General features: G+C 42.7%; 2 protein-coding genes and 2 long non-coding RNA genes across 6 annotated transcripts; 2 read left to right on the forward strand and 2 right to left on the reverse strand.

Moving 5' to 3' along the window:
- Positions 1-16,564: 16,564 nt before the first annotated feature.
- Positions 16,565-17,137, reverse strand: LOC107275407 (uncharacterized). The gene has a single exon (XM_015790441.1). The coding sequence runs from the start codon at positions 17,135-17,137 to the stop codon at positions 16,565-16,567; it is 573 nt and encodes a 190-aa protein (XP_015645927.1).
- Positions 17,138-47,844: 30,707 nt separating this feature from the next.
- On the reverse strand, positions 47,845-48,890 carry LOC136357399 (uncharacterized). The gene is made up of 2 exons (XM_066312645.1): positions 48,422-48,890; positions 47,845-48,287 (listed from the first exon to the last, which is right to left on the reverse strand). Exons 1-2 carry the CDS (start codon positions 48,888-48,890, stop codon positions 47,845-47,847), a joined length of 912 nt encoding a protein of 303 aa, XP_066168742.1.
- Positions 48,891-54,343: 5,453 nt separating this feature from the next.
- Positions 54,344-55,483, forward strand: LOC112939596 (uncharacterized). Its single transcript, XR_003243352.2, has 2 exons — positions 54,344-54,837; positions 55,163-55,483. It is a non-coding gene; the product is annotated as an uncharacterized lncRNA (long non-coding RNA).
- A 6,943-nt stretch (positions 55,484-62,426) lies between these two features.
- On the forward strand, positions 62,427-64,706 carry LOC107281479 (uncharacterized). 3 transcript variants are annotated; one of them, XR_010742644.1, is made up of 4 exons: positions 62,427-62,784; positions 63,064-63,156; positions 64,008-64,114; positions 64,476-64,706. It is a non-coding gene; the product is annotated as an uncharacterized lncRNA (long non-coding RNA). The 3 variants fall into 3 exon arrangements; XR_010742645.1 differs by having other exon boundaries at positions 64,483-64,706; XR_001547165.3 differs by lacking the exon at positions 64,476-64,706 and having other exon boundaries at positions 64,008-64,331.
- Positions 64,707-68,891: the final 4,185 nt, after the last annotated feature.

Here is a 68,891-nt window from a genome sequence, read left to right on the forward strand (position 1 = left end):
ATGTATGATTTTGTACGATACAAATACTACTGCTGTTCTTCCCGTATGTATACAAACGTACATGATTGTGAAAACAAAACGATAAAATTTCCTAATCTTCGCTGGAAGAAAACAAATACACATGTATACATAAAAAAGACAGAGAATTTATATATGCATTCATAAAAATCAACGGTCTTTTTAAAATATGATTTTCTACAATATAAAGATAAAATATATTACTTCACAAATATCAGTATGTTTAGTTAAACTAAGATCTATAATAAATATTTAATCAATGTTCCTTTAAACCATCTTCTAAATCAATCTATTATATACTAAAAGTATATTATACGAATGCTTTTACATCGCTGTATATTATACGAATGCTTTTACATCGCTATGTGGCTCTCAAATAAATTAGAGAAATCATTGAAATCTTTTATATACTAAAAATCTATTATATACCTGCAAATGCTCTTACATTGTCACGTGGCGCTCTAATAAAATTAAAATTAAAGAAATCCAAAATATTTAGAGTAAAAAAAGAAAAGCATCCAACCTTATATTTTTCACTTAAATTAGTAGACCCATTATTTTAAACATTGGATTAGAGCTCTTAAAATTCCCATGCCGCTAATCTCTATCCCGGAAAGAAAATATAAAGTGCTTGTGTCGTACGATCGTCTCCCTCCCAAAAAAAAACAAAACTTAAATACCTGCACCATATACGATCGAAAAAACAGTTAAAGCCAAAAAAAATAAAAAAAGAAAACATGCACTAGAATCAGAAAGAAATACTAATAAGGAAAAATCATAAGTGCCGGCACTGATTTGTTGTCAACAGCCTTTAATCTACGATTTTAATAAAATAATACTACACAGTTAAAATTAATCATAAACTTATTGTAGTGATAAATATATCATCACAAATGACACCAGCATGTAATAGCAAATGTGATAATAATGTTTCAAATAATTTCATATCATATTTTATGGTGTCAAATATCACAAATATAAAGCGTTATCTTGAATCTACATATGTAATAATTAAAATAACAAAACCTAGCATTTTTTTAAGTACATCTATTTAGGTTTATTTAATTTTGGAGAGATTGAGATTCTCAAAGTATTTGGAATTTTTTCAAAACTTTTCTTATTTGAGCTGTGAGAAGCATAATTAATAGATTGATGAGAAACATTAAATTAAATTTTAGCCAGTGATAATAAAACAACATAATTTAGATGTGATTTTTAAGTGGATCTTTTTAAGTTTATTTTGGGTGAGATTGAGATTCTAAAAGTATCTGAAATTTTTCAAAACTTTTTTATTGCTCTTTGAGAGTGAGAAGCATACATGATAGATAGTTAATTTGCTACAATACAACCCTTAATTCATCACAAGAATTATGTATTTTCTTTGCCAAGTAGTATTGGAAAAACATGAATAATCCAATAAAATACGCATAAAACTACTTATGTTATATTTTTTATAGTTGATAGAGATTCTTATATACCGGGTATAATTGATGGACAAATGTTATACACCACTAAACCCAACTGTAAGTGCACTCTAGCGAATTAGTTATTGTAAATAAGTTTGTGAAAATAAGTACATTCTTAGTATTAGTAAATGAGTCTCGTATTCTTAGTATTAGTAAATGAGTCTCGTATGGTTGCTTACAACATATGGTGGAAACAAATTTGGTGCTAAAGTATAAATCTTTATCAAAATATAAATAATGATATGGTGTTTTGCATATTCTCATGGTGGTATGTCTTTTTAGCTATAGTTTTTATTAAGTATTGTCAAATGATTAACCCCACTCATTTGAAATACATAATATTGTATGTATTCCATTAAAATTTGAGAAGTACTTATTACTAACTTCATATGAAAAAAATGCATTTTCATCAACTCCTCCTTTCTGTCCCTCTGTCCTTGAATGCAGGGTGCAGTACTTGCTATGCCATCGTAAATATTGCATGGGTATGTACATGGTTTAGTTAAAGGTAGTGTCCGTGAAAGGTCACCATAGGCAGTGCCGCCACAGTGTAACTAAAGTGACATACTTACCATATAATCATTTGTGAGTGTACTGATAGTAAACTAAGTGTTAAAATTGCACTCTAGGATGGTTTTTAGGGGTATGGCTACATCGACGTGGAACCTATATGTTTCAAGGCATTACATACAAAAGCCTTCTTTCGCAGATACAGTCGACTTCATCCATTAGAGAGGCATTTATGTTTATTTTAAACAGTGTTATCGTATTATTCGGTAGATATAGTATATTTAGACTATTTATATATAGATGCGAAAATAAGTGATGAACACCGGGCTATGCAGGTAGATGAATTTTTTAGTGTATTAATAATGTATTATTTGTTTTAGTGGTACTAATACAGTTTCATTTATTAAAAGTTGACCTAACTCTTAAAACAATGATAGTAAGTAGTGATGACAAACGACCAGTTTATATATGACCAGGACAAAGGTATTTTTGTTTAAATCTAAGAAACATTCTTATCATGTTAGAAGTATTTTAAAATATACCATCTATTTTATGGTAAATATATTTCTTTTTTTTTCTTATTGTAGGGTAATCTAACTTCTCTTACAGTGTGTGTCTCTAGCATATGATTCCTTTTAGCATTATATGATTATTAAGATATATGATTCCTTTTAGCATTATTTTTTTAATAACAAATAAGATGCCTGTGCATCTGTGTGAATTTCCTTTCCGATTTATATTCCACAAATCAAATGTTCTCCGGTTCATATCCTGTCGTTATAGCGTTTGAAACACAAACTATAATACATGCCCACGCGAATGCGCGGGCTACCTTCCTAGTTGGTATTATAATTAGTCTAAATCGCGCGTGCATTTTTTCTACTCCCTTCGCTCCAAAATATAACAACTTTTAGCCTTTAGAATTTGTCCCAAAATATAACAACTTATTTACCAACATTTTCTTCTCAACCAATCACAACCCTTCACCATTCAATTTCCCCACCTACCTCCACTTCTCAACCAAATACAATCTTTCACCATTTAATTCTACCTATTTTCTTAATAATTGTGTCCAACTCTAGAACTTTCTTATATTATGGGACGGAGGTAATAATGCTTTTCCCGGGGGAGTATCTTGCCGACGATGCACAGCATTACAAGGATTTCCTGAGTTGCCAGACACCTCCCAGGCATATGAATTGCACGCGCCCACCACTATGGAGTAGAATGCCATAGCTGCTAGTTAAAAAGTTGTATAAGAGCACCCCAGCAGCTTATCCAAATTTGATCCTTCATGTCCTCATATATAGATGGTCATAAAAAAAAATTTCCTACTTCATGTCCCTTCTGACTAAAAAAACATCCATATTATATACTCCATATCAAACCCTCATATATTGTAGTAATACTTCCAACTAACTATACATTTGTATTATAAAATATATTTTTTTTGTAAGGGCTATATTTTGAAAGTCTAAATGTTAATGGTGTTATATTTATTGTGATGGTATCCACCTGGTCCATCTGTTGTCCGCAATAGTATCCCGAAGTCCCAGTTTTTTAGGAGTTTTACACCTTTGTATATTTGCAGATTGATCGAAAAACACTACTAGAAAATGCATTTTTCCCGACGTGGGGGGTCCTTTTTTCGCAGGCGGACATGACCCTTGTAGCCAAATGACCGCCTACAAAAATATAAATCGGGGTGAAGTTGGCTGTCCACCTGCGAAAATCTATTTTTGCAGGCGGACCACATAAGCGGTGCCTGCGTCGCAGGCACCGCTTATGTGGTCCGCCTGCAAAAATTGTACCTACCAAAAAAATCTAACTCCTTATCTTCTCCTCCACCCCCTCCCCACCACTCATTTCCCTCTCTCTCCCTCAACGGCACTTCTCCCCACCGGCCAGGCCGGGCCGTCCCCTCCCCTCCCCTCCCTCCCTCCACTGGCGGCGCGGACGTGGCGGCGGCGGCGGCGGCGGCTCCCCTCCCCTCCCAGATCTGGCCGGAGGGAGGCCGGGGGAGGGCGGCGGCGGCGAGGCATGTGGTCGGCGGGGCACAGGGCAGCGACGACAACGGCTCCGGTGCGGCGGCGGCGGCGGCCCTCCCCTCCCCTCCCAGATCCGGCCGGGAGGAGGCCGGGGGAGGGCCGCGGCGGCGAGGCACGTGGCTGGCGGGGCGCGGGGGTGCGACGACGACGGCTCCGGCGTGGGGCGGCGGCGCGGGTCGGGTGGCGGCGGCTCCCGGCGTGGGCCAGCGATTTTTTTTGTTCGTTTCTTCCATTTTCGCAAGCGGGCCGTTGCCCCGACTATATTATAGAGTCTATTTTACGGACTGGTAATATGCCATACGTAGTTATACTTATACATGCAGGGGGCTAAGAGCTATTCTATACCTTCCAGGTATGAACAAAAATTTATATTTTTTCTGCGCACAACATGGAAACATCCATGTGTCAGTATCTAAACAAATTTTACAACCCTGCGGCATGATTACTAGGAGGTGCAAGAAAACCATTGTTAACAAAAGAGAGCTTTTACGATGTTTGCATTCCAAAAAAAGTAAACATCCAACGCTTCTCAATAACATATATATATATATATATGATGTAAAAAGTATTTAAGTATTAGTGTAGGTACTTAGGTATCAAAGTTTGAATATAAATTTGCTAGTAAAGAGAAAAGGGCAGAATTGTCCTCAAATTTAAATCGGTACCGCATAGGTACCACTTAAGTCATTTGCCTGGTACTAGCGTACATGTTTTCTTTTGCGTCGTTTCGTGTAGATTTACATTGTGTTCTTTGAGGTTCTTATTCGTGTGATTTTCTCTAGATTTACATTTTGTTCTAAGAACACATTACTAACGTAAAGATTCTCATTTGCGTGGTCTTCTATAGATTTATGTTTTGTTCAAAAGAACACATGACTGTGCCAGAGCTTCTCCCTTGTTCATGTCTCCTTGCTGGTCCACATGTTCGAACCCTATTAGAAGAACAGAGGAGATCTCATTCCAATCTCTCATACGAAGGAATTTGTAAACTATCTAAATAACTAATCAATTGACATCAAGGAGATCTCACCCGATGGGCTCCACCTATGCCATTGACTGGTCAATCTCGTCTCATGTTGAATCCTCAACAATTCCGACGGTTCTCCCTCTGTTCCTTTTGGGTGAATTTAGGTCAAATCCTAGAGCAAGAACGAACCAATGTGGAAGAAGAAAGAAGACGGATCTGATATCTTTTTCCCGTGAAGATCTATTCAATGCATAAATCAATGCCTGATTTATGTTTTTCCTACTGATTGGTACTGGTTCAGTCCAGCCAAATATTCCATCCACTTAAAATGCCCATGTTTTACTATTTAATTACTTCACTACCATCGGTTACAATAAATTTTATTCCGTTCCTTACACCTCTCTCGATCAACAGTCCACATTACTCCACCTCTCAATACTTCTAAATACCTTGCAAACACAGTAAAAGCTAAAGATTGTCATATATTAGACATACACAAAATTTATAATGAATTTGTTTATACCTTGAAACCTAAAGATTTTCTTGCGCGAACTAGGATGAGAGAGAGAAGCATGGAGAGAGTGAGTAGACCAATCTTAATGATCTTACCTAGACCTTACTTTATTGGAAAATATCATGCAAATCCACTTTAACCACCAAGTCCCACAGCTGAAGATACTCCACGATGACTTGGACAGGGAGGGCTCCTTCGATTTCTGTAGTCCATATCTATGAATTTCTAAATCCTGTGCGACAGTACGGTTTTTAATAACCTTTTTATATGAACCAAATTGATAAGATTAGGGGCCACCTCTGTTATGGTCCTGTATTGTATCCATCGATCGGACCAAAACAAGATGGATTGACTATTCCCAACCATTGCTTCCACGGCCATATTGAAAATAGCATGAGCATTGCTTGGAAATTGAAGGTCCAATCCTTACCAAGCTCGAGCACCATTGATCTTTTGCAACCAAACCCACCGAATGCGAAGGTCCCGATTCATGAGCTCGTGAATTCCTAAATCACCATACATAAGGGGGTCGACAAATCCGCTACCATGCAACCAAACAATTACCACAGTTAGCCCTTTCATGCCCGACCCATAGGAAAAACCTCTTCGCCTTTTATCTATTTCACACCTTGATCACCCATTTAGGGATATCCATTGTGATCATCAAATAAATCGGGATGGCCCATAGAACTACTTTCAGTGTGGTGAGTCTCCCAGCTCTATTCATGAGGGAAGCTTTCCAAATAGAAGGTGTTGGCCACCTTATCCACCAAGAATTGTAGCTCAGCTTTGCTAGGTTTCATAATATTGAGAGGCAACCACACGTAGGTGCAGGGAAACTCTTTTACTCCACTAGTCACTAGCCCAGAAGCATGACTGAACACATCTAACAGTTGCTTGATGATAGTTATGTCATTCACTGTTGGCCTTAGGAACATATATATAACCGCATCGTCAACATAAAAAGAGCATCTATGTTGAGCATGCTGAATAGATAGGAGCTGCAACCAACCTTCAAGAGAAGCATGACTGAACATTGAGTTCAAGACATCCATGACCAAATACATGGTAATTATGTCAAGTGGATAGACATTATAAGCATCAGCTAAATGTTTATATAATCTTATTGTACTTAATTCATGCCCAGTGCAATCTAGCTAATCAAAAAGTTTGTAGAGTGATTGGTATCGAGTACATACTTCCTAATATTTAATTATAAATTTCATACAAAAATTTAAATCACGGAAACAATAAAAAAATCATATTCCAAACATAATGATGCCTTCGCAGTTATATTTAGCCTTCCAATCATGTTCTCTCTAGGCTGGGTGGAGCCTTGCACACTTGCAAGAAATGATCCAACCTCGAATCCTCCCCCCACCTTCCCCAAATCCATCAATAAATAAATAATGAGAACCTATTTAGCCTTAGATGTTTACACAAAAGTTGATTGAGTTTTCACAGAAAATGGTTGATACATAAGGTATAACGCTCTATCATTAATATTTTATCATCTCAAGTTAAAATAAAGTTGTATAAAATAAAATAGGAAATACAAAAGGGAGCAAAGTGAACTAATTATAGAAAAAAAATATAAAACTCTTACATTAAAAAGTTCTTAGCATTCACTTAAGTAGGATACCCATCTATCTATCTATCTATTATATACTAAAAGTCCATTAAACTTTCTATAAACGCTCCCAAACCGCCAAGTGGCACCCTATAAACGCTATCAAGTCGCCAAGTGGCACACCATAATAATTAAGAGAAATCTGACCATCTATTTTTATTTAAATTGGTGGACCCATTATTTTGGATGGTTAGATTTACTTAGATCTATTTTATCTATCTATCTCCTATATATATATATATATACTACGTTCAAGATGTTTCCTTCGTCCGTAAATAAAAAAATATAAAAAAAAGTCCGATCGTAATTAAGAAAAGCCCAGGGCGAAAAAAAAAGTGTGGAAAAAAAAACTGACCGATTCCTATCCTTACTTAAAAAAGCGGAAAAAAAAGTGCTGAAAAAACGATTGTATAAAAAGGAAGCCCGTCACGGCAAAAATAAAATAAATTTTTTTGTCCGTTTCCCTTTTCTTTTTCCTTTTCCGTTTTATTTTATTTTTTACCGCTTTTTTCTTTCACCGTTTTTTCGGGTTTTTTCGTCCGTTTTATTTTGTTTGCGCCGTTTTTTCTTTCACCGTTTTTCTGGTTTCGCTTTTTTTGTGTGGTTTTTTCGTCGGGCCGAACCCTAGCGCCGCCGCCATATCGATTTGCATCTTTATGTATTTCCTTATCCAATAGATTGAAAAACCGATTCTCCACTACTCTTTCATCATTTTCCGCTTGAATTTTCCTTTCAGTTCGTCATTTTTTTCCAAGTTTTGCGGATTGCTTTGATTTTGGTAAAAAAACGAAAAAGGGGATCGAGTGGATCAAAATCTCTCGATAATTTTGGAGATCGAGAAAGATTCGACCGTATTTGACGGAGAGGATTGCCATCGTACGGACACTGAACTATGTGAGCTCGACCAGATTACCGGATTTGATGGGAGGATCGGCTCCGTCATGGTACGGGCACGAGACTGTTCAAGCTAGGCCTACAGCTGCACATGTGGGCTGAGCCGAAAAGAGGTAGGCCAGGCACGGAAATGTTCGAGCTAAGACTACAGTTTCACTTGTGGGCTGAGCCAAAAAGAGATAGACCGAGCAGCTTAGAGTTAGCGGACTACTCTAGGACTAGAGCTAAAAAGAAAGGAAGGAATGAACGTCCGGTCCAAAAACAAAGAAGCATCCGGTCCAAAACCAAGGGAATATAATGTATAGGATAAAAAACGTTTTTTCCCGTAGCAACGCACGAGCATTTTTCTAGTAAAGAAAAAAGAACATCCGGAACCATCATACGAAACCAACGTACAAACCTACGTAATAGTCGAACGTACGTACATATGTACTGTATACGTACTTCCCTTCTGTCCTCATTCATGTGTTATTTTCTATTTAATGAGAAAATAAAAACAAAAATACTTTTACAGGTAAAAAAACACAAATAGACCAACTACAGCTCTCTCCCTGCTTCTAAATCGCTATGTGGTAAAATTTTAAAAAATACAAAGCAACGGACTATTGATTTCTAATTAAATTGATGAATTTAGGTTGTTAGATTTTTTAATAAAAATATTCCAAACCTCTCTCCCTCCCACCCCACTCCCGTGCAGTGTTAAAATCCATTAAACATTTTATAAACACCTCTAAACTACTATGTCACATGACATACTTAGATTAAAGAAAATCTTAGAAATTTCAAAAAAAGACAATTATATATTAAATGTTCATTAAACATCCTACGAATACTCTTAATTCGCCAAGTGGTACCTTACAAACGCTCCAGGGTTGCCAAGTGGCAATCTAATCCAACCATCGATTTTTATTTAAAAATCGGTGGATCCATTATTTTTATATTAGAAGGTTAGATCTTTTTTTTTTAAAAAGCACACATTCCGAACGTCCTGTCACATACGTGCCAACGAGCTATGTTCATGAGAAATAATAATCAAAATTATTTTTACATTAAAAAGATCACAAAGAGACCTCCACCTATTAGGTCTAGCAGCTCTCACTCTGTGACTCTAAATATCCTACGAATGCTTCTAAACTGCTACGTGGTGCTATTAAATTAAATAAAATACTAGAAAATATTAAAAAAGAATAAAACATTTGGCTATTGATTTGTTAGTTTTTTAATAAGAAAAAACCCAAACCTCTCTCTGTCCCTCCCCATCCCAGTGCGGTGTTAAAATCCATTAAATATCTTATAAATGCCTCTAAGCTGCTATATGGCATTCTTAAATTAGAGAAAAATCTTAGAAATTTTGGAAAAGAAAAACACCCAACCATTAGATATGACATAAATTGATGGACACATTATTTTAGGTCATTAGATATATTTTTCTTTAAAAAAGAGCACCCTAAACCTTCTTCCCTCCTTCTTTTGCGGCATACGGTGTTAAAAGTCTATTACAGATATTATAAATGCTCTTAAGATGTTACGTCATTCTCTTAAATCAAAGAAAATCCTAATAAAATTCTGACAAGAAAACAAAACATCCGACCATCAGTTTCAACATAAACATCTGACACATTATTTTTTGTTAGATTAATCATTTAGAGAAACCTCCCAAACCTCCTTCCTTCTCGGCCCATGTACAACGTGCGCCATTCTTTTCTCTATATTTTTTTATCTCCTTGACAATTAAAATTAAAATTATCTATATGGTTAAAAAACACAAATGGACCTCCATCTATTAATTATATCCTTTTGGGCATCTAACAACTTTCTGCCAACTTAATTAATTTCTCTTGACATGCCTATACAAATTGACCTTGATACTTTTAATATGATGTTTTTAGGACATAAATAAGTAGTTATAAGAAAGATGATCATAGCCTCTGAATTACACATATGATCTACGAAGTCACTAATCATAGTAGGTATTCATCTAGCAATATAGACAATAGGGTGAAAATAAAGGTGTGGTTGGTTGAACATCATACCGATAAGCATATGGGTTGTACCCAAGGATTTTAACAGTGGAACAACCTTGCAGTGGCCTTAGCAATAAATCAAGTCAATTCCATATAGGAATTATTGACTATGCCCTTTTTTATTTTTTTATTAAACTTGCTACAATACATTGTAAAGTCTTGACGTAGAACAATCTAGAAACATGTATTTGTTATAAAACAATACACTTTAGTGGTGATTCGCTAAATACATTATGACCATTACTTCAATATTTCAGGAGAGAAAATTTAGAACGTATGCCCTTTATCCCATACTAGGTTATGTGTTCTTATATTTTTTGCCCAAAATTGCAAAGATCAAATCATTTCAAGGATGAATCATAGAATGAAACTATCCCAAAGAAAAAAATGGACATGGAATAAATTTAAAATTGAACAAATGTTGCTGGATTTAAAACCAATACTTGATAGAAAAATTCAAACATTTTACAAGGATGGTTAGAATGAAAAAATATATATATATGTAATTTTAAAATACAATCAAACAAAAAAATGATATTATTGGATTTCTTTTGAGGTTGTAAGATATCCTTTTTGGTGAGTTAAAATACCCTAAATTTTATTATAGGAACCACCTCCATTGTTTCGACACAATATTTTCTCAACAATTCAAAACCACATGGTCTCAATTAATTTTATTTTAGAATTTATATATTGCAAGGGTAGTTATAAAAATATAACTAGCTTTCAAAGCACACAAAATAAGTTTAATTTTAGTTTAGAACATAATACAAGATATTTTAATAAAAAGCCACCTGCACATAATATATTCATAATAAAATTTCACTCACATTATATAAGAAGGTGCCCGCGTATGTGCGCGGGCTACCTTTCTAGTTATCATAACAATCGCATCATTTTTCAGTGCTTAGATGCTTACATATAAGTATACAACAAATAGCATTAATATGAACTAATTAGAGGGCGATAGTTTGATTGTACAAATAAAGCAAATTTATTGAACAATAGGTTTTTAAAGATTTGGTTAAAAAACTGAATCCGTAAACAATCAGTTATAAAAAAAGAAAACACTTTACTTTTAATTTACACTTAATTTGTGAAACCTGTTTCGGAAACAAACTAAGCCTATCTTCTTCTTTTAAAGATGATTAAGCATGCAAATTCTAGATAATTCCTGGTAAATTATATATTATATAATATAGAGATAACAAATAGACTGAAAGAAGTTTTTTAAGCAATACCAGTGAACAATATATTTTTTTGAAATCGTACTTTTGAACTGCATTACGAATAATACAGTTGATACTTTTCTCTTATAGATTCTAATGCAATTGGTTTAATCTATTTATTTGGCTAGAGTATTCACCACACACATACCGTGCTTATTGCCGGCTATATTTTCTCTTTAAAAGGAACAATTGATCAGTCTTGACTCTCTCCGTGTCAACTGGAACCACTGAGAGCATTTTTAGCTCTGAAAATTGTGAAAACATGTCTTCGAAATAAAATAGGAGACGACTATTTGCGGACTATTTGGTAAGTTCTATTGAAAGATATTTGGCATCAAGGATTAGTTCTAATGACATTACTATGGTATTAGTACTCGTAGAGCTAATTTTAAGTCAACTGAGATGTAATTTTTGTTTGTGTACGGCAAAACAGTAAACATATGTTGCCTTGTTTTGGTGTTTATGAGAGGTTGGAAGCCTTCTTTTGTATCTCAAAACAGATGTTATTTTCTTATCTAGCTACATCTACATGAACATTAATACTATATAAGAGAATCCATTATGTCACTGACTTTGTCACACGTCTACAATTTGCCATTGACTTTATCACATTCTATAATATGTCATCAACTTTTGTTTAACTTCTACGATTTACCATCACCGTCCGGTTAGCCTCCTTTAGCACCGTACAATGTTTTCCAAATGACCAAAATACCCCTAGGACAAAAACTTCTAAAATTTGGACAAAAATATCATATTATAAACATAATATTGTAAACATCCAAAATTTGGACAAAAACTTAAAATCTGATATTTCAGAATTTTTATCCAAATTTTGAAAGTTTTGTCCCAGGGGTATGTTGGTCAGTTTGACAAATTTGTACAGTACTAACGGAGACTAACCAGACGGCGATGGTAAATCGTAGAAGTTAAGCAAAAGTCGATGGCATATTATAGAACGTGATAAAGTCAGTGGCATATAATGGTTTCTCTCTATTTATATACGTATATAATTTGATGGTTATCACCCATGTGCTGTGTAACCACCCCCCCTCCTTCCCTCCCGCTTTATTTGTGAGGTATGACCCATCAATCCATCATATATTTGCATCATATGAAGGTGAAAGTTCAAGAGCCAGTAGAATTTGTTTCGAGCACTATTTGATCAATAAGGCTCAATGGAAAAGGGAGGCAGCAGGAATCAAAGCTAAACAGACGGTCTGGATATCTGTTCCAAGTGCTGATGTATTTCATTAGGAAACAATTAATTGCAGCTTACAAGTATCAAAATGAGTGAAACAGATCTGGATGCTCGTGATTACTTGGGGAGTAGCACAAGCACTTGCTGTAGTCGCAGCTCTACTTACACGAATTGGGGGGGGGGGGGGGGGGGGGGGGGGGAATCATGGATGCATGCATTGCATTTCTGGATGGCGGGGTCTGATTTTGTGTGGAATTTGCCGAACTATAATTTGGCATGTTTTAGGCTGTGTTTAGTTCAAAACTTTGGATGCAAAGTTTGCAACCAATCATTGAGAAGTGACATATCAAATTGCAAACTTTGCAAGGGGTGTTTAGTTGGCAGCCCAAATTTGAAGGATGGAATGAAGAAATTTGAAAAGAGACAAAAGTAACCCTATTTAATGCAGCTCCATGAATAAAACATATGACACAAAACTTGCATTCACACACATTCATACGTTCAAATTTCATGCACACACATTCAAACTGTCAAATTGCATGCACCTTGCACATGACAATTGAAGAGCTGACATCCACGCCATGCACATATGCAAAAAAAATAGGAACAAAAACAATCCTTACAAATAATTGTCATACAAGTTTAAATTACAACAGTCCGTAGATAAAACTGTGAAAAATTACATTGCAACGGTTGGAGCTCACATGTTGCTAGCTCAGCTGAAAATTGTCAGAAAGTACTCCACAAACACTAGACATCCATGACTATGCCGTCGCGAAAAAATGTTCTCTAACATCACAAGTAACAGACAGAAGTCCTCACATATTACAGGAGAAGATTACAAGCCTCACAAATTACAACAACACTTCCATGTGGTGACATGAAGCACATGGCAAGACAAGTGCAAATACAAATAAATGAGAGAACAAGTTTATGGAACCTAGGGTTGAAATGGCTCATGCTCGATGCAACAACTCGAGGGCAAGTGTATCACGAAATGCATTCATATGTTCACATTGTAAGTAACTAGGAGCCTCGTCCTCCGGTGGCTGATCTTCATAGGCCTCAGGAGGAACATAATTCTCATCTCGGTCGCAACGACCAAAGTGTTTATCCCTTAAACCAGCAAGCCTTATGTAATTATGGAGAGCCATGCAAGCAACTATGATATGTGTTTGAATTTCACGGGGATAACAAGGCACATATTTCAATATGCGCCATTTCTGCTTGAGTACTCCAAATGATCGCTCAATGACATTTCTAAGGGAGGAATGTGCGTAGTTAAATACCTCCTCTTTACCTTCTGGTTCTGGCGCGTTTTGAAACTCGGTGATATGGTACTTCGTGCCCTTGTACGGCGCCAGGTACCCAATCCGGTTTGCGTATCCCGAGTCCACTAGATAGTACTTCCCTGCAGCGGTAATCACCTGTAAGTTACACGTTATGGAAGTTAGACATTGCAAAATTACAACAGGTAGCTGTGTACCTGGAGGTGGATGAGGGAAAACATGACTGTATGTACTCATTGCATTGTGGAACACCCTCATGTCATGCACTGAACCCGGCCACCCAACAAGCAAAAAAGTGAATATCATGTCAAAGTCACAACATGCCATCACATTCTGAGTTGTAATGTGGTGTCGGCACATGTGCTGAACCAACAGATCTTTCGAAACCTGAACAGGAATGTGGGTTCCATCTATTGCCCCAATGCAGTCGTTGAAATAAGGATAGAACCTAGGGTTCCTTAGTCTTCCATGCAAAGTTGTGAACTGTGGGTCGCGTGGTTTAATTATGTCAGCAGCTAGCTTCAAAAGGCTTGCCAAAACTTTGTGAAACATGTTGTGCACTGTTCCTAGAGAGCACTCAAATCTGTCCTCAGCTTGCCTAACCAACTGTGGAGCCCCACACATCCAAAGGAACATTCCTAACACCTCAATACTTGTAGATTTTGTGCTAGACTTGAGTTCATATTTGTCGACCAACAGATCATGAAGACTATAGAACATATCAGGGGTCATTCTAAACATGTTGTAACACCGCTTCCTATCTGCAAGCTTATGCTCTACCCATTCCAAACCACTCATAGTTGTGCTATGATCTCTATAATCAGAGCGGTTGCAGTACTTGTCAATGTGAGTAGCGATAAAATACGCACCGTACAGGAACGTGGTGTCCGCAGAATCGTCCATGAAGTATTCCACCAGAATTATTTCCAAATCTTTGTCGGAAACTTCTTCGCTTGTATCCGCAGGATCAGGCCGCACGTCCTCCTGTAAAAATTTACAACAACAACGGTAACTTTCATACATAGTCATAAGTAAGAAATGAATTTGGAACGACAGACATACTACAACTTACATTTAATTGCCAACATTACGCATGACATAGTTCGAAACACAACAGTAGCCCACATTACTTGAAGGACAATGCTAACGGACATAGCACCACTAACACAGAAAGCACCTCACAGCCCAAAAGACACAACTAAGGCTGATACATTAACATGTAAAGCAAGCATGAGAAGGTCTAGTTGTCGACCCGTGCGAGGTGCTCAAGGAGGGTCTTTCTTCCTTCAGGATTGGACAGCTCAAAGACATTGATTGCATCTCGATCCTTCAGCAGCTTGAACATGGCAACCCACAAGGGCGGTGTCGCCTCTGTGACCCTGCACTCCCTACAGAGTGCCATGATGCGCTCGGCCTTTTGCCGCGCGCGAGCGTCATCATCATCCCTCCTCTGGTCTAAACGGCCAAATAGGGTGTCAATTGATGTCGCTTTGTCCTTCTGAAGATTGTTGCGCACCTGCATTTCTTTCACCACGGCGCGGACGGCTGGGCTCTTCAACTTCTTGCTCGGACTAGTTGCCATGCTCCTAGTGCTTGGTGTGCTCCTCATGCTGTGCGACCTCTTCGTCCCAACGCTGCTAGGGCTTAGGGGGTCGAAGTAGTCTTTGTCGGACTCTTCGTCATCGTCGCTGTCCTCAACATCGACAATGGGGTTGGCCGGCTGGGATGCGCGGTGCGTAGGAACAAATGAAGTCGATCCGTCGACAGCCACCCCCATGAACATGCGGTCCAGCTCATCGAGATGGTCGGGCATCCCGTTCTTCAGCTTCCTCAATTCAGGATGGCCTTGGAAAAAACGAAGGCAGCAGTCAGATGCATGGGAAAGAGCAAGAATGAAAGTGCAGAACTTAATATTGAAGTTTTTGTACCTTCGTGTTGTCATCCCACCACTTCTCAGAAGCAACGACGGTACCGTTAGGCCTGCGGCCTAACCTAGTGTCTGTACGCAATTTCTGTATAAAGGTCCACATATTTTTCAAACCCCTGTATTCATGATCTCCTTCCACCCAGTTTTATTCATGGTTCCCCTTAAGCAGTTCCCCCTATCTATTTGCTTGCAGTAAAGCTCGCAAAAAAGCTTGGTGTTCTCATTTGTCCAATTTGCCCTGTCGTTGACATCCTAGATGCACAAGTAAACCGAACGAAGCAATGACCTTCGCACTTATCAATCAATGCAAATTAAACAACTTTATAACAATGAACTCTCATCTCACTATGTCATGTTAATGCTAAAATATGTGCTGCAATGTATGTCATTGCTGTAAAACTAACCCTTAACAAAAGAACTGTGAGCAACAAAGTCAAAGTCAGTAACCATACGGACTAACCGTAGCTCTAACACATTTCGCAAGTATTGCAGTAGCTTTAATTCACATGGTTCAACAACTATAATACATAGCAACTAATGAAACGAAGCAGTTCACAAGAATATGTTCAATTGCCAATCCACACATTGCAAGAACTTAAAACGGACGTACCTGTGTCTACCGAGGCCGTGAACCGCGACCCCTACCTCGGCCTCTACCCTGAGAAGCAGCCGGAGCTGGCGGCCGGATCGGAGGCACGAAGACGCCTCCTTCGCCTGTACCTCCAAATGGCGGAGCCATTGGCGCTTTGAACCCAGCAGCAACGGAATGCGGAGCCATTGGCGCTTCGAACCCAGCAGCAACGGAATGCGATCCGCCGAGTCCTCCAGCCGACATCGGAAGGGCACGTCACGCCCCAGATCCAGAAGCCCCTTGAGCACTTGGCCAGTCGCGCAGCCTGAGCGTGCGATTTCCTGTACGGGCAGGAACGCGTACGCCGGGAGGGCATTGAGTTCCCTCCCCACCGCCGCCTCGAAGAAGGTCTTCGTAGGCGTGCACGGACGACCAGTCGTCGCCGGAGTTGAGGTCGAGTGCCCCGAACTCGAGACGAGAGGGGTTTTGGCTGCTCGAAGACCCCTCGCCGAATCCACCCGAGCTGAACGACGGGTGGCCGCCATCTCGGGACGCATGGAGAGGCTGACCGAGGAAGTCGCGAGTAGGGATGCCGGCGCCGAATCGATGCTCAGCCCCGTATAGCGGGCCGGTGGTCCCGCCGCCGTACGCACCTAAGCGGCTGTCCGGCACGTATCCGCCGAGGTGGCTGCCATCGCCGAATACGCGCACGGCGTTGCCGTCGCCGTACCCGCTCACGTGGCTGCCGTCGGCGAACCCTCCTCCGTTGTCACCGTTGCCGTACCCGCCTCCGTCATGGCCGTCGCCGTAGCCGCCCCCGTTGTCGCCGTCACCGTTGTAAGAATCCATCGCACACTCCGGTTGATCCTGGCCCACAAACCGCCGCGGAGCTGATGGATATGGACGACCTACCCTCCGATTCGCCGGGGGAAGGCTTGGATTTGTGCGGCGGCGACGCGTTGGACAGTGAGCGGAGGTGGGGGAGAGCAAGCTAGGGGTCGCGCGTGTGACGACGCGATGGGGAATGGATAGGAGCGGTGCCGACGCCTCCTCCCAGAGGTATAACGGGCCACACATCCCCTAGGGTACTGTTTGGGCCATTAATGTGCGAAATGGCCGAATTCCACCTCCCACCCTGTTTAGATCCAAAGTCCCGAGTACACCCCTTTCACCGATTTATTTGGCACTTTGGGCCTATCTAAACACAGCCTTAATCTTGGTTTTAGTAAAAAATAAAGACATATTTCATGGTAACCAAATCATGCAACTGAAAGCCTCTACAGAATACGCTGAAAGTTCGCTGGAATACATGTTAACATGTTGAGTACATAGAGAAACAGATTTGGTTACAAAATAGAGAAACTTATAGAAACATGGACACAAAATAGAGAACTGAATGTATCTTAAGGTGCACATTATTTTCATCCAGAAACAGGTATCTCTTGTTTCTATAAAGCTAATACCCACTAAACATCTAAAGCTCAACATGCAAGCATAGTATTTATTAGCACTCCTAAAACCTACATGCAAGCATACCACGTCAACCCATTAAGCATGCACACAAAGCTCCACAATGCAAGTATATAGTAATCATGTCTACAATTTATTTTATTCTAAAACTAAACATACACATGCTAAATTATCTTTCTCAAATCATTTTCATAATATTTCAATCCAAATCATTTTATCATTTCTCCAATATCTAACATATATCCCGCAGCAAAGCGCGGGGTATCGTCGAGTACGTACTATGGGAGAGCAAGTATAAGAAGCACTCCCCTTCTAAATGGGTTGTTCGCAACTACTCCCTCCATCCCATTATAAGTGCATCCGGGAATTTCCGTGCAAAACTTTAGCCGCCGCCGCCGCCAGGGTCGTCTTCCTCCTTCCGCCGCCAGCCGCGCCCTAGCCGCGCGCAAGCCGCCGCCGCCCCTTCCAAATTCGGTTGCATCTTTCCCGATCTGATCAAATTGGTAGAGGGGAAATGATCCCCTTGATCTCCTCTATCTTTTCCCCTATAGAAACTTCATCTAATTTTGTTTGGAAATCATCAGATTTGAGCTCGATTCGGATTTGATTTCTCTCCTCTAACCCTAAACCTTCCATCGCCGCCGCCGGACGCCGTGGGTCTAGCCGCCGCCCCCTAGCCCCTATATAAGGACCCCCGAGACCTCCTCGGTTCGCCACCACCTTCGCCTTAGGCCGCCGTCGCTTGTAGCACCGCCTCCGCGTCAGCCCGTGCATCGCCGTCACCGCCGCATGTCCAGTCGTGCGCCGCCGCCGCTCTTGTCGTCGCCGTCGCTCGGGAAGGCCGCCGTCGGGTTCGCCATGTCGTCACCATCCCCGTCCCGTCCTCCATTTCCGCCGAAGACCGCCGGAGCATCGCCGTCATCGTCGACCTGAACGCCTCCGCCGCCTCGACCTCTCCGCCGTCGCCGTCAGTTGCCGTCCGTCGTCGTCCGAGCCCTCGCTGAGTTCGCCGCGTCGCCCTCTACCCATAGGTGTGGTCTATTTGCGCCGCTGCGCCGTCGTTCGCCGGCGAGCACGAGGTGTCGAGCCGCCGCCGGTGATGACGTCATCATCGACGTCAGCGCCACGTCAGCCGTAGACCCGTGGTAGATTAGATCGATCTCGACCGTTCGTTCGGTTTGGATTAGATCTCAGCCGTTTGTTTCGTAGACCATTTGCGTGCACCCGGTCCACCGTGAACCTGAGCCCGCTAACGCAATAAATCCTTTTTCCTTTTCAAAAATAATTCTATATAAATGATTCAATCCGGTTTAATCTTTAAAAATTCATAACAAATTCATCTTAGGTCAGATTTAGTTGGTTCAAGTCTCTAAATTTTTCTAAAACTGAGATCTACATGTTAAAAATATCCACATATGCTGTTTATGATTGTTTATGTACTGTTTTGGTGATTTTGCTCTTTTATGTTTAGATTCCGACGTTCCCGGAGAGTCCGATTTTGCAGGAGAAGATTTTGAAGAGTTCCAAGGCCAGCAAGGCAAGTCACACAGATCCCAAACAACCCTTTGAGCATGATGATCCTGTTTAAAGCTATTATTTATATTCAACTATTGGTGTTTGAAAATGTGTTTCCTATCAAAGGAAGAAAGCCTTTTGTTCATGCTTTATTGCCAATGATGTGTATATGTGTTTTCTAGTTCCATATTGTACTTGCTGAGTATTTTTATACTCACTCTTGTGTTTTATTTGGTTTTAGGTACATATTGAGACCGACATGCATGGGCGGGAAGTAGCACTCTTATATACACATTTATCTGCACACTATCAAACTATATTGCCTAGGTCCATAATGATACTTAAACTATATCATGGTTTGGTCTTGTAATAATCTTTTAGATTTCTAATAGTTTCTTCCCCATGGATTATAAGGATGGATCGTATTATGGGAATGTTATTGTTATTAGTTTAACTTATAATTGCCTGTCATGGATGTCCGTATTTACAGGGGAGACTCTACCGAAATTTCTAATAATTTTGGGAGTTAGTGGTTTGAGAGTATGTTTGGTGTGGCACTCTAGGTACGTGGTTACCTGGGGTGTTACAGTTGGTATCAGAGCGGGCGGTAGGTCCATGGGAAGTAAGTATGACAACTTAAAATATTGATCATGTTTTCCTTAGGATGGGGAAAATAAAAGTAAAATTTGAGTTAGATTTAAACTAATAAAATCTGACACACTGGTGCACAATAGGATGGGATTGGGTCATTCTTTGCATCACACTTTTGATTTATTTTATTGATTACTGATCTCTATCTCATTGTATTAGTGATTTCTGGAGTTATGCTGTTACTCGATATATATACTCTTTTACGAATAAGATCTAATTGTATATTAAGTAAAGCTAGGAGGTATAAAAAAATTATTCAGTTTTGATACATTGGTGCGGTGTATAGTGTGGAGATTAACGTTTGCGAATAACTATATTCGGAAAGCTATTAGGGAGAACAACATGGGGTTGCAATAATGAGTTATACTTGAGGTATGTGAGTGTACATGATAAGGTTTTAGTTTCCCTAGACCTTAATTAAACTATTTTGATCATGGCTCTAACTTGTGTTAATCTCTTTTATAGAAGTAATTAATGTTGTATCCTATAAGACTTAATGATCCTTTAAGAATAGGTAACTTTTCTTCCATATAGGCAGTGTAATGTGGTTAGAGGAGGGGACTTTTACTCTTTATTTTTTTCCCCAATGCCAAGTGAGGTTGCCCGAGTGTGAGTGTTAGGTCAGGATACATCTATCAACGTACCGAGTTAATAGTTTGGGTATGGGATGGATTGGCCCCCATGCCATCTACTCATTCTATTCTTTTCTTACAGTGGTGTGATTTGTCTATGTGTTATGCCTGACGCACCAACGTAGTGATGTCTTCACCCGAAAGGCAAAAAAAAAAAAGAGGAAGTTCCATTTTTCAGTCTTCAGATTCAAGGGCGATATGGCTTATTAGTTTCTTTTTGTGAGTTCTATTATGTGACTATGGTTGAGGAAATGAAAAAAATAACTTTCTCACTTGTGGTACATGTTCTGAAATAATTCCAAATGGAAAACATTTGACTTTGCATTTATTACTTTGTGACAAATATTCTCCAGATTTCAGAAAAGAATTAACACTAAATATTTATTTTAGTTTCACTTTTGTGGCTTTCATTCGCTTTTTAGTTCAAACATAAGTGTTGCGTGATTGCTTTGCACTGATAAATTATAAATTATTGATATGCACAATGCTATTTGAAAATACTAATTTAAATCTTGTTATGGACAACTTGTATCAAATCTGATTTTCTTTACCTAGTGATTTATTTTCATTACATGGCACAGAACTGTGTGCAGTATTGATATTCTTGGATTGAAGTTCACACTTATTTGATTATTAATCTTTATTTGAATTTTTTTATAGAATAGCTTCCGGATTCGCAGTTTGAGGTGACAAACAAACTCCAAATCTTTGATTTTTGGTTCATGAGTTTATGGTAAAAGATATATTTCCTTTTTGTTATCTTTTTTTTTAAAAAAATCAAGTCGAAGAGGATGCTTCCTTCTACGCATTTTCTTCAAAAAGTGGTTTTATACTCGGTCCATGTTCTAAATATTTCCATTGTCTTTACGTGTGATTCTTGAATTTAGTACAAATAGTCATTTTCATGATCTCAGATTTCTTAAGAAAACCGTGTTTGCGACTAAATATTCATTTTTTATGTTGTTTGTTTTGTTGCTTGACCTTCCATGTTTGATTATTTCTTTTCAATTACATGCACCCAACAAATTGTTTTTTATTGAGTGGATTTAATTCCTTTACTTTGGAATGTTTGAGTTTCATAGAAAATTCACGATCTATTGATGTTCAGAGCAGTTTTTGAGGAAAATGCTTTCGTCATAGTTACTCAGAAAGTTCATTCTAAGTGGAACAAGTGTGGCCTATGGTCCTTGAGATTGACTTCGTAGATATTGTTTATTACCTCCGAATAATTGACAATCAAAGATAGACTTTTAGTTGTTGAAGGGGAGCAACATACTAATAAGATGTGATGGGTGTGAGTGTTTATTTCTTTAAATTTTAAGTTAAAAGCTTGTGTTGTTTTCCCGATTCCCTTGAGCGTAAAGGTTGTTTTCACAATTTGTTCCATTGCTTTGTAGTGAGATTCTTCATGATGTGTTCCAATGATTCTTGAATATGCCCCAATTGGGTGTTTTAGTATGTGCATTGTGCTTCTTTGGCAAGCCAATATTCCCATCTAGTAGGTCTGAGTAGGTTTATTAGCTGTTTTTGAATTGTTGGCTACTAAACTTTCTTATGCTAGTTAATTATTACCTACCATACCTAGACGCAAGCAGTGTTGTGAATATAGGAGATGTCCTCGAAGTTGCTTGAGAGTACTAACTACTTTATATGTATGTTTTGTGTATTCCTTTCATTTTTACTGTTTCTCAAGCTCTACAGTGGGCGAATTCGATTGAAGGGGGAGGAATGTAATACCCCGTATATTAAAAAAAATATATTTAGGTTTTTAGTTGGGTTGACTTGTTAAAATAAAGATGTTAATATAAATAAACAAAAGAAAAAATATCTTTAGAAGTGGGCCAACATGAGAAGGCCCATAAACCCAGCCCATTAGTTCTCCCCTAAAACAGAGAGGGGAACCGAATCCCACCTCCCCTTATAGTGCCGCCTCCCCTCTCCCTGGCCGGCGCCTCCCTCCTCCTGATCCTCCTGTGTTCGCATCTCTCCCCTCTACAGCAAATTGCTCTCCCTAGATCTCCATCTTTATAGCTTGGATCAAGAAGCAAAGTGGAAAAACGGAACGAGGAGGTGGAGAGGAGTAAAAGGAGGGGTTAGATCAGAGTCTCCCCTATTGTCTCCTCACAAGTTATCTAAAGAAACCCTAGGTGAGGCTTTTTCTCTTGTCATATCAGTTGATCTAGGGTGGTTATAGCGGTTTAATTCGTGGATAAGGAAGGTTAGAGAAGGAGTTTTGTTTGTTGTGGTTCGAATTGGCTGTTCTGCACGTTGGCAGATTTACAGTGTTTCAGTTTTTCGAAGTTTCGGAGATCTAAATGATATTTTATGTGAAAGTGTACAACTAGGAAGTTGTAGATAATATTTATATCTATCTTCTGACCAAAGGGCGCGAATTTATCTCAAGTGGTTTAGACGATACGAATTTTTGAGTATAACTGTTATTTTTATGTCATAATCTGGATAGTAGTAGATTGAACTATTTTTGGACGGGATAAATAGTGGAATCAGCCAAGACGCCTATAGATAAAGTTGTAGAGATTTTTCTTAGCTTTCCATATTGGTAAAGTACACCCTGATTGGGCATGTAGAACTCCAGTTATGATTGTTTTAGTGCGGATAGTCTGAAATTCTGGACAGATTGTGAAGCCTGCTTTCAAGCGCAAATTAGACCATTTTAATGGCATAATAAAAATATGATTTCCACATAAGAGTTGTAGGCCTTGTTCTGTAGATTTCCAAAATGTATTTATTTGCGGTCATAGCCTTTTCATATTTCAAGATATAAAGGTTTGAAGCAACAATATTGTTTATAGTGCAAGCGGCGTTCCTTGTTATTGCGTTTTGATGGGATGGGGCAGTAGGTTAACCTTTTTCATTGTTTTATATGCATGTTTGAATATGTTTGCTGAGGTTTTGTTTGTGATTAGGTGGTGGTCCTTCAGATCGTGCATGATATCAACCCTTCATTGGAGGCAAGTGCATGACGAACTAAGTGTGTGATTGATGGATTGTTTGTTCTATCTATTTATTTCCGATATATTTCTATGTGACATGTGACCGCTTATATTCATATTGTTGTTCAAGCCATTTAGATTTTCATGTTTATCCTATGTTTACAACATTATTCTTGTTTCAATATTCCGGATTCTGGTTCTGGGTAAATAATTCAAGTTCCCTGCTTGCCATGAATGTGCAATATGATTTCAATTTGGTTCTTTGATTCCGGTTTCAATTATTCAAGTACCATGCGTAGTCATGGGAGTGCAATTTGGTTCTTTATTCATGTTCGTGTGGGTAAGCACTGATCACGCTTACTCGGTTTGCCGGCAAATGTTAGGATGTATTCACTATTGTTCGGGATGGAAACTACTATTTCAATTCATGCCTGCTTGGGATGGGAACTACTATCTTCTTTGACTTGGTGTTTGAAATTGTGTTTCCTATCAGAGAAAGAAAGCCTTCTGTTCATGCTTTATTGCCAATGATGTGTATATGTGTTTTCTAGTTCCATATTGTACTTGCTGAGTATTTTTATACTCACTCTTGTGTTTTATTTGGTTTTAGGTACATATTGAGACCGACATGCATGGGCGGGAAGTAGCACTCTTATATACATATTTATCTGCACACTATCAAACTATATTGCCTAGGTCCATAATGATACTTAAACTATATCATGGTTTGGTCTTGTAATAATCTTTTAGATTTTTAATAGTTTCTTCCCCATGGATTATAAGGATGGATCGTATTATGGGAATGATATTGTTATTAGTTTAACTTATAATTGCCTGTCATGGATGTCCGTATTTACAAGGGAGACTCTGCCGAAATTTCTAATAATTTTGGGAGTTAGTGGTTTGAGTGTATGTTTGGTATGGCACTCTAGGTACGTGGTTACTTGGGGTGTTACAATCATCGGGTAGGAATGACCTATTTCCTTTGTTATAGCCTTTTGTTATTGATTACCTATACTTGGTCACTTGGTTAATAATTGGATTAGCTAGAACATTATATGGTTTTGGCTAAAATGATTAGGATGCTTAGCCATGCATAGAGACACTAGCTCATATGAATGGGATAATAAATGATTCACTATTACTTAATGATGGTTTAGTGGTAGCTCATGATGGTTAATCATGATAGGTTGATTAATTAAGATGCCAACTAATACATGATAATGGTGGGTTGTGAGCACATGGTTTTGATGGTCGTGCTCATGACAATTAAGGTCCGGTTCACGATTTTCGGTTGTGAAACATTAATCGTGCCAACCACAAGCCATCGTGGGCAATGGCTTTACCTTTTATATAGTGTGGTTCATTGTGGGGCACCAGACAGAGAAGTGGCGGAGATAAGCCCACGGGGGTCGCTGGGGAGTCCATGCCTTGTTTTATAAGGGGGTGATTATGATCCAGGAATGGTGTACTGCTTTGAATTGTGTTATGCAGAGGGTATTGTCACAATCTCTATTCGGGTACTTGTTAAGTATCGCGACGCATGGTTGACATGATGTTGAAGTTGTGTCTTGTGGGTACAGTGGTACACCTCTGGCCAGAGTAAAACTATTCGAATAGCCGTGCCCGCGTGTCGAAACAAGATTTCGGCAATACTAAAAGGGGGTGGCTATCAAGCTAGAAAAGTGGATGGGTTTGGAGACAAGGAATTTTATACAGGTTAAGGCCTTCTTAATCAAGAAGTAATACCCTACTCCTGTCCGGGGATTGATCCGCCGAGTGTATTATTGATCGTATGATCTGATCGTGTCCCTAGAGGGACCCAGACCCCTCCTTATATAGGGGAAGGGGTCTGTATTACAAAATACAGTCCATATCCCTAACGGAATATGCAATTACAGATAAAATACAATCGTAACCGACTAGGATCTCGTATATTTCTTTGACATACAAGTTTAAACTTAACCCGAGTCCTCATAAAGATATTCTATCTATATATGGCACCCTGTACCCAGTCGGACTATACATGCCATGTAGATATGGGGTATCCATAATCTCTACAGTAGCCCCCGAGACCTTTGCAGTCGACAAAATAGCCTTCTCTTGAAATCTAAAGCAATAATCTGAGTGCTTCAACTCCTTCTGCTCTGACCTCCCGAGTACTAAAATCAAAGACTGTGAAGGGCGAAAAAGAAATAAAAAAGTTAGGTGCATCGATTAGATGCACCTAATTAGGTGTAGCCCCCGACTATGTGATTAGTTTAAAACTAAACATATAGTCAAGGTGCAAATATCATCCAATCCGAGTGGTTACATAGCTGAGCAAATGCGACGTTTAATAAAACATCCAGTCGACTGCTTTAGCTTTAATATACCAAAAAGACATAAAGAAAAACCCGAGTGAAAAACGCTCCAAAAGGTCCATAAATAAACATATTTGACAAGAATCCGAGTAAAAACTCTTAAGATGATCCACCAAATATGATAAGAATCATGGCAATTAACGAGTCTAAATAGCCTAGGCTATGACCCTCACCATAATCAAAATAAGCATATATCATGCCAAGAGAATGACCATTAGAAAACTAGTCATCTCGAATCAACCCGAACAGCTTTTGCCGCCTAACAGCTTCTGTTCGCATCGTAATGATTCCAAAGAATCATCTAACTGCATTAAAAAGGATTTTAACAGCATCGGGCCACACCATTGTGAGCACAAATTGCCAAAGCAAAAATGCCTAAGTCCCTAGAGATCTGTCACGTCCTGATAAATTCATCCCGAAATAAAAATCATTTTCTAAAAGGAATAATAGAATTAATTAAAATTCGAAAAGAAATTGGCAAACACTAAAATGCGTACAAGAAAAATTCGAATGTGGCCCGGAGAATTTTTGTTAAATTCTCCTTGGTCTAAAAGGAGCCCTCAAATTTTACTTGAAATTTTCAGAGCACTGGAAATATTTATTAAACAACAAAAACAATTATCAGAGTTTATTAAAAATAAAAAGCAAAAAATAATCCTCCTTTTCTTTTGGGCCAAGTTTGGCCCAAAGTCCCCCCCCTCTCTCTCTCCCGGCCCGCGGCCAAAGTCTCCCTCTCCTCCCTCTCTTTTTCCTTCCCTCTCTCTCTCTTGGGCCAGCCCGGCCCATCTCCCTCCACTCTCCCTCCTCTCCCCGCGGCCTACTCGGCCTCTCCCCGCGCGCGCGCCGCTGACGAGCGGGCCCGCCCGCCACCCTCGCTGACGGGTGGGGCCCACCTGTCATCCCTGTCCTCCCGCCGCTCCCGCCGCCTCGCCCGTGCCCTAGCGCCGCCGCCGCCGCCGCGAATCCCGCCGCCTCCCGCCGTCCACGCACGCAATAAAGTGGGGGGAAATATTCCCTGTGATTCCCTCCCTCTTTCCCCCCATTTTTCCCTCCCTCTCTCCCTCGGATTCGTTTGGAAACCTCTCCCCTAACCTCGCCGGCGCCATCAATGGCGGCCGGATCTTCCGCGCCCATTTCCCCCTCGTCCGGTCGCTCTCTCCCCCTTCCAACCCTATATAAACCCTCCCCGCACCTCCTCCGTTCGTTTCCGCCTCTCGCCGCTCTCTCTCCTCGCCAGAATCGAGCTCACGCCGTCGTTCTCTCTCTCCGCCGAGCTCCGGTCCGCCGCCGTCGTCGCCCCGGACCACCTTCCCCCTCGGCGCCGCCTCCTTCGGCTTCGCCGCGTCCTCGGCGACCTCGTCCACCCCTCCGTTTCACTCGCCGACCGCCGGAACGCCACCGTCCCCGTCAACCCGAGCCGCGCCGCCGCCTTCCTCCGCTCCAGCTGCCTTTCCGTCGTCGCCGTCGACCTAGGGTGAGCCGTGGACCGCCTCTTCTTTTCCCCCTTCCCTCTCCCTCTCTCGGCCGCCGCTCCGCCGTGCCTATGGCCGCCGCCGGCGACCATAGGGGCGCGGGCGCGCCGCCTCCCGCCGCTGCGCCGGCGTGGCTGCCTTCGGGCGCACCGTGCGGCTGCCGCGTGGGGCCCGGCTGTCAGCCGCCCGCGCCCTCGGGTGCGGCTGACGCGTGGGACCCACGGTGCCGGCCGGTGTGAGCCCGGGTGCGCCCGGTCCACCGTGGGCCGTGGGGCTGCCGCGTGGGCCCCACCCCCGTGGACCCGGTCCGCGCGCCCCTCCCCTCGGCTGACGCAATAAATCCATTTTTAAATTAAAATTTAAATGAAGAAATTCGCAAATATTCATTTAAAGAGCATATAAACTTCAAATGGCCATAACTTGGCCATTTGAACTCGGAATTGGACCGTTCAAGTCTCTAATTTTTCCTTAAGAAGTCAAGAAGCCATTTTTGTGCTTTGTTCCTGCTTGTTATATGGAGTTTATTAGAGTAAAGCCTTTTCTTTTCCGTTGGTCGTGTAGACGCTGCAGCTTCGGAAGATCCACTCTTCGTGGAGGTTGAAGCCGACGTTTGGGAAAGCGAGCAAGGCAAGTCACATCATCCTTGAGCATATTGAATCCCAGTTTATAAAATTATTTTAATTTAAATTAATGCATTACCGCTTTATTTAAATTCCCGCGTTATCACTGTTTTATTTAGCCATGCCTATTTACCTTTGTTAAGACATTATTATTGCTATTGTTATTATTACCTTGTTCACCCTTGGATAAACAAAACCCCAACTAGTGGGTACTCTATTCATGGTTCCACTAGTATGAATTTAGGTAGATGCTTCGCTGATTAATTAGGCAACATTAGGTGGTTTTATAACTTTAGACTTTGGGAATTCTCATATCATTTGGACACTATGTAATGGTTGGCTTACGTTGGAAGTGGACACACACCTCCCCCTCTATTCAAAACACCCAAAATGGTTTTAGGCTGGGCTCGAGGTGCGTGGTTGGGTTTTGTTAGTCGTACCTCGGGTACTATAAGGATTAAGCTCGGGCCTTTGTTGCAAAGCACTACCGTACTTCCACATGTCTAGTGGGTAAGGCTTAGTTTGTGGCTCAGTCTGGTTATAAACAAAAGTACACGCATGGAGATGGACGAAGTCGGGGGTCGATGGACATCTCTAGGACAAATGAAGGCTACACGAGCTGCGGCCCGGTAGTCGAGATGTCATGGCACAGGGCCGGTGTCCTGCTGCTGGGGGCTCAGTCCTGCCTACCTGTCCCGGGGGTTCCGGCCGTAGGTGGGGTTGGGTCGGTACTCTTGTTTATGGCTAGGATGGGTTGGGAACTATGTCACGTCTTCCGTCCGTATACCGTGGTGGTATGTGGCACGTGGTTACACGTGAGGAAGATGTGTCTTGTGGGTAAAGATGTACACCTCTGATCAGAGTATAATCTATTCGAATAGCCGCACCCTCGGTTATGGGCAAGCCGAGCAATGTACCCAACTTAGTGTTTTAATTCTTAAAATTTGCTTAACAACTAAAATGTGGAATGGTTGGCCTGAGTTGGCTTGGGACGAGCTGGGACCCAGGGTCGGGTTGCCAGTTCGGTCTGAATCATCGTAGACCTTGGGTTAAGGCAGGTTCGTGAGGGTTCACGGCCTTGGTTAATAATATTGTGTAGCTCTAGGATCGTCTTTATATATGGCTTTGGGCAACTAAGTGACTCTTAAATGCTGTTTTCTGCAAAACTTAACCCCTATATTATTACCCCTTGTACCCCCCTTGCATTAATCATGCATCTGCCGGTGTGGCTTGCTGAGTACTGTGGTTGTACTCATTCTTGCTCAATCTTTTCCCCCCCTTCAGTAAGAGAAGCTTTGGAGAAGAAGTCTTAGGTGGAGTCCTGGCTTATACCCCAGTTGAGCGCCTGTGGAGATGGAGCCGTAGGCCCGCTAGTCCGCTGCTGTTTATTTTTGATTGTCAGGCCTTAAGTGCCTTTGTAATAATGTAAATATTATCGATAAAATAAAGATGTGCCTTTTGTACCATGTTTGTGTGGTGTACCCCGGCTTTTCCTGGGACGGGGATTAATACACTAGCGTTCGGGAAAATGTATTTTTCTCGGTCGCGACAAGATCACAATGGGCCACGCTGATAATAGAATTGGGCTGAAGTACTATTTTAGGCCCAAGCCCATTAGTACTCCCGATACCCTAATAACACCAAAGAGAAATAAAACGTCTCTTCGTCTTCCCCGCCGAGACTCTTGCCACTTTCCCCATTTCCCGCTACAGTGCAAAGATGCGCCGGCAAAGCTAGGGTTCATCGATCTGCTCCAATCCATCTTCCAAAACTCCGCAAAAACCTTCCGCGCAACAACCGCACCGATCCCCCATCCACTCCCATCCATTTCCAAAGCAAATCGCATCACCCAATTCGCATCCATGGCGGAGGAGAGAGAAAGCTTCGAGAGCCAATGGGCACCCTTCGATGTAACAGAGGAAAACCTGAAGGAAATGGTGGCGCACGGCGTTCTTCCAGCGAAGGAAATCATTGGGTGGTGCCCAGCATTCGGTGAAGCGTTCCCGACCCCCGACACACATGAAGTCGTGGTATTTTCTCATTTCTTCTATAGCGGATTTTCCCTTCGAACCTCAAGATTCTTCCGGGGAATTCTGAATTTCTATGGGTTTAGCCTGCATCACTTAAACCCGAACTCCATAGTTCACATTGCCAACTTTATTCACGCCTGCGAAGCTTTTTTCGGCATTAGGCCGCATTTTGCCTTGTTCCGCCGCATCTTCTTCCTCAAGCCCCAACCGAACAAGAGTAAACCATGTGTTGTTGGGGAGGGGGGGCTGGTTTCCAACTTAGGGGAAGTTTGAGCCAAAAAATACTTTTCCATGCCCTTCAAAACCTCGAACAAAGGCAAGCATGCAAATTGGTTCTATGTACAGAACCCTGAGCCTGCACTCCCCGAGTACTCCTGTCTCCCTCCACTTTATCAGGACACTTGGAACTCATTGCCAATTGAAGATGAAGCCGCACAGGCGCTTGACCTGATGGACCGTATGCTGAAGCTAAAGGAGCAAGGTCTGCAAGGAGAACAGATCACCCGGCATTTTATCAAGAGTCGGCTAGCTCCAATTAAAGAGAGATCTCGTACGGCCTTCGAATTTGACAGCAAGCATGATCAAAACCGCGAAGATCTAGACTCTCTTGATTTTAAGGTCATGAAGGAGAGAATGTGCAAGATCTTCTCAAACGTTATCGTAGTCAGCTATTCGCACTTGCTGCCGGTGGTGCCATACAACGCCTTCAATCTTCCTCCACCGGTATGTATTCAAACACCTCAACCTCTCTCAAAAGCATGCTCTTGTCTCTTGTTAAGCCATTTGACAATTCGAAATATTATGCTCAGGAGTTTGCATTGATGAAGTCAGATCCCCCAATTGCTCAGTGCTGATCACCTCGCCAGTAGACTGGTCAGGGGAGTGGAGGACCAAAAATTCGGTCTGATGCTCAACCAAACACCTCTAAACCAGCCAGCCAGTCAGACTCCCACAAGAGGAAATTGTGTCACGTCCTGATAAATTCATCCCGAAATAAAAATCATTTTCTAAAAGGAATAATAGAATTAATTAAAATTTGAAAAGAAATTGGCAAACACTAAAATACGTAAAAGAAAAATTCAAATGTGGCCCGGAGAATTTTTGTTAAATTCTCCTTGGTCTAAAAGGAGCCCTCAAATTTTAGTGGAATTTTCAGAGCACAAATAATAATTATTAAGAAATAAACAAAGTTAAAATGATTTTATAAAAAGAAAAACTCTAAAAAGTTCCCTTTCCCTCCCCCTCTCCCCCTTGGGCCGGCTCGGCCCATCTCCCTCCCCTCTCCCTCCTCTCCCCGCGACCCACTTGGCCTCTCCCCGCGCGCGCGCCACTGACGGGCGGGCCCGCCCGCCGCCCTCGCTGACGGGTGGGGCCCACCCGTCATCCCCTACCTCCCGCCGCTCCCGCCGCCTCGCCCGTGCCCTAGCGCCGCCGCCGCCGCGAATCCCGCCGCTTACGTCCGTCCCGCGTGCAATCAAGAGGGGGGAAATATTCCCCGTGATTCCCTCCCTCTTTCCCCCCCCCCCCATTTTTCCCTCCCTCTCTCCCTCGGATTCGTTTGGAAACTCCTCCCGTAACCTCGCCGGCGCATCAATGGCGGCCGGATCTTCCGCGCCCGTTTCCCCCTCATCCGGCCGCTCTCTCCCCCTCCCAACCCTATATAAACACTCCCCGTGCCTCCCTCCGCCGTTTCCGCCACTCGCCGCTCTCTCTCTCCGCCGGAATCGAGCTCGCGCCGTCGCTCTCTCTCTCCGCCGTCGCCGCCGAGCTCCGGTCCGCCGCTGTCCTCGCCCCGGACCATCTCCCGCCTCGGCGCCGCCTCCTTCGGCTTCGCCGCAACCTCGCCGACCTCGTCCACCTCTCCGTTTCGGTCGCCGACCGCCGGAACGCCGCCGTCCCGGTCAACCCGAGCCGCGCCGCCGCCTCTCTCAGCTCCGGTCGCCGTTCCCGTCGTTGCCGTCGACCCGGGGTGAGCCGTGGACCGCCGATTCGTTTCCCCCTTCCCTCCCCTCTCTCGGGCACCGCTCCGCCGCGCCGGTGGTCGCCGGCGGCGACCATCGGGGCGCGGGCGCGCCGCCTCCCGTCGGCTGTGCCGGCGTGGCCGCCTTCGGGCGCGTCCCGCGGCTGCCATGTGGGGCCCGGCCGTCAGCCGCCCGCACCCTCGGGTGCGGCTGACGCATTGGACCCACGGCGCTGGCCGGTGTGAGCCGGGTGCACCCGGTCCACCGTGGACCGTGAGACTGCCGCGTGGGCCCCACTCCCATGGACCCGGTCCGCGCGCCCCTCCCCTCGGCTGACGCAATAAATCCAATTTTGAATTAAAATTTAAATGAAGAAATTCGCAAATATTCATTTAAAGAGCATATAACCTTCAAATGGCCATAACTTGGCCATTTGAACTCGGAATTGGACCGTTCAAGTCTCTAATTTTTCCTTAAGAAGTTAAGAACCCATTTTTGTGCTTTGTTTCTGCTTGTTATATGGAGTTTATTAGAGTAAAAGCCTTTTCTTTTCCGCTGGTCGTGTAGACGCTGCAGCTTCGGAAGATCCGCTCTTCGTGGAAGTTGAAGCCGACGTTTGGGAAAGCGAGCAAGGCAAGTCACATCATCTTTGAACATATTGAATCCCAGTTTATAAAATTATGTTGATTTAAATTATTGCATTATCGCTTTATTTAAATTCCCGCGTTATCACTGTTTTATTTAGCCATGCCTATTTACCTTTGTTATGACCTTATTATTGTTATTGTTATTATTTCCTTGTTCACCCTAGAATAAACAAAACCCCAACTAGTGGACACTCTACCCATAGTACCACTAGTATAATTTTAGGTAGATGCTTCGCTGATTAATTAGGTAACATTAGGCGGTTTTACAACTCTAGACTTTGGGATATTCATATCACCTGGACACTTTGGAATTGTTGGTTTATTGTGGAATGGGATTCACACCGCCCCCTCTATTCAAAATCCCCAAAATGGTTTTAGGCTGGGCTCGGGGTGCATGGTTTTGATAGTAGCACCTCGGCCATATAAGGACCGGTCTTCGGGCCTCTGTTGCAAAGCACTACCGTACTTCCACATGTCTAGTGGGTAAGGCTTAGTTTGTGGCTCAGTCTGGTTATAAACAAAAGTACACGGATGGAGATGGACGAAGTCGGGGGTCGATGGACATCTCTAGGACAAATGAAGGCTACACGAGCTGCGGCCCGGTAGTCGAGATGTCATGGCACAGGGCTGGTGTCCTGCTGCTAAGGGCTCAATCCTGCCTACCTGTCCCGGAGGTTCCGGCCGTAGGTGGGGTTGGGTCGGTACTCTTGTCTATGGCTAGGATGGGTTGGAGACTATGTCACGTCTTCCGTCCGTATACCGTGGTGGTATGTGGCACGTGGTTACACGTGAGGAAGATGTGTCTTGTGGGTAAAGATGTACACCTCTGATCAGAGTATAATCTATTCGAATAGCCGCGCCCTCGGTTATGGGCAAGCCGAGCAATGTACCCAAGTTAGTGTTTTAATTCTTAAAATTTGCTCAACAACTAAATGTGGAATGGTTGGCCTGGGTTGGCTTGGGACGAGCTGGGACCCAGGGTCGGGTTGCCAGTTCGGTCTGAATCATCGTAGGCCTTGGGTTAAGGCAGGTTCGTGCGGGTTCACGACCTTGATTAATAATACTGTGTAGCTCTAGGATCGTCTTTTTAAAATGGCTTTGGGCAACTAAGTGACTTTTAAATGCTGTTTTCTGCAAAACTTAACCCCTATATCATTACCCCTTGTACCCCCTTGCATTAGTCGTGCATCTGCCGGTGTGGCTTGCTGAGTACTATGGTTGTACTCATTCTTGCTCTATCTTTCTCCCCCCTTCAGTAAGAGAAGCTTTGGAGAAGAAGTCTTAGGTGGAGTCTTGGCTTATACCCCAGTTGAGCACCTGTGAAGATGGAGCCGTAGGCCCGCTAGTCCGCTGCTGTTTATTTTTGATTGTCAGGCCTTAAGTGCCTTTGTAATAATGTAAATATTATCGATATAATAATGATGTGTCTTTTATATCATGTTTGTATGGTGTACCCCGGCTTTTCCTGGGACGGGGATTAATACACTAGCGTTCGGGAAAATGAAATTTTCCCGGTCGCGACAAGATGGTATCAGAGCCATCTCGACTGTAGGATAAGCCAAGTGGATAAAACCTAAGGACATATTTTATAAATAAAACTATTTGCGAAAGTTCCTTTTTTCTCCTTCCCCTAATGCTATTTGCAAAAGGTTTACTCCCTTCTTCCTTCTTCGGATTTCAACTAGTACTAGATGGTCAGGTCAGTGAAGAAGAAGACATCGTCAGTTGTTTGCCGAAGCTCCGGAAGACTGCAGGATCCGCTAGCGAAGTGGAGGAAGCAGTGAAGCCAGCTGTGAAGCAGGAGTGAAGATCTTGAGAACCCGTCACAGAACCTAAGCCACCCTCTAGGGTAGAGTCGTTAGTCGTGTGTTTCCTTGCTTGTGTGTGTAGCGCGTGGTTTGCATCAGTGGGGTGTGATGTAACCATGCTAGGTTGTTTGCTTAATCAACTTGCAGAATAAGCCTAACACACATCATAACAGCAAAAGACTTAGATCTGTTAAGGTCCTATCCTTAGTTTCTAATCTGTCTCTCCCCTTTGTTTTCCCTCTCTCCCTCTCCAAACCTTTGCAACAGATGGCTGACAATGAGAAAGGCAATAAGGTCAGAAGTCAGGACATTGGTACCTCGAGCTCCCGAGTGAATGAAGCACCAGACACCAGTTGTGTGACACTGGTCCAACACCTGATTAACCAGAACCGATTGCTTATAGAGATACTACAGCAGCATCAGACGCCAATTCTGAACCTGAGTCAGATACAACCTCAAGTGCAGTTGGAGGCAGTCCAAGCACTCACACCACAAGTCAGCATGCCGCCAGCATCCCGAAGGACCCATGGTGACGTGCCACATGTTGACTCAAAAGAAGCAAGTATCATTTGTTTTATGTGTGATGAGCAAGGGCACTATGCAAGGGAGTGTCCTCAGCAGAAAAGAAAAACACCAATGCGAACCGAAGATGAAGTCCGTAAGATGATCATTACCAGCACAAAATGGCCTCCACTAGGAATGACAAAACGTCAGAGAAGAAATACCTTCCGAGGTGCACCACAGTTGACAGAGCACCTTTTAGCTAATGGAGGTAGAGTGTCTGATAGTGAAGATTCAGATCAAGTCTCCTCAGATGATGAAGATGAAATGGAACGTAAGGCATGCTCTCGTTGTGGAGAAATCGGTCATGTTGCCAGCTCGTGTGCCACTACATGCGTTCATTGTGAGGAAGACCATCCACCCGACAGGTGTCCAACGAGCAGGATCACTTGTTTCTTTTGTGAAGGAACTGATCATGTACCAAAAGATTGTCAATTCAGTTTTCTGCTGACGAAGAAGATGGCTAACCAACCCGCCAGTTCCAACGGAGAGAAGCATCAAGGCAACACCAATCCTCGCCAAGATTACAGTTTCAGCCTAAATCCAGTGCCAGGACAGAGGAATCAAAATGAGAAAAGAAAATGCCGAGTCCGGGAAGATATCTGTTGCTTCAATTGTCAAGGAATGGGTCATTTCGCCGACAAGTGCCCAAAACCGAGAAACGTAGCTGCCAGCACGTCAGTCCACGCAACTCCCTGCAATCAGAAGCTTGCTCCTCAGCGAATTGTCATCCATGCATCCCGAAGCAGTCCTATAGCCCGCGTTGCAACAGCTCCAACTCCAGCGAGTGCATTACCACAAGGTGTCAATGCTCAATTTCAGCCCCAGCCATCAGTTGACAAGACAGAGGCCAGTATCGGCATTGTACCTTTGGACGTTCCAGCACAGCAGCCAAGAAATCAAGTACAAGATGAAGAACCCGAGCGTAAGAAAGTTATTGTCTGTTACAACTGTAGTACCTGTTAAGGAAGCAGACATGCCAATCGCCAAGTGGTCACTGGAGCAAATGCAGTACCTGTTAAGCATAGCGCTAGTCAGAAGCAACCATAATACTCTTATATCAGTGTTCAAATACTTTTGTTTTATAGTTGTTCCCCGTCAATCATGTAATAACAGAGAAACATGAGATAATGAATGAGTTTGATAAGTTTATGAAGGATCCATGTTAAGATTGCAAGTGCTGTGAGTTGTGTACATTTTGTTGTTGATTAGGGAGACCTAGGTTCTCATTTCCGTAAGCTCATAATCTATTATGAATCAAATAACCTAGCGATTGATGGCGAAGAAAATCAAGTGATCAACCAAAGAGACATTTGTTTGGACTAAGAGTTTCAGATGTGTCTTCTTCGGATCAAAGGCATGCACCCGTTGTGGAGAAACTGGACACGTTGCTAGCATGTGTCTCACACTCTGCACTCACTATGAAGAAGACCATCCACCAGGGGAGTGTCCCACTCGCAAGGTGACATGTTTTCTGTGCGAAGGAACAAACCATGTGCCCAAGGATTGCCAACTCAGTGTGTTGTTGACCAAGACCGCAGAAATCCAACGAACAACCCTACGATTGTCTCATCAGCTAGTCAGCTCCAACAGCAACATCGACGATATCATCCACAGCACCAATGCTCCTCCTGCTCCACCTAACTCTGCAATAAATCATAGCAATAATATCTTTAGCACCAACCATTCTCTGCACCGACAGCCTCAGCAAAGAATTGTCGTCGATGGAAGAAGTTGTGTCTCTCCCCGACCTACTCCAGGCCGAGCAAAGGGCAATCAACCTCCGGAGGGCGATACCAAGCAGAAGACCGCCATCCGCTTCAAACAGCAATCAGAAGGAAGGTTCTCCTGTGAATGATAGCAATATGCAGTCCTATCACATCATCACAGAACCAATCAAGGATGATGCAGTCACTAGAACAATGCCAGCTATATCTCTCCAGAATCAAAATGAGCAGCCACGCTTGTGGTTTTCAGTTCGCTACTTATCATTGTGTAATCGAAAGTTTGCAGCAATCATGTAATAAATAAATATATTCATGTCTATAAACAGTGAGCTTGCTATGTTTATGGATGATTCATGTTGAGGATACAATGTACCGATGATAAGCACCTTTCCTTTTTGTTTAAGGCAGTGCCTTGTATTCGTGTAATAAGAGAGAAATGTGTAATACAGACAAGTTCTAAGAGGATTCTATTGGAAGATGCGGATATGTGATCATGTGTATAATGGTTTACTGACAAAGGAGACCTAGGGTCTCGTGTCAGAAGAACTATATTCTAACCTCGAGTTAATAACCAACCTGTTGATGGAAAAGAAAACCAATTAAACTGTGTTGGGTTAAAAAGCCAATGAGACAGTAGTTGGGGATAGGAGTTTGGATACGCCTTTTACAGATCAAGATAAGGATTGTTGGATGAAACCCATAAGGGTACCCGCCATGCCTCTACATTGATAAGTTCGGATATACCTACAAACAGTTAAGAAGATCCAGGAGACATCAATATTTGAGAACATAGTAGTCGATGGTTGGTAATTAGTCTATCAGGTATCAGAAAAGGGTCAAAGGTGATATGGCAGAAGAACAATTTGGATGCTCCCCATCTCGAGGAAGCACTAAAGATGATCATCGGCAATTAAACCCTAGTGGCATAGATACAGATAGCAAGCAATGTATTTCCCTGAAGGTAGTCAGTGCAGCTTTTTGACAAACCACATCAAGGTTTCACTGAAAGGCAGCAAGCCAAAGGACCTCATCGTCCCCAGAAGCGTCCGCAATCCACATTAAAGAATACCACCTGTTAGAGATAAGCCGAAAGAAGATTGATAAAAGAGATTGGCAAAGATGTTCTCTAGCATGAAAGAAGTAGGCCGAAAGGTGATTGATAAACAGAAACATGCTCTGCATCGCTCAAGGAAGACCCCTGATTGTAATTGCCCCGCAACAGTCACCTTGTCATTAAGTAAGCAAGATGACCTAGGTAAAAGTGTTTCTATGAAGGCAAAGAGTGAAATCTTCAACTCGGTATCAGATGCTAGACGGAGTGAAAAGTGCAAGCACCGGTTACCAGGCAATGCCATGTCTTGGGAGATGATCCAATGGGAAAGAACACATCAAGGTTAAAGGTGTAAAGGAATACGTTGAATGCTAACTGAGGACAACCTGAAGATAATAATGGGAAGTAAACTGAATGTAAAGAAAGTGAATCCGAGTTGCTTGTTCGTGAGAGCTATTCCCAGTTATGAATCAAGTGATATGTTCGAAGATAATCTACAGAGGTCAGATTAAAAGCACATCTAACAACGAAGCCTCAGATTTGGCAGGATAATGATTAGACAATAACAAATCCAGCAATAAAGCCATTTGGGAAGACGTCAAAGTATGTCAAGTGGGATAAGTTGGTTCTCTTGGGAAGCATAATTCAAAGGCAAAGTTATCGACCCTTGCATCAAATAGCAGAAGTAGCTATTACCCGGAGACCGGGAAAGCTAATATGAGGCAGTTGGTGGCAAGTTAGAAGTGAATGACAAGCATGATATTCTTATGATGACAAACATGGTATCCTAGTAATGACAAGCTAGTGTCGACGCATGACATGAAGTGGTAACTTGTATGAGGTTGACTCCGAAGATATGAATCATGAGAAGTTCTGGAACGGAAGCATCATTAAACTACCGCAACCTAGTCTGAGTCAGCTAAAAGGTGCACCCTGGTTCAAGTCAGGTGAAGAGAAGATTCCACCCGCAACAGGAGGTCAAGCCAAGCAGTTCCGAGTGGTGAAGTTTTGCTGAAAGTTTGTGAAGACGGAGCGGAAGAAGTCAGACAAGAAGAGAAGACCGCCCAACCTATCTTCTTGCTAGCCTCCTCGAATCTCGGGGACGAGATTCTTGTAAGGGGGGTGGATTTGTCACGTCCTGATAAATTCATCCCGAAATAAAAATTATTTTCTAAAAGGAATAATAGAATTAATTAAAATTCGAAAAGAAATTGGCAAACACTAAAATACGTACAAGAAAAATTCAAATGTGGCCCGGAGAATTTTTGTTAAATTCTCCTTGGTCTAAAAGGAGCCCTCAAATTTTAGTGGAATTTTCAGAGCACAAATAATAATTATTAAGAAATAAACAAAGTTAAAATGATTTTATAAAAAGAAAAACTCTAAAAAGTTCCCTTTCCCTCCCCCTCTCCCCCTTGGGCCGGCTCGGCCCATCTCCCTCCCCTCTCCCTCCTCTCCCCGCGGCCCACTCGGCCTCTCCCCGCGCGCGCGCCGCTGACGGGCGGGCCCGCCCGCCACCCTCGATGACGGGTGGGGCCCACCCGTCATCCCCTACCTCCCGCCGCTCCCGCCGCCTCGCCCGTGCCCTAGCGCCGCCGCCGCCGCGAATCCCGCCGCTCCCGTCCGTCCCGCGTGCAATCAAGAGGGGGGAAATATTCCCCGTGATTCCCTCCCTCTTTCCCCCCCCCCATTTTTCCCTCCCTCTCTCCCTCGGATTCGTTTGGAAACTCCTCCCCTAACCTCGCCGGCGCATCAATGGCGGCCGGATCTTCCGCGCCCGTTTCCCCCTCATCCGGCCGCTCTCTCCCCCTCCCAACCCTATATAAACACTCCCCGTGCCTCCCTCCGCCGTTTCCGCCACTCGCCGCACTCTCTCTCCGCCGGAATCGAGCTCGCGCCGTCGCTCTCTCTCTCCGCCGTCGCCGCCGAGCTCCGGTTCGCCGCCGTCCTCGCCCCGGACCATCTCCCGCCTCGGCGCCGCCTCCTTCGGCTTCGCCGCAACCTCGCCGACCTCGTCCACCTCTCCGTTTCGGTCGCCGACCGCCGGAACGCCGCCGTCCCGGTCGACCCGAGCCACGCAGCCGCCCCTCTCCGCTCCAGTCGCCGTTCCCGTCGTCGCCGTCGACCCGGGGTGAGCCGTGGACCGCCGATTCGTTTCCCCCTTCCCTCCCCTCTCTCGGGCGCCGCTCCGCCGCGCCGGTGGTCGCCGGCGGCGACCATCGGGGCGCGGGCGCGCCGCCTCCCGTCGGCTGTGCCGGCGTGGCCGCCTTCGGGCGCGTCCCGCGGCTGCCATGTGGGGCCCGGCCGTCAGCCGCCCGCGCCCTCGGGTGCGGCTGACGCATGGGACCCACGGCGCCGGCCGGTGTGAGCCGGGTGCACCCGGTCCACCGTGGACCGTGAGACTGCCACGTGGGCCCCACTCCCATGGACCCGGTCCACGCGCCCCTCCCCTCGGCTGACGCAATAAATCCAATTTTGAATTAAAATTTAAATGAAGAAATTCGCAAATATTCATTTAAAGAGCATATAACCTTCAAATGGCCATAACTTGGCCATTTGAACTCGGAATTGGACCGTTCAAGTCTCTAATTTTTCCTTAAGAAGTCAAGAACCCATTTTTGTGCTTTGTTTCTGCTTGTTATATGGAGTTTATTAGAGTAAAAGCCTTTTCTTTTCCGCTCGTCGTGTAGACGCTGCAGCTTCGGAAGATCCACTCTTCGTGGAAGTTGAAGCCGACGTTTGGGAAAGCGAGCAAGGCAAGTCACATCATCTTTGAACATATTGAATCCCAGTTTATAAAATTATGTTGATTTAAATTATTGCATTATCGCTTTATTTAAATTCCCGCGTTATCACTGTTTTATTTAGCCATGCCTATTTACCTTTGTTATGACCTTATTATTGTTATTGTTATTATTTCCTTGTTCACCCTAGAATAAACAAAACCCCAACTAGTGGACACTCTACCCATAGTACCACTAGTATAATTTTAGGTAGATGCTTCGCTGATTAATTAGGTAAAATTAGGCGGTTTTACAACTCTAGACTTTGGGATATTCATATCACCTGGACACTTTGGAATTGTTGGTTTATTGTGGAATGGGATTCACACCGCCCCCTCTATTCAAAATCCCCAAAATGGTTTTAGGCTGGGCTCGGGGTGCATGGTTTTGATAGTAGCACCTCGGCCATATAAGGACCGGTCTTCGGGCCTCTGTTGCAAAGCACTACCGTACTTCCACATGTCTAGTGGGTAAGGCTTAGTTTGTGGCTCAGTCTGGTTATAAACAAAAGTACACGGATGGAGATGGACGAAGTCGGGGGTCGATGGACATCTCTAGGACAAATGAAGGCTACACGAGCTGCGGCCCGGTAGTCGAGATGTCATGGCACAGGGCTGGTGTCCTGCTGCTAGGGGCTCAATCCTGCCTACCTGTCCCGGAGGTTCCGGCCGTAGGTGGGGTTGGGTCGGTACTCTTGTCTATGGCTAGGATGGGTTGGAAACTATGTCACGTCTTCCGTCCGTATACCGTGGTGGTATGTGGCACGTGGTTACACGTGAGGAAGATGTGTCTTGTGGGTAAAGATGTACACCTCTGATCAGAGTATAATCTATTCGAATAGCCACGCCCTCGGTTATGGGCAAGCCGAGCAATGTACCCAAGTTAGTGTTTTAATTCTTAAAATTTGCTCAACAACTAAATGTGGAATGGTTGGCCTGGGTTGGCTTGGGACGAGCTGGGACCCAGGGTCGGGTTGCCAGTTCGGTCTGAATCATCGTAGGCCTTGGGTTAAGGCAGGTTCGTGCGGGTTCACGACCTTGATTAATAATACTGTGTAGCTCTAGGATCGTCTTTTTAAAATGGCTTTGGGCAACTAAGTGACTTTTAAATGCTGTTTTCTGCAAAACTTAACCCCTATATCATTACCCCTTGTACCCCCTTGCATTAGTCGTGCATCTGCCGGTGTGGCTTGCTGAGTACTGTGGTTGTACTCATTCTTGCTCTATCTTTCTCCCCCCTTCAGTAAGAGAAGCTTTGGAGAAGAAGTCTTAGGTGGAGTCTTGGCTTATACCCCAGTTGAGCGCCTGTGAAGATGGAGCCGTAGGCCCGCTAGTCCGCTGCTGTTTATTTTTGATTGTCAGGCCTTAAGTGCCTTTGTAATAATGTAAATATTATCGATATAATAAAGATATGTCTTTTATATCATGTTTGTATGCTGTACCCCTGCTTTTCCTAGGACGGGGATTAATACACTAGCGTTCGGGAAAATGAAATTTTCCCGGTCGCGACAAATTGGTTCTGAGTGATGATGAAGGCGATGATGCTGGAAAATTTGGAAATAAAGAGGCGACCGGAAATCAACCGAGACAAGCCAATCCGAAGAAGAAAACATCTAGTCGTCCCATGCTGAAAATCAGGAAGTCTTCCAGGTATAAATCGTTTGACGATCCTCCTTGTATTGATGCTCACTCATTATTAAAATAATACTGATAGCACAACTCAAACTCGTAGGAAGCCATCTGACATAGATCCTTCTGGAAAGGACTCTGATCTGACTAACATGGAGACGGGTTCTTCAAAAGAAACTAGGCCGACTGCAAAAGATCACCTGAGTGATAATCAACCGGCAACCGATAATGTAGAACCCAGCAACATGCCCCCGACTGGAAACCAGTCGGCCGAAGCTGGAATTGGAGTTAACCAGGAGCCCCCGACTGGAAACCAGTCGGGGACAGAACCAAACCAAGAGATCCCTGAAGTTGAAACTCAAGCAAACAACCCTCTCGGAAAGGATGCCGATAATGATCCAGGATCCAGCTCTTCTGTAAAAGCATAAGAGCCCACTCGTCTCCGACCGGAAATCATCACAGGTAAGCATATTATCCAAAATCATTTTGGTCTGACAAACTTTCTCCAATTGTTTCATCGCTTTTCATAAATGCCTAAGGCCCGATAGTCAGCGACAAAGAAGAAGTCCTCCAGATACAGTCAGCTGAGGATTACCGTCCACCCATTTTAGTCAAGTGGTGGGACGACGATATGCAACCTCAAGGAATTGTGATCAATAAGCAAAAAGAAGATGAGGAAGTATGCCTGCTGAAAAAGGCACTCAGCCAGGCTACCCGCATTGTAAACGTAAGTTTCTTCGTGCACGGCATCAACCATCTTGTTTGCCATTTAGCTCAAATGCCGGTAAAACTGTTTTGCAGAGAATCTATCTCAGGAATGAAGCGAAAACCGCGACCCTGGAAAAATTAGTTCCTCATCTCGGAACCCTTCAGGCCACCAGAGACCAGCTGCACGAAGTCAAAGAACTTGCCAGAAAAACTGAGCATGATCTGAGGGATCGGATTGTCGAGCTCCAGGAATCCAACTTTGAACTAAGTGGCTCATCAAAAGGTACACACAAACTCTGTCCAACTTATTTGTGCTGTCATCTTTGTAATATCAATTAACCAGGGGCAATATAGTGCAAGCCGCCAAGATATCTCAACTGGAAAAGCAGATTCAGACTCTGGAAAACGACAAGGCTGAATTGGCAAGACAGAGGGACTCGGCTTTGAAAGACGTTGAAGGTACTAGCAATCAATACTTCAAAAGCCATTATCTTCTTTATGCTTACTCATTGATGTGAATCTGTTGATGCAGACCGCAAAATCAAGTCGCAGGCTCAATTTGATGTCTTAGTCAACAAAATCAAGAGGCTTGAAGGGGCCAGGGATGAAGTCGCTAACGCTACTACCCCACTCGTCCAAGCCATGTTCTTCAATAACAATGGTCCGAGTACATTCGATGCTTCCGAAATCTTCGACAAGCTGAGAGTTGCTCCCGATACATATTTTAAGAATATCAAAGAGGCTAGAAGTATGGGAGCAAGCCTGGCGTTGGCAATGACCAAGTCTCTATACCCGAGGACCGACATTGACGCCATTGATGGCTTTGCAGACGGGACGAGCGAAGAAGCTGCTCTTGACCTCATCAACGATGCGCAGAAAGCCGCCAATAAGATAGCAGTTTATGTAGTTGAGAGATTCCAGGACAACGACCTTCAGCCGACTGGATCTGATAACTCTGATAATGAAAAAACTGATACCGATTGATGTTATATCATAACAATGATTCTGATGATGATGATTATGATGGAGGCACAATTTGTACAATACCGATGAATTTATGCTGTGCTCAATATTTCAAACTTAACTTCTGATTTCTTAAAAGCTTTTGTGAAACCTTATTGAGCCTAAAACCCGCAAAAGCTATTAAAAAAGTTTCAGTCCTCATTGACTAAGCCAAAAGATCAAGCAAGGCAATGATAAATCAAGTAAGCAAATTGAATTGATAAAAATCACACTCCATTATTATTATAGTTGCCCCCCGACTGATAACTTCAAGGGAAAGCTTGATGTTAGCGGTCAAAATAGGGAAATACAAAAGTAATGCTTAAGCATAAAAACGACGAAGATGCTCGATATTCCAGGAGTTGTCGATAGGAGTACCGTCTTCATGCTTGAGTCGGTAGGAACCTGGCCAAGTGACTTCGGAGACTATAAATGGCCCTTCCCATAAGGGGGATAACTTGTGCCGATCTCGTGTAGTTTGAATTTTTCTCAGAACCAGGTCGCCGACTAAGAAGGCTCGTGATCGAACGTTGCGATTATGATAACGGCCGCAACCCTTGCAAATATCGAGCTGACTGAATTAAGGCTGCTTCCCGGGCCTCTTCCAGTCGGTTTAGATCATCTACTCGGTTTTCTCCGTAGCGCTCATCGCGAAAGTTGCGAAAACGTAAAGATTCAAATTCCACCTCACTAGGCAACATTGCTTCTGCTCCATAAACTAGGAAGAACGGCGACTGGCCCGTGGCTCGACTGGGAGTGGTGCGCAAGGACCAAAGTACAGATTGCAGCTGTTCTACCCACTTGCCGGCATAGGGATTCAGTCGGTCGAAAACTCGTGCCTTTATTCCTTGGAGTACCATGCCATTGGCTCGTTCGACTTGTCCATTGCTCATAGGGTACGATACGGAGGCATAACAGATTTAATGTCGAAGTCTTCACAGAAGTCTTTAAATACTCCACCAGTGAATTGAGTGCCATTATCAGTGATGATCCGATTAGGTACCCCAAACCGGTGCACAATATTGATGAAGAAATCTCTAGCCTTGTCTGCTGTGATTGTGATGACCCGTTTAGCTTCAATCCACTTGGAGAATTTGTCGACAGCCACAAAGAGATGAGTATAACCACCGACTGCCTTTTTGAATGGGCCGACCATGTCAAGCCCCCAAACCGCAAACGGCCAGGACAACGGGATGGTTTGCAACTCTTGGGCTTGTAGATGAGTTTGTCTGGCGAAAAATTGACAACCTTCACATGTCCGCACAATCTTATCAGCGTCGGACACAGCTGTAGGCCAGAAAAAACCTTGCCGGTAAGCCTTGCCGACAATGGTCCATGCAGCAGCGTGATTGCCACAGATACCAGAATGTATATCCTTTAACAATTGTCTCCCTTCCTCCAAAGACACACAGTGTTGCAGAATTCCTGATGGACTTTTCTTGTACAGCTCGGCCTCGTGAATGATATAGAGCCTGCTACGCCTGGAGATCCGCTTGGCTTCATCCTTATCTTGGGGGAGTTCTTGTTTGGTCAGAAATCTTATAAGGGGCTCTCTCCAGTCGGCTTCGATCATACCTACGTCTTGAGTGTCCATGGCCTCGATTGTTTTTCCTTGGTACGGTTGGTTCATAAAGATGTTTAACAAACACTTTGGAAGGACCTGCTTCTCATTTTGAACCGAAGTTAGTGAGTCTGCTTCGTTATTGTGCCGAAGAACGTGGGTGAGTTCGAGCCCATCGAACTTGTCTTTCAACTTGCGTACCTCTTGCCGATAAGCGGTCATGTTATTATCAAGGCAGGACCACTCTTTCATAACTCGATTAACGACCAACTGAGAATCTCCACGAACTATCAGATGCCGAATTCCCAAAGAGATTGCAATCCTTAGTTCGTGAAGAAGCGCCTCGTATTCTGCCACGTTTTGAGATGCAGAAAAATGTATCCACAATATGTAGCTCAATCTTTCTCCAGTCAGGGAGATCAAAACAACCCCGGCTCTAGTGCCTGAAAGCCTCTTCGACCCGTCAAAATGCATGGTCCAATACTCCATCTTCTCCTCGGGTATGTCTTCTTGGCACTCGGTCCACTCGGCGACAAAGTCGGCCAAAGCTTAGGACTTGATCGAAGTTCGCGGCTTGAAGGATATATCCAAGGACATCAATTCTAAGGCCCACTTTGAGATTCGTCCATTTGCTTCACGATTATGAAGTATATCCCCGAGTGGAAACGATGTAACCACCGTGACCGAGTGACCTTGGAAGTAGTGAGATAATTTCCTGACGGTAATTAAAACACCATATAATAGCTTCTGGACCTGAGGATATCTTGTCTTGGAGTCGACCAAAACCTCGCTAACGAAGTAAATTGGTTGTTGGACTTTTTGAACATGGCATTCTTCTTCACGCTCAACAACCAGGACCGTGCTCACAACCTGGGAAGTTGCCGACACGTATAACAATAGCGGCTCTTGCGGATGTGGTGAGGCCAAAACTGGTGGAGAGGTGAGAAGTTTCTTCAAGTCTTCAAAGGCTTTATGTACTTCGGGTCCCTACTGGAAATTGTCTGCTTTCTTTAACAGCTTGAAGAATGGCATCCCCCGCTCGCCGAGTCGTGAAACGAACCAGCTGAGCGCCGCCATGCAACCAGTCAGCTTTTGGACATCTTTCTGGGAGCTCGGCGGTTTCATGTTGAGGATGGCGTTGATTTTCTCCGGGTTGGCCTGTATGCCTCTATGGGACACCACAAATCTAAGCAGCTTCCCTGACGGTACTCCGAAGATGCACTTTTCAGGGTTTAGTTTCATCCTGAAAGCGCGGATGCTCGCAAAGGTTTCTTCTAGATCTGTAATCAAATCATCCTTCTGCTTGGTCTTGACGACTACGTCATCCACATAAGCTTCGACGTTGCGGCCGATCTGAGTCGAAAAATATCTCTGGATCATGCGTTGGTAAGTTGCTCCTGCATTCTTCAATCCAAAAGGCATGGTGATATAGCAGTAGGCCCCAAAGGGCGTGATGAATGAAGTCTTCAAGCAGTCGGATTCCTTCAGTCGGATCTGGTGATATCCTGAGTAGCAATCTAGAAAACTGAGTAGCTCGCAGTCGGCGGTCGAGTCAACTACCTGGTCAATGCGAGGCAACCCAAAAGGTTCTTTGGGGCAAGACTTGTTGAGGTCGGTGTAATCGACGCACATGCGCCATTGCCCGGTCTTCTTCTGAACCAAGACTGGGTTAGCCAGCCAGTCGGGATGAAGGACTTCTTTAATGAAGCCCGCTGCTAACAGCTTGGTCAATTCCTCCTTGATCGTGTCCTTCCTATCTTGTGCAAAGCGGTGGAGTCGTTGTTTGATGGGTTTAGCGTCTTCCTTATCATGTAAAGAGTGCTCAATCACCTCTCTAGGAATATCAGGCATATCGGATGGTTTCCACGCAAAGATATCTTTATTATTTTGAAGAAAGGTGGTGAGTGCGCTTTCCTATTTACAATCTAACTCAGCGCCTATTACAGCAGTCTTAGTAGGATCAGAAGGATCTAAAAGAATTTTCTTGGTCTTGGCTTCGCTTTCTCCACTCTTTGAGATCTTGGTTGCAGGCACTTCTCCTTCGCTTACCGTGGTTGCAGCCAGTCGGATGTCTTCTCGGGCGATCGCGATCTCTCGGGTTTGGGCCATCTCGTAGCTTTCCTTGTCGCATGTGACGGTTTGTTTGATGTCGCTCCGCAGGGATATGACTCCTCGAGGACCAGGCATCTTCATCATCATGTAGGTATAGTGCGGGACAGCCATAAATTTGGCTAACGCCGGGCACCCCAGTATGGCGTGATACGCTGTCTCGAAATCAGTAACTTCGAAGCAGACGTTTTCTGTGCAGAAGTTCTCCCGAGTACCGAAGGTGACTGGAAGAGTGATCTGGCCGAGTGGTGTAGCGGATAGCCCTGGAATGACTCCGTGGAAGGGCGCATTACTCGGTTTCAATTATGTGCGAGGTATCTGCATGTCGTCCAGGGTCTTGGCGAAGCGGATGTTGAGTGCAATGCCGCCATCGATGAGGGATCTCCGAAGCTTGACACTGCGAACCACTGGGTCTAGTACTAGGGGGTACCGCCCCGGGTGGACCACTCGGTCTGGATGATCCGAGCGGTTGAACTTGATTGTTGTCTCTGACCACCGAAGATATTGGGGCATGTCGGGTTGAACAGCGTTAATCTCCCGTTCGGTCAGCTTTTGTTTTCTTTTAGATTCATAAGCTAGAGGTCTGCCAAAGATGTGGTTGAGCTCCTTGCGATGGTCTTGAAAACCTGTCGGGGCATCGTCGTCATCGTCCTTCTTTTTTGACGTGCTTTGATCTCCGTCGGAGGCCTTCCATGCATTCTTGGCGTATTGTTCTGCAAACTGCTTGTAGACGAAGCAATCTTTGGCTGCGTGATTGGAGTTAGGATGATGCGGACATTGGGAGTTCATGACCTTGTCAAAAGTATTGACGCGCGAACGTTGTCGGGAGGAATGTGATTGTCAAAAGTAGTTGCAACAAGTTCCTCGGGCTTACGCTTACGGTCCTTGTGATTGGTACTTCCACCCCCTCCCATAGTCGGCGTATCTTTCTTTGGCTTCCAAGTGGGACCCGACTGCTTGGACGCGATGATGGCATCTTCGGCTTTGGCATACTCGTTGGCTTTCTCGAACATCTGCTTGACCGTCCTGGGAGGCTTGCGCCCGAACTTGCCGACTAGATCTTCGTGACGAATCCCCTTGGTGAAAGCGGCAGTGATGACGTCATCGGTAATGTCGGAGATCTTGTTGCGTTGTTCAGAAAAGCGCCGGATATAATCTCGAAGGGATTCTCCAGACTTCTGAATGACGTTGTAGAGATCAAACTGTGTGGAAGGGCGTTCAAAGGTGCCCTGGAAGTTGGCGATGAAGTGGTCGCGAAGCTCCGCCCATGATCCAATCGTGCCACGGGGTAACCCATGAAGCCAGGACCGAGCAGAATCCGCTAGGGCCACAGGCAAGTAGTTTGCCATGGCTTTGCTGTCTCCTCCTGCTGCACGGATTGCGAGACCATAGACGGTGAGCCAAGACTCCGGATTAGTGGTGCCGTCATACTTCTCGATTCTAGTCGGCTTGAAGCCGGCTGGCCAATCCACTCGACGCAGGTCGTTAGTAAAGGCAGCAACTCCATCCACGTCGTCGTCATAGCGATCCGGAGAATGGCGGTGCGCGTAGCCTCGTGCTACGCGGCGCTGATTGATTGTATCACGAAGATTGACGGGGCGCCTACGAGGTGGGGAGCGAGGCCGTTCAACTCGGCGCTCCCTGTGTCGTTCGGGAGGCGAGTGGACAGATCGCTCGTTGTGGCCCCTGCTCCTGCAATTGTATCCCGCGCCAGCAATGCTGAGGCTTGGCTGGTGATAATCTTGAGACCGAAGATGGGGAACTCGGCTACCAGTCGGCGTGCGGACGCTTGCGGAGTTAACCGGGACCGAGGCGGCAATCATGGTCTTGGTCTGGTTCAAGATGTTGATAACGTGATCAGCTTGGTTGAGTGCGTCTTCCTTGAGGAGGGTGTCGAGGAGAGTGATCGCCGCAACCGCGTTCTGTTGAGGGGTGCAGAAGACCGCTGTCCCCTCAACGCCTTGCTGCCTGATAAGATCTCGCGCTCGTCGCCCTACATCCAAGGCTCGTTGTCATCGGTCCTCAGCCTCCTTTGCAACCCGTTCACGTTCCTGTTGCTCACGCTGCAGCTGTTCTTGCTCTTGTGCTTGGCGCTCCTCTTCCAGTCGGCGTCGCTCGGCCTCCTATTGTACGCGTCGTGCTTCTGCTTCTCGGGCTTGGCGTTGTTCTTCCGTCTCGTTATCGGCCATGAAGACGCCGAAATAGAGAGGGGTGTAGTTATCTTCAAAGCTTTCGTTGAAGTCGTCGAGGTCACGGTTGTCATAGAGGTAGCCGAATTAATCATACTCTACGATCTCTGTTGGTCGTGAGTCGACGCCGGGGGAGCTGAAGTAGCCTTCCAATTGATCCGTCGAAATCGTGCCGAGTGGCTGGAGTATGACGCCGACTTCCCTGGAGCTAGGCCGGATCCATGCTAAAGCCGGATCCCGCTTAGGCCTACGGGGAGAAGACGTCCTTGTAGTGAAGACGACAGCCAGATCGTCGGGGAGTTTCATCAGGATTGGCGGGTAGGCCCCATCATCTTGATCTGGTGGTGTTGAAGTAGATGGGATCTCGTCCAAGTGGTTTGGAGCCGACTTGATCGAGATAAGCTTGGGGTAGATCTCGGCCGAGTTCGGAATACCGAACGGGGCTGGGACCTGGTCTCTCCCTGACTGATTTGAATCCGAGTCGAGGAGAGAAATCTTGCCGAAGTCGTTGGTGATGAAGTCGAGGCTGCTGAACCAGAACGCTTGCCCGGGAGGGAAGACGAAGTCGTCGATGCCGGAGACGGAACCCATCGCACTTAATCGGCGAAGAACTTGACGCTACCCCTACCTGGCGCGCCAACTGTCGAAACAAGATTTCGGCAATACTAAAAGGGGGTGGCTACCAAGCTAGAAAAGTGGATGGGTTTGGAGACAAATAATTTTATACAGGTTCAGGCCTGCTTAATCAAGAAGTAATACCCTACTCCTGTCCAGGGATTGATCCGCCGAGTGTATTATTGATCGTATGATCTGGGAGAAAATCGTGTCCCTAGAGGGACCCGGACCCCTCCTTATATAGGGGAAGGGGTCAGTATTACAAAATACAGTCCATATCCCTAACGGAATATGCAATTACAGATAAAATACAATCGTCACCGACTAGGATCTCGTATATTTCTTTGACATACAAGTTTAAACTTAACCCGAGTCCTCATAAAGATATTCTATCTATATATGGCACCCTGTACCTAGTCGTACTATACATGCCATGTAGATATGGGGTATCCATAATCTCCACACCGCTGTTATGGGCGGGTCTAACAATGTCTTTCGTGATTAGTCTCATACCTCTCACCATAATAAATGATGCTGTAATTGGTAATAACTTGTTTAGCTCCTGGTTTGGAATGGTATATTCCTGGTTTGGAGATAGAACTGTGCAGCCGGGAATGGTTGTTCAGAATGGTTGGACCTATACAACGGGTATGTTGTATAGCGTTGGATTAATATTGTTTAATTAAATACTTTACTGTTTTTTCTATATTCTTAAGTATTTATTGAATGCCATTTATGCAAATAAGACTATATTATGCAATCCTTTGTTATCCCCTGCACTTGCATATTTGCTGCGTGGCTTGTTGAGTATGTCATATACTCACCTTGCAATCATTCATCATAGGAGGAGTTCTACAGTGATGCTGAAGGTGTGGAGGATTAGGCGTAGCCCTGGTCTAGCTACTTGTGGGATGGAGTCGCCTACGCTTTTTATTTTATTTTCCGCTGCTTAGATCTTTATTGTTTGAGAGGAACTATCTACCTCTGTAATGACTTTATATTCGCCTATTAAATAGAATAATAATTGCACTCTATTATCAATTTGTTATTGTGTGTCTCAGCTGATTCCTGGACGAGGGTTTACACGTATGTAAGCGTTTGGAGTTTTGGATAGAAATTCTGGGCGTGACAGATACTTAGGCTAAAGATCAATGCACATGGTTGGTGAAGATTCTATATGGCATACGATGAAGGTATTGTGTGCGTATGGGGTGCGGAGTCGAATTTGGAGGGAGTCCAAATTTGGTACAATTGTTATTTGTAAAGTTAGTTTCTTATACAGAAAGGTTTCCTAGGGGATTAGGACTTCTTGTACAAGTTTGGTTCGTGGCTTTAGGCTGCCTACCTCGGGTATATATAGAGAAGAAGGGTGTGGCCTCCCGGTATCGTTTTAGAGAGCATTGAGTTGGGAGAATAGTTAGGGTTTCAAGTTTAGTACTCGAGATTTTCGTGAGAAGTGCTGTTGTTGCACTTTATAAACACAAAGAGAAGTAATAAAGTTGTCATATACTTTGAGAGTTCTTCGATTTGTATTTGCTCGGGTTCGGCGGTCCAACCGGCAAGACACCACCGGTTAGACCGACGACATCGGATTGGTCTGACCGACGGACTAACGGCAGTCAGAGTCAGACTGGCGGCGGCTACAGACGACAGTAGCAGATTTCGGCGGTCAGACCGGAGCGACTACAGCGGTTAGACCGGTGGTTTCCATGCGGTTAGACCAGCGCATCTACTCCGGTCTGACCGTGTGACATCGAATTGAGGGTAACTTTTAATTCCGCTAAAAGTTTTGGTTTTTGGTACTACAACCATTCACCCCCCCTCTGGTTTTTGTGGTCTTACGTATTCACTACATACCTAAGTGACAGAAGCTAGCCTGATGTTGTGACAACCCTCTGAGCAACGCCTGGCATATATAGCCGTTTTCAAGACTGTTCGTTCTGAGCTGAAGATATTAGCAGAGCACTTTTTAGATGATTGGGTTGATTTGTTTGCTAGGAAATATTATGTATTTAGATGAAAGCAAACATTAATAGTATTAATTAGATGATTTGGTTGATTTTATTGCCAGGAAATATCTTTGATAGCTTGGTTGAGTCATCAATGACAACTAGGGCCATCCTCCTATCTTGCAACAAAGTTGTGATGGTAAATCCGTGTTAATTAATCTTGATTACTTCAGTCTCCAGAATGTTGAAAAAATATTTATGTTGTAAAGTTTGTCTAAATTTATACGTCGTAATCTCAATCATAAATGATAGGCATCTCTGCACGACTGCACACAGTTTAACTGCCTCAGCCTAAGTAAAGAGCATGCAGCTTATTTACATGCAACAAAAATCATCACACTACACACAAGTGATATATAGCATGAACCTTCAGAACCAAATAAGGCAGTTCTCTGCTTTGAGAAGAACTGTAGGGAAGTTCAGGGCGATAACAATGAAAATTCCATATCTAGCCTGATGAAAGATTCAATAACAAATCTTAGCAAATGGCACAATAAGAAGGAGAAGCATCAGGAATTCAAGTTAAAAAAACAGGAGTTCAACTCGAGGAGGAAAATCCATTTCGTTAGGTGCAAATCAAGAGCATTGGCATGATTCCAACTTCTCAGTATCAAATCCATTCATCACTTCTAGCCCCTTCTTTTGCTTTTCATTTAGTCTGGTTTCTTCAGCTTCTTGATAGAACCAAACATCTCCATGTCTGAATCTTTATCCAGGGAAAAAAATTGCTTCAGTTCCAGAAGCTGAACTGAATGCACCACATCTTTTAGTATTTTTTCTTCAGATCTTTCTGATAGACGTAATAAACTGGCGTCTCTGTAACACCTGAGCATAATAAGGTTTCATGTGATTTAGCTTGTGTAGCAAAAAGGATTATGCATGCATAGTGCAGTTTTCGGTCTGTAAGAAAAAATATATATAAACCTGTACTGCATCTTCATGAGTGGTGTCTAGTGCCAAACAGCTACAGATTTCTTTAGACGATATTGCAAGAACCAGTGTCTCAGTGAGTAATCATTGGCAGAGTTGAGCATCACCTGATTGTATGCTGGAAGGAAAAGACAAATGCTATATATGTTATCAATTAAAAAAGTCGATAGGTGATTTAACCACTCGATCGGGCAGGCTTAGCCGTCCGAATATTGGTTTATTTGTTCAACAAATCAGACAATAAAATCAAAATAATTTTATTTCGTATGCTTGTAGTTTTCAAGGGTAATAAAACATATCAGTTAATTTAAATCAACCAAACTCATATGTTTTACCTTTGTGTATCTTCTTTCTTACGTTCATATATCAGGTAAACCATGACACACTATATATATCATCATGCTTTGCTTCCCTTTGCAGTTACATCAATGTCTGTAATCATGTTTATTCGAAACCTCAAAAGTAGGTTTTGCATCGGATTGTTACACCTGTCCTGTCCACGAGATTGCATCCATCCAGAAGGGAATGAAAAGAGCATCAAGGCATTTTTGGCAAATTCTTGATTTTGTTCTTGAGCGTGGCATTTACCAATCCATTATATATATTTTCTGAAATCGCATATGCAATGCTGTATTGCTGCTACTTGTTTGCGGCGATGGTTAGGGTTCGACATTGGATCAATCGTCAGTTAATGTTTATTATTCTTTGGTTTGGTGTGTGTCAAGTAGGAAACTTTTTTTTTTCGAACGGTATAATCGTCTCTTCGGCAACTGGGCAATGGGGAAGTAGTAGATCCATGTGATTGCAAATGATACTGCATTCCTTTCTCAGTACATGATTCAGGGGTTGGGTTGGTTGGGTCAGTGAAGAAATCAGCAAAACTGCAGTCCACAAGATACAGTGAATTATGCTTACAAGGTGTTTGTCTTAATGGCTGCAAGTTGACACTTCACAGCATGTCCTTTGCATTTATAACTATAAAAGGTCGTGTTCTATGCATGCTAGCTCGTGCTCATCACCAGTTGGTAGATTTGTGCAGTTATTTTCCCTGATTATTATATTATCTCACTATATGATGCAAAAATTTAAAGCTCATGTTATCTCATGATGTGGTATGCTCTTTATACAATCTCTCAGTAGTTCTCCAAAGTGCCTCACCAATTTGTGATCAACATTTTTTCCCAATAAAATGCTATGCTGACTATCGCACTATATATCTCATTTTTGAAACACAATAGTATGAGTACTGCTTTTGATTTTGTATCGTAGTCATTCACTCAACATGTATGTTGCCTTGTTGTAAAAACAGGGTAGTATGAATTAAATACTGAAGCCCAGAAATTCACTCCCATAGTGCAACTGTAAATTTGTAACTGAATGAATTGCAGTAATTGCTTTGGTACTAATAGGTAGTGTAAATTGGTATTGGTAACTGACTGAAACAATACTCACTTCTCATATCCTGTCCATGACATCTACTGTTCATGCTGGCTGTTTTTCTTTTCATGTGCGGATTCTAGTATTCCACTCGGGTGTTTCCTGCAATAAGCTGAGTAAGTAATTTTAGACTTCAGTGAGCAACTGTAGATTAATTTATCATTATCACATTCTAATAGTTTATTAATAGGATTCATGTCGATAAACAAGTTTACATTTCCTTGCCTTTCTATCATTTTAAATTGTTTTTAGTTAAAGTAAACGGTATGCCCATGGAACTTTATCTTGTGCTAGATTATTTTTCTTTCAGCACTGCTCAGTAAGCTTTCTTATTTACCAATTATTGGAAACATATGTCAAATCTAGAATTTCATATCCATTCTGTTTCTACCAATCGCACAGTGGTTTTACACATGTGTTGCTATCTTGTCTCCTTACCAGTATCTAACAATTGCAAGGATCTACACTCATGTATCAACTCAAGGTGACAAACAGCAGCCACCCATCATCTTGACTGATTCGATATTGAATTATTGATCTATGGAAGAATTTGTTGCTTTGGTCGGCTGATAGATATATTAAGATGAAATATATGCAGCTGCTTCATCTGTTGAGATGTCACATGACTGTCTGAATTTGTAGAGTAGGCAAGCTAGCTTGTCTTAAAGCTTTGATATTTCTTTAATTAACATGTGTATGTTGAAACCTAAATTTATTTGGTGAATTATGTGGTTTCACCTTATATGGATGTGAGCTGTGGTGCATGTAGCATGTGGTGTTTCTTTTTTGATGCAATAAGTGACAATAAAAAAGAAACTAAATGAAAATCAGAAATAAAAAATAATTATATCCACTGTACAAACCCAGTAACGATTGCTTCCCGTGTGTTTATTATACTATAACGCACGGTAACACACCGGAGCATACCGAGAGTTTCCGTCAGCGCACGGTATGTTACCGTGTTTTTGGTTCACCCGGGAACCTACCGTTCATTTGACGGTGAACTCCGTTACGTTAAAATTTGCCACGTGGTAGGGACAGGTGTTCCCGTGAGTTTCTGGACACCCGGTATGGTCCCTAGTGTTACCGTGCGCTTTTTGCATATCCCCATGGGAACTGCGCACGGTAAAGTGGTGAAGCCGCCGTGTGTTCGTTACCGTGTGATGGCACACGGTAACGCTGTTCCGGGGCGTTTTTGGCTAGTTACCGTGTGTTTTTGTCACACGGGAGCTTTCCAGTCTCCAGTACTAACATCATCACTTATCATAAATTTGGATTTTGAGATGCTGACCCTTAAATCAGACAAATTATGGACATATGGTGCAAATGTAAAAAAAAAAACTCTTCAATACAATAAGAAAAAAATGATGTTTTATTATTTAAGATTTCGCACAATGCTCATGGTGATACTTTTTTTATGATTTACATTGATGATGAATTGTTGAGTTTTTAAGTTCTCAAACTAATTAATTAGATTTTTACTAATTTTTTCAACCCGTGCAATGCATGGGTGGGCAACTAGTAATTATAATTGGTCTCTCCCCGAATTAGTTGGTTATGGACATTTTCTATTTGTAAGTGCTAGGAGGCCATCAGCATATGACATGCCCGAATGAATCTTATTTGCTACCTGGATTTCTGAGATGACTAAACAATTTTTTCAGTTTGTGGTAAAAGGAATGGGTAGCTGCTCCTCTGAAGGTACAAAGGATGGGTTTTAAATGGGTGGAGCTTATCTACTAAAAAAACAGAAAAGAAGCAGATGTTTGTGATCATAGCTGGTTGCTCGTAAACCATATGCTCATGCATTTATGTTGTAAGTCTGTTGATTCCTTGTAAATCCTCTCAGGATATGAGTCTGTGACGGTGTGACCTCAAGATCAGAGCAACAATTTACTTGTATTTGTATATAAAAATATGGATAACAAAGATGTGAAAGTAAATCTGAAATCATTTTGCTATCCTGAACTAAACAAACTCTAAAATTGATTTTGCTTGATGAACTAAACTCTGAGAAATGATTCTATGTTTGTTAGGCAGTGTTGATTTCATCATCATGTCCATTGCACAACCAACACGATATGTGTGCAGCAGAACATTGCAAATACTGGTATGTACAATAAATTAAGTGGTGAGGATAAATTACTTTGGTGATGGCATGTCAATATGATCACGTGTATTTGATTCTCAATTTACTATAGATATTTCTGACAATGTAATTATATGTCAGATTCAATTTTTAGCTTAGGTGATGCTTCAATGATTTTTGTTTCCTGTATTAATGCAAACCCTGTGCTAATATTTATTTGGGGTTGTTTTGTGCCCTTTAGGTGGTACAAGTAGAGGAGGAAAGGCATCTGCCACATCTCTCGCCTCTGCTGCTCAAAAGGCTAAAATCATATGATTTTGTGCCTCTGCTGGGACTACACACCAGTAAACATTGGGAAGTTGGAAGGTGGTCTTCTTGAGTGGATTTACTGACAAGCTCTTCCTTATCGTTATATGGTTATTGGTCTGTATCATGGTTACTATTTGATATAACAATATGTATTTGGAATACACATTTTTTTGAGAAAAGCAGTGGCCCCAGTTGTACACCAGGCTTTTTTTAAGAAAGATAGCCCGCACATTCACATGGGTATGTATTATAGTTTGTGTTTCAAATGCTATAATGACATGATATAAACTGGAGTACAATTCTAGAATATAATTCGGAAAAGAATTTCACACAGATGCACGGGCATTTTATTTGTTATTAAAAAAAGAATGCTAAAAGGAATCACACATCAATATATATATATATATATATATATATATATATATATATATATATCTATATATATATATATATATATATATATATATATATATATATGTATATGTATATGTATATGTATATGTATATGTATATGTATATGTATGCATGCATGTATGTATGCATGTGTATATATATAGAGGTAAATTAGCTGGTGCTACATGGAGTATGGGCTCCAAGAGAATCCACCGTGTACTATGCTTTGAGATCCGTGCTACTTAAAACCAGAGTGTTAGACATATAGTAACGGGTTAAACCCGATTAGACCTTTCTATTTTTGTTGTATCCTCATGATTTGCATGCAGCGTGTGCACGACATGATGCGATTCCCTTTCCATAGAGCAAACATGCATGTACTAATTTTCTGGTGATTGCATGATAATTTATTTCCATATGATTGTGTGATAATTTATTTTCATATTTGAGATGACATTGAATTGGATCCACAAATTTCGATGTAAATCCACTAATTACGTTGTAATTGATTTAATTATTTCCATCATACCAATTAATACTTTCCATTCTTTGTGTACATGTAAAATGATAGAGATGACACACTCCACTCTCGACTCAATGCTACATACACCGATGGCCGGACGTCGGCGAGCTTATTCATCGCCAAGCTATTGCGCCACCGGCCGGACGTGGGAGAGAGCTTCTTAATTCGTAGTGGGCTACTGGTCGTTCGCGAGATTCGTCAACGCACAACCAGGTCTCCGACGCCAATCAGTTGCTTTTTTTTGCGCCGTCGATCGTCCATGACTCTCAAGCTCGTTCCTCGCCATGGAAATTTTTTAAGGTACCTTATATATGTATCGATGATTTTTCGTTTTCAAAAGTATTTTACTGATCTGGGAGCGTAACACATGTTCTGTCGCGCTTCCATGTTGTACGTAGCTTCGTCGCCACGCGCTGCTCGCCGCCGCACAGGTCGTCTTTGAGATTCGTCGTCACGGCCGCCGGCATCGGTCATCCACGATCGCGCAGCCGTGTCATTGTGTGCTTCGTCGCCATGCACCGCCATCACCAGTCGTCGGTGAGGTTCGTCACCACTGTCGGCGCCGGTCGTCCATGATATGATGTTCGTCGTTCACTCCGTTACTTTCAATTTGAATTATTTGATTCATATAAAAAAGGAAGAAGGGAGGGAATATGACTTTTGCAGTTTCCATGTACGTTAGGATCGACCAGCTACAGGTTATCATTTTTTTTATTCTTGCTGTATATGTCCTTTCGTCGTTGCCTCGTGGCGAAATCGTTCGCAAGCTTTGCTGTTATCCTCCGAGAACAGTGTATAGATTAATTCAGAACTAGTTTATTCTTTTATTTTATATCTGAATAACTTTTGGTGTATTTTTCATCAAAAATATATTGTGACAAGAGGTTCTTTATCATGAATTCATTGAATCAATATTGTGACTGCTGTGTATATTCCAAATGGAGACAGTACCCGCTAATTAGTGCTTTACTGCTTTCGCCTCATACCCAATGGCACATACCCAATGCTATATACCCAGCTAAATACCGTATTTTAAATTAGATATATACCTAATTTAAAAGAATATAAAAGTCAGGCATATACCCAATTTAAACGGATATACACCCTACTTAAAATCAGGTATATACCCAATGGCATGTATCTATGATAAAAAATAATTAAAAAAAGGGACATCTATAGTTTTGAGTTCAGTTTAAATTAATAAACAAGGTATATAAGTGCCTAACTAAAACACTATGCATATCCACATACCCATAACTTCAAATTTTTGGGTAAGCACCCCGTAATTTTGGGTAGGTACTAATAGGTATATATATGGTACATTAGACTTAAAAATATAAATATAGTACGAATACCCTAATAATGTTGCTATATAACTCGAATATATATAATTACAGTACGCATAATAGGTACTTGAAAATATTGCTATATTTTTCTATAAACCACTATTTTTCTATACCCAGACACAGTAGGTATATTATACTTAGATACATAATGGTACATAGCCAGAAAAAAAAAGGTGATAGTTTATTCGATGGTCATGCAAACTTTAATTTCTTCCAAGCTCATGCAAACTAATAAGGAGTGTATATATTACATATATAAATCAGTACTATGTATATACCTACATGAATGTCACCCGCGTATCAAACTATATTACGTATATATGTACATCGGTACTATGTATATACCTACAAGGGATTTATTTCCCTTTCATACCCAATTTTTTAGTATATACCTACACGAATGCCACACGCGCATCAAACTATATTACATATGTACATCGGTACAATGTATATACCTACATGGGATTTTTTTCCCTTTCATACCCAATTTTTGAGTATATGTCAAGCTTTGCACCTAAAACTTGGAAAGTGATCCGCAATGCATACTTTGTGACTTAAATAGCTAAATTAATGGCATCATGAATGGAATAATTTGGTACAGATACATTGCCATAAAAATGTGCTGCGATATATAGTATGCATGTTTTCAAATAATTAGTTTTCATGTTTCCAAATATGAGAAGGATCAGTATTTAATATTACATACCTAGTTTGCAAAAAAAAAAGTTCGTTTTTCCATATAGTCAGTTTCCATTTTTCACCATTATATTATCATTATTCAAACCTCACCATGCAATCACGTAAGTTTCCATATTTACAAGATATTATTTCCAATTTCACGCTCATTTAATGTTTCTATTTTTAAAATGTACATGCAATTATGATAATTCTCTCATCCAATTCCTTTTTTAATGTATTCAAATATATGGAATCCGTTCACTATTAAATCATGCACTCTAAACGGGTTTATACCCATTAAGCTCATACACTCAAATGATCAACCGATCAGCAACCATCCAAAGGCTCCCAACATTGGAGCCCATATGTATGTATGTATGTATGTATGTATGTATGTATATGTATATGTATAGGTAAATTAACTGGTGCTCCATGGAGCCCATGCTCCAACGTCATCCACCGTGCAACTGCTTTAGGATTCGTGCAAACCAAAAACTGGGTATTAATGAAATTAGCGGGTTTAACCCAATAAGAAAGATTTGCATCAGGGTATCTTGTACCTTTCCATTTTTTATCTTGCATGCATGCATTTCCAAATGAATTACGGATTTTGAATGTGATTATATATAATCACATTTAGAAAATCAAGCTTGTTAATTACGTTGGATTGATTGCTTTCCATGTATATTTGCATCAGGGTATCTTGTACCTTTCCATTTTTTATTTTGCATGCATGCATTTCCAAATGAATTATGAATTTTGAATATGATTACATATAAATACGTTCAGAAAATCAAGCATGTTAATTACATTGGATTGATTGCTCCGTGTATATGAATTTAGACGTTTCCTTTTATATATGTATATATATACCATCCGAGGGTATTCTAAATTTTAGAATTCAGATTAGATGCCCAGGTATATACGTACATCCGTCGCAGCCGTGATGCTGCGAGCTCCGTCGCGATGTCGTTACGCCGCCGGTCGTCCACGAGGTTAGTCGCTGCGGCTGCTGCTGGTTGTGCATCTGTGAGCTTCAATTCGTCGCCCGTCGCAAGCCATCCGCAAGCTTCGTCACCACGATGTCATCATCCGCCGTCCATGAGGTTCGTGGTCACCGCTGCCGGTTGTCCGTCAGGTACGTCCGTTGCACCACCGGCGGTCGCCGGCATGGTTCATGGGTAATTTGTTTCAATCTATTCTTATATCCTTCCTTACGTACGCGTACGAGTTCTACCGTTTTCCAGGTTAAGTGTAAACAATTTCCCTTGATGGTGAAGACCTCAAGATGGGAGTGGATCGTCCTAATAAGTTGCTTGTTCATCCTCCTACCAACCAATTTGAAGATCACACAATTATGGCAAAATTCATCATCAAAATCATGAGAGCATGTCTACTGCACATAGCCGCTATATTAAGTGTAAACAAACCAGAGCAACCCACTAACAGCCGAAAGCCGCATCTCGGAGGGTACACAAGAAATGCAAGCCATCAGAGAACTAAGCATCACTTGTAGAGTTTGATATTTACGTGTTACAGTGTAATAATTAGTGGCATTTAGCTTGAAACAGTGTTTACTATACTTTAATTAGTGCCCCATTTTTGTTATTTCCGTATCCAATCCGAATAATGTATATTTATGAGTGTATTACCGATGGGATACCCAGAAATTAGTTAAAAAATGTTGATTAGTCAATGTGTCATTGGATCGTTTTCTCTAAATCTCTAGCATAATTGCTGATTAAGTCAAAAGGAACAGCACATACCCAAAATTTTCATGTATTTACGTGCAAATTGGGTTCACACCCAAATTCACTATTTTTTTAGAATTAAATAGACACATACCCAATTTAAACAGGTTCAAAAAGATTTTATATACCTAATTTTGGGCCATAAAAAGTTAAATTAGGCACATGTCCAATATAAACGAGCATAACAATTTAAATGGGTATACACTTAGCTTAAACGAGTATGGGAAATAAACAGGGTTTTTTGGCGTTCATACCCAATATTTGGGTATATGTTCGTGAATACGTTTACACATAAATTTGGCACTACACCATGACATGGAATTACCAACAGACATCTGTTGGCAAAAATAAACAATTAGTGATAACATATCTGTCGGTAAAGGTTTTTGGCAAACTATATGTCAGCAATAGTGCATAATGAGACATGGTATATGTCAGTAATTCTAAATATATTTTTGGTCAAAATATCTGTCAGTAATTGTAAGAGTACGAGCTAATTATATGTCAGCAAAACTTAGTGGGTGTATATTAGACTATTAATAATACTATATTGCAAGCCCAAAAAGCCCATCTAGCCTATCATATATAAACCAAACCCTAATTTCCCCACAACCTTATCCTTTTCTTCCCTACCCAGCCGTCACGCACTCACGCTTCCTCCGGCGGCGGCAAGGCGACGGCATCGGCGGCCAAGGCGCGGGCGGCGGCGGCGAGCAAGGTGCGGGCGACGGCGGCGGCGGCGAGCAAGGTGCAGGCGACGTCATCGGCAACCAAGGCGCGGGCGGCGGCGGCGGCGGAAGCGGGAGGCGGAGGAGTGGGAGAGGCGGAAGAGGGGGAGGAGGAGGAGGCGGCAGAGACGAGAGGACCCCGTGGATGTGCTCGGGGAGGAGGTGATGGGGCGGGTGATGGAGCTCCTGGACGCACGCAGCACCTGGCGCTGGGTCGCCGCCGACGACCGCCTCTGGGCACCCAAGGTCCCCCCCCTCTCTCTCTCTCATCACAGCCTGCACGGCTCCTGTTCGACGAATTGCCTGCGAGGGGCACTCGATTCCCCCTCACGAGCGGTTAATCGAGCAGTGGCTACTCTCGTGTCTTCTGTTAGGATCGAGCATACCGTATTCGGGAGTGGTGTTGATTAGGAGCTTTTATAGAATTCTCATTTATTGATTGTCCAATCATGGTTGCCAAAAGAGAAAGAGCGCACATTCGGCTAGTGTGTTCTAAACTGTCTAATTTTCATTGGTATTTTGCAGGCTTATTTGATGAGAGCTGGGGCTGTCATTCATAGCCATGGGATGGAAACTTGCATTGCAACCATGCTTAATACTGGTGCAAAAGAGTTTAGGGTGAACCTACTTGTCTCTTTTCCCCATGAATCTTAGCTAATGCTCCAGTTCTGCTTTATATTTCTCATGAAGTTAGCTGTAATGTTTACAGAAATGTGGTAGTACTAAGAAAATGCACTATTTCTCATGTAGTGTACCACATTATGGACATTTTCTGTCTGATCTAATGTATCAAATTGAAAAACGGATAATTGTTCATATTTTTAGATTTCCGCTTACTTTTCCATTACAAGAACTTCAATGGTATTAACAATTAAGTGCTAATCTTCTATATGATGCACTATTCAATAAATTGGAGATTATGTTTGCTCCATTTCCTTTTCATTTCATGGCAGACATTATTATATATGTACTAGAAAGAGTGGTGAACATTTTTTTTTAAGATTTGATCTATTATTGATTTCACACAGACATGCATCAGCTATCAGGACCAGTTGGAATAATTGAAATGCTAATTGAGAACTTTGCATGCACCACATAGTACAGCAACTACTCAAGCCAAGTTCTATTTACTAGTGAAGCCATTTCCAACTTATATCAATCCATTTATTAGAAATATGCATGTACATTGTGTGTTTACTGAGTTTTTACTTGTAGAATGTACCATCCTAGTATAATTATTTTAAATAAAACTCCCTTAGTTGATCTCTGCAAATTAGGTGGCTAGCTGTCCTTGCAGTGAGTTGTCGTAGTACAAATTTGAAACAGTCTTCGGGCTTCAGATTTTCCATCTACATTAATTATGAAAATGTCACCTACATACATCTCAATTCTAATATAAGTTAACATTTGCAAGTGGGAGCCAATTAAACTGTACTTCAGCACTTATCTTCTTTTTATTTATTTACTAGCTATGATTTGCGACCTGTGGGTGAGCAATCAACTTCTTGCTGAAGTGTCAGAGAAGGGTACCTGAAGGAACAGAAGATCAACACTAACTTAAAGGCTCATACATCATGTAAGCTAAAATCAGTTTGTTCCCATAGTTTGTGAGATAAATTGCAATCCTTGCTGCTTGTAAATTGTAATTGAATCTGTTACGATTGCAATTATACTGCTTCAACATAAATTTCTCATAAAATGGAACTGGTAATTTAATATTGGTGGATTGTGAGAATATCGAAGCTATGCTACAGATTGAATTAAATGGAACTACATCAGTTATGTTATTGACACTTATCCTGCACATTTGACACTGATCTTCAATTCTGTATTGAAATAGTAGGTGTTGCATAGATTACTTAACATTGAATGGAGTATTATTATAATCTATATATCTGACCCTTAATACTTTTGTCTTTCTGATAATCTGATTCAAGTTTTTAGATGCTCAACTTATCATGGCGGTCACAAGATATTTTGGAGTGGCATTTCTCTACAAGGGAAATGCCTTGCCTGTTGTAGATTTGCCATCGTTTTGTCTCATTTTGTAGATTGTATAGGAGAATCTCTTTTTGTACAACTAACCTATGTACATGGCATTTGTAATTAAATGGAATTGGTATATTCAGTACTAATGGAATGTGGATGCATGAGAACTGTTGGTGGTATATTCAGTTCTAGATCAGTAGGAATTGATTCCATGAACTATATTTTTTTTAACCCAATGCAGGGCACACTAACAGAATATCTGTCAGAAAAACTGATATATGCAAACTGCGTATCTGTCAGTAATCCGTTAACTGTCGGTAAAGGACCATCTGTCGGTAACTTCCGTCTGTCGGTAATTCATTTGTAGGACTGTCGAGTTATCTGTCAGCAAACATTTATCTGTCGGAAAAGACCTTTGCCGGCAGCACTTGGCCTGACAGACCCTATCTGTCGGGAAAAGTTATGCTGACAAATAATTTGACAGCATATAGGTCCTTTCCTGACAGATATGTAGTAAGCAAACTTGGGGCATGGTGTAGTGATACCAAATTTTTCATGTATTTACATACAAATCGGGTTCGTACCCAAATTCACTATTTCTTTTTGAGAATTAAATAGACACATACTCAATTTAAACAGGTTTTAAAAAATTGTATGTACCTAATTTTGGGCCATAAAAAATTAAATTAGGCATATGTCCAATATAAACGAGCATAACAATTTAAATGGGTATATACTTAGCTTAAACGAGTATGGAAAATAAGCAGGGTTTTTTGGCGTTCATACCCAATATTTGGGTATATGTTCATGAATACGTTTACACATAAATTGGGCACATACCTAAATTTTTCATGTATTTACATGCAAATTGGGTTCATACCCAAATTCACTATTTTTTTTTCTGAGAATTCACTATGGCCCCATATACCCATCGACCACACTGTAGGTACCTACGTAATGCAGACCAAACTCATCATGTATATAGCTATTCTCTATTAGATCTAAATATTCAATTTTCCTAAAATTTCCTTGAACACTAGTAAAAATTATATGTACGTACAGATATACCCTAAAAAATATAAAAGTAATGTCATACTATATGCGCCCGAAATTTGTGCAAATCTCATCTCATAATCCAAACACCATACATGTATATTTTGTGTCTAAAATTGGAAAGTGAGCCGTAGTGCAGCAATAGCGAAATTAATAACACCGTAAATGGCAAAAAGAGATACGGGTACATTACCATATACCCAGCCGTAATATATGGTATACGTAAGCAACTCATATATCAAAGCGCGCAAATACCGCGGTTCAATATTTAGTTTTAAAAAAATGCTTTTGTTTTCCATATACTTAGTTTCCATGTTCCAAAATATGCAGTACCCATGATTTCATAGATATATTACCATTTATTCAAACATCATATTTAAAGTGAGTTTCCATATTTCCATGATATTATTTCCAATTACATGGACATTCAATGTTTCCATTCTGACCTTTACACGCACATAATATATGGAAAGTCTTTCATGCGCATTGCATGCATGCATAGAAACGTACTATTTACTGTTCATAAGTATCGTGGATTATATGGCATTCTCCCATTCATTCACTTTCCACTAATAAATTCTAAACGGGTGTATACCCATTAAGCTAATATACTGAAATGGTAACTCTGATCATCAGCAATCCGACGTCTCACAACCATGGAGCCCATACTCCATGGAGCCCCATCCGAGCGTATATAGTAGATTTGTTTGGTGCTCCATGATGCCCAGGCTCCATGATTTAAATCGAATATATACTCAATTCGAAATGAGTATAAAATTTTTTTAACTGTTTAGGTATTAACATTAACAACTTTACTAGTTCAAAACAAGTTTGCACTGAATTTAAACATGTTTTTATTAGAATTTGATTCTAGGTATATAGCATCCAAACATATAATTAATTAGGTATGTAATATTGGATTGTGAAATAAAGTTAAAATTGAGTTGTTTTGTTGCTAGGTATAGGTATGAATTGAATACTTATAACTAGGTATATACTCACAATTTAAAAATTTTTAAAAAATTGGGTGAATTTGTGTATTTCATACAATGGTGCCCGGGCACAATGGTGCCCCATATGAGTGTCTTATATGTATATGTATATGTATATGTATGTATATGTATATGTATATATATGTATATGTATATGTGTGTGTGTATATATATATATACATATATATGTATATGTATATGTATATCTATGTATATGTATATGTATGTGTTGGAGGCTTGCCATGGAAGGCCTTCGGCCGAACCTGCCGAAACCGAAAAGTACAAGTATCAGGCTCACACCGAGAGACAAGAGCGAAGCCATACGGGCGAAAGCCGTGACGGTGGGTAACACCACCTTCGTCAAGTGGAGTTCCTGGCAGAAGGCAGAACAGGCGAAGATGATGTGGCGAAAGCCTCGGCACACGAGCACGGGTTTCGCCATGGCACCAAACCCTGTTGACGGGAGAATCGGCGGGCCGCTACGCCCACGGGGGATTTCGTCCGCCGGTGGGCCGAGCTATTTAGGCCCAGTGGGGGCTCGTGTGTGGGTAAAGGACACAATGTGCCCTTCATAATGTCCCTATCATAAGGGTAACTATGTAAATTCCCCTGTATAACCTGAACCCTAGTAGTGGGAACGTGTAATGGGGCTATAAATAGCCCCCTAGGGCCATGTAATAGGGGGATCCGAAGAAAAATCCTCAATTTAATACACTTTACTTCTTTTCCAACCACTGTTGAGTAACCACGTCTTTCGACGTATGCAGTTGTCGTTTCAACAACAGCTTGCGCCGACCGTAGGGACCTCCGAGCGAAACCACTGAGAGCAAATGCCACCGAAGAGGGTCATGAAGGAGAAGTTTACAAGGCGAAAGGAAAGCGAAGTCGGAGGGGAGATGGCCGCCAAAGAGGGAGCAGAACCCTCGGCGCCCATCGCCGAAGATGGGGGAGCGCCATCGGCTTCAGCACCCGCGCCACCACTACCGCCTTCGGCTCCTGCCACCTCGATGGGGCAGGTGCCGAACACGGCTGACGCGGCGGCAAGGGCACTCCAAACCAGGGCGGAGATCCTTTCGACAAGCCAACTGCTGTTGCCCCAAGCCACTTCGTCACAGCCGGCAACGGTTTCGACTGTGCTCGCCGCCGCACAAGTCAACCCTGACCTCGGAACACAAGCCGAAGCTGACATGAAGGCCATGCGACAGAACATGACACGACTCCAAGACATGCTTCGCCAGATGCAAGAACAACAGCAGGCGTACGAGGCGGTGAGGCGGGCCAAGGCCGCTTCGGCCCCAATCCTCCAGTATTCGGCAGGCTATGTCCCACCCCAAGTCTGTCCACAAGCACCGATCCAGCCCCTTCAGCCACAAGCCACGCAAGCGCCAGTATACTTCATCGGGCAGCCTTCGACCGCAGCTATGCATCTGGCCCCTCACGTGCAGCTGCAAGCTCAGCCGGTCGCTACCCAAGTACACCCTCAACCGCCTGGCCAAGTGTCACAAACAATGGCAAAAGGGGCTTCGACTCTACAGGCGCTGCTCCAAGCTTTCCTTCAACAACTCAGCCAACCCCACATCATTTCAGGTAGAACCCCTTCGGCCAGCCGGAGAGGAATACAAGCCAAGGTGTGCCTAGTTGGTTGCCGTCGAATCACCTGGGTCTGGGGGCGTCGCCTTGGAGTCAAGGACCGCAGTTCGACTTCATCAATGCTGCTCAGGCACCAAGTTCGGCCGCAAGCCCCAACGCCAGGCTTCGGAGCAAACCAAGCACCAAACCAGGTCGCCATGGCATGGCCCCAGCCGATGTTCGACCCATCCATTGTGGCTCACCATGCATCACCAATCGGAGCCGGGCAGCCGAACACCGTGGCCCAGCCTCACGCGCAAGCCATGACTTCACCTTTCGCCATGCCGTATCCGCATCAAGGTGCCGTGAACAGGGCAGGGGGCGAAAAGGGGGTACCACTGAGCGGGGGAATCAAGATCCGTCCAATCCCACCCCAGTTCAAGTTCGCACCCATCCCATGCTATTCAGGCGAAACTGACCCAAAGGAGTTCCACTCCATCTACGAGTCCGCGATCGAAGCTGCTCATGGAGACGAAAATACCAAGGCGAAGGTAATACATCTCGCTCTAGACGGCATCGCCCGTTCTTGGTACTTCAATTTACTAGCTAACAACAATTACTCATGGGAGCAATTGCGTGATGTCTTTGTCCTTAACTTTCGAGGCACCTACGAGGAGCCGAAGACGCAGCAGCATTTACTCGGCATTCTCCAGAGGCTGGGGGAATCGACAGATCTCATCATGCATCACC

The sequence above is a fragment of the Oryza sativa genome, chromosome 7 (assembly GCF_034140825.1).
Source record: "Oryza sativa Japonica Group chromosome 7, ASM3414082v1".
Classification (NCBI taxonomy): domain Eukaryota; kingdom Viridiplantae; phylum Streptophyta; class Magnoliopsida; order Poales; family Poaceae; genus Oryza; species Oryza sativa.

Excerpts from the sequence above, each read along its gene's own strand:
- LOC107275407 (XM_015790441.1), bottom strand. The coding sequence starts at position 17,137 with ATGGATTCTTACAACGGTGACGGCGACAACGGGGGCGGCTACGGCGAC.
- LOC136357399 (XM_066312645.1), bottom strand. The coding sequence starts at position 48,890 with ATGGCAAACTACTTGCCTGTGGCCCTAGCGGATTCTGCTCGGTCCTGG. Across the intron at positions 48,288-48,421 it reads AAGTACCAATCACAAGGACC|CCAAAGATTGCTTCGTCTAC; the intron begins GTAAGCGTAAGC and ends CCAATCACGCAG.